The sequence below is a fragment of the Triticum aestivum genome, chromosome 4B (genome assembly GCF_018294505.1).
Source record: "Triticum aestivum cultivar Chinese Spring chromosome 4B, IWGSC CS RefSeq v2.1, whole genome shotgun sequence".
In the NCBI taxonomy this organism is placed as follows: Eukaryota; Viridiplantae; Streptophyta; class Magnoliopsida; order Poales; family Poaceae; genus Triticum; species Triticum aestivum.
In genome coordinates, this window is record NC_057804.1 from 549,339,570 (window position 1) to 549,411,658 (window position 72,089).

Here is a 72,089-nt window from a genome sequence, read left to right on the forward strand (position 1 = left end):
ATGCTCGCTAAATAACTAAACCGAGAAAATAAAATCGATCTAATCTAAAAAACTAAAACTAGGGTTTAAACAAAAACCGGGACGAACCTAGAAAAACCGGCGGTGGCGGACGGAGACCGAAAGGTGGTGGCGGCGCGGTTCCGCGGAGGTGGCAGGGCTCGAGTGGCGCGGGCGGAGGTGCTATGCGGCGGTAGCAGCGCGGGCGGCGGTGGTAGCGCTAGCAGCGGCGGCGGCGGCAAGCAGCGGTGACGGTGCTGGCGAGGGCTGCGGCAGCGGGGTTGGTGAGGGGTGGTGGGTGGCGGTGGGGCGGTATTTAAGGAGGGGGAGGGCGGCGACTGGCTTGGGGGAGGGGCCGTCTTGGGAGGCGTGCTCCTCCCGGACTCGGGCGGCGGCTTTGCTTGGGACTCTGGTCCCGAGTCGATGCGGGTGGCGGCGCCACGCTGTGGGCCGGCTGGGCCTTTGGGCCGCGGGGAAACTTTTTTTAAAATAATTCCACCGAAACTTAAATAAATCCTAGAAAAATAAAAAAATCTAAAAATACCAAAACAAATTTTCATCGTCTAAATAAAATATTTAGAACGGAATGAACATTTTCTTGGCCCTAAAATGCAAATTTTGAAAACGTGCAATTGTTCTAATTCAAATAAAATTACAATAAAACTTCCAAATAAAATACTTATTTGATTTTAATAATTTTCCTCTAGTATTTCATTTATTTTGGGAAAGTCATTTTATTCCCTCTCTTTTACTTTGTAAATGAAATATACGGAGAGAAAAATATTTAAAACCAAACGATCCTCTTCTCAAAAATTTGAGAAAACTCAAATATGAAAATAACGAAATTCCCAACTCTCTCCGTGGGTCCTTGAGTTGCGTAGAATTTCTAGGATCGAGCCAAAATGCAATAAAATATGATATGCAATGATGATCTAATGTATAACATGCCAAATTGAAAATTTGGGATGTTACAGCATTGCGCACCCTGAAGGGCATGCAGGTGTAGCAGTACACTTCACAGGGGGTCAGGAACGCCATCTTCACCACATCTTGCACGACCATATTGATCTGGTTGTAGCCTGATAAGGCGTCCAAAAAGCACAACAGGTTGCACTCGGCGGTGGAGTCCACGATCTGATCGACGCGAGGAAGCGGGAAGGGATCTTGAGGGCAAGCCTTGTTGAGGTTGGTGAAGTCGACACACATGCGTTCCTTGCCTCCTTTCTTGGGGACGAGAACTGGGTTTGCCAGCCATTCTGGGTATCGTACTTCCCTGATGACCCTAGTGTCCTGTAGCTTGCGGGTTTCTTGGATGATAAATGCTTGCTTCTCGGTGGACTGGCAGTGGGCCTTCTGCTTCACCGGCCACATGTTTGGGCATACCTTCAGGTGGTGCTCGATTATTACCCTTGGAACCCCAGCCAGGTCTTTGGGCTCCCAAGCGAACATGTTTGTGTTGGTGCGTAAGAAGTCGGCCAATGCTTTCTCCTGGTCATGAGGGAGGCCAGCCCCTATGGTGAAGGTGGCACTTGTCGCCCCATCTTCACTGACCAGCACTTGCTTCTCTCCACTCGGTCTTGGGAGAACAACTGCTTCTTCTTGGCCGGCACTGCTCCCGAGGCCCCATGATTCCCTTCTCAGCAAGCAGCGCGGACGCTGCAGACCTGAAGGTGAGCTTGAGGGCCTGTATCGCGTCTTTGCTGTCCCCTGCCACCGTGAGGACACCGTTGCTGCCTGGCATCTTCATGAGGTTGTAAGATGGGTGAGTTGCCGCCATGAACTTGGCTAGGGAGGTGTATCCAAGGATGGCATTGTACGGCAAGTCGATCCGAGCGATGTTGAAGTCGATAAGCTCAGTGCGGTAGTTGTCGCGGGTCCCCAAGGTGACGGGGAGATGGATCTGCCCCAAGGGGCGGGCGAAGCCCCCGCCGACCCCGGAGAAGGGCTTGGTGGGGCGGAGCCGGCCGGGAGGCACGTGCAGTAGGCCAAACGCCTCCACCGAGAGCACATTGAGGCTGGCTCCACCGTTGACGAGGGTCCTGGTGACCGCCACGTTGCAGATGGTGGGGGTGCAGAGCATTGGGAGCGCTCCTGCTCCTGCCGTGGTCGCTGGATGGTCTTTTGGGCCGAAGGCGAGGTCGGCCTTCGGCGCTGCCCAGCACAGAGGAGCCCCCGAGCTCACCTGGGCAGCACTTACTTGATGGTAGAAGTGCTTTATATGCCGATCAGAAGGTGGTGCCTGTGAGTCACCTAAGAGAACTGCAACGACAGGAGGCGCCGACACCGTGAAGTGCGCAATGAAGAGTCTACGCAGCTCCTCCCAAGTGGCCACAGAGGACTCCGGCAGGTGGAGTAGCAATGCGTGCGGTGCTCCTACGAGGGCCATGGGAAGCCAGTTAGCCTTCACCTTGTCATCTCCGCCATCCGCCCAGACTGCCTCCTCGTATGCCTGGAGGAAGACAGCCGGGTCCGCCGTGCCATCGTAGCGTGGCGGCATCTTAGGCTTGAACTTGGGCGGCCATTCCACCCGCCGCAGGGAGGGGGTGAAAGGGCGCGGCCCCAATGCTTCTTTGAAGGCGTGCGTCAGTCTAGTCGATGGACAAGCGCCCGCCATTCAAGCCGAGGGCGCGAACCTGACAGAAGGAGCAGAGGATCCCTGATGCACCCCTACCTAGCATGCCAAATGTCGGATTATGGGTTCCGCAAAGCCTTTGAAGGTTCGAACTCTAGGGTGCGTGCGGAGATCTCAACCTACCCAGCCTGCCTACTCGCAATCCTCCTAAGCCTAGCACGTCGGGCTCAAAGAGACAAAGAGACATAACAGTTTATCCTGGTTCGGGCCACCTTGCGGTGTAATACCCTACTCCAGCATTTTGGTGGATTGCCTCGAAGGGCTAAGGATGAACTAGTAAATTGGATGAACTGGCCTCAGGACGTGAGGTGTTCTTGAGATCAAGAGAGCTGGTGAGGTGCTCGGGTGATAATGGACCCGATCAGAATCAGATGCCCCCCTATACTGGCCTTGGTCCTCTCCCCAAATGTTTGCGGGAAGGGATCCCACAATGGCCAAATTTGAAAGGGGACAAGTAGTACATCCTATCCTGACTAAAGTGGTCTTCGCTTGTGAAAAGCCTCTGGTCGTGACGCTGTGGTGGGCTCGGTGATGACCTCTGTCCTGCCGTCATGGTGGTCTTAGTCTTGTTGCACCAGAATGGAAACCTTTGGTTGGTTCCTCGGGACTCCGTGCCTGCGGCCTGCCTCCCTTGCACCAAAGAGGAAACTGGTGCTCTGTGCCCGCTGGCGCCTGCCTGGCCTTGGTCGTCATGGCTCACGTCAGCTGAGCCTCATGAGGTGCACCTTGCATATAACTCTCCGCCCCTCGAGAGCCAGCCTGAGGAGGCTGATCCCCTCGGGGGTCTTGGTGTCCGCCGCCTCGCGAGGCTTGGTCCCTCGCGAGCGTCTTGAGTCGTTGATGCTGAAGCTGGGTCGTACTAGGCCGTTGATGGGGCCATGCGGTGAGCCACAAGCAGGCAAGTCTGGATACCCCCATATCCAGAACGCTAACAGTTTAGTCCATAGGGGCGATCACAACCATACAGGCTAGACATCTAATGTTTAGCCATCGCGATCTCGAGGTAGATAAACTCTTGTAACCCCTATACTCATCAAAGTCAATCAAGCAGGAAGTAGGGTATTACCTCCATTAAGATGGCCCGAACCTGGGTAAAACATCATGTCCCCTGCCTCCTTGTTACCTTCGTTCCTTAGACGCACAGTTCGGGACCCCCTACCCAAGATGTGTCGGTTTTGGCACTAACATTGGTGCTGTCATTGAGAGTTCCTCTGTGCCATCGATACAAGGATTGATGGCTCACCTTGTCATCAAAGACAGCATCACTTCCGGAGAAGCCCTAGCTTTAGGGCAAACTCTCCAACCCGGCAGCTTCATTATGGGTGCTCGCCCGACCTTCAAACCAGAAGCAACCCTACTCATCACAAAAAATCGCCTCCGCGACGGCCCTGAATACTCCGACAAGATGGATCCGGCAGATGTATCGGCCTTAAACGAACTTCTAGATCGCATCGCCGCCCTGGGGGCCGCAACTGACTATGATCCGATCAGGCTTAAATCCGATCAGAGAGAAATCAGATCTTCGCCGATCACCCATCATGTGGCAATCGTGGAGGAACAAGACGACAATGACTCTTCTCCTATGTTGAGAACAAAGTATGTTTGGGTTTCCGAACCCGGAGAACTGGACTCACATATTTTGGAGGAGACTTCTTGTCCTCCAAACATGGAATCAGGTGATAAGCCTAAAAACACACTGGATGCTCTAGAGCCCAGGCATGTAACCTCAGAAATTCTTCAGAATCTGGACTTCTTAGTGGGTCAGTGTCAGGACCTCGATCCTAAGTGACACCGATCTAGCATGTAACACATCATATCACTTTGCGGCCTCATGCACGGTATTCCCACGGGTGCCACCTTACCTGGCCCGGGACAGTTTGCGCCTTTTGGCTAATGTATATGATAGTGCCGCTAGCATCCATATGACAAAGAACCAGGGCTGATATGGCTAGTCGTGAACCCAAAGTGGCACTAACTTACATGGACATGCATACATGACCCAGCAACGAACGTGTCGGTCATCAGCGAGTGAATCCGGGTGTAGCAACTGGGCTAGCAGGACTCTGGTAAACACCGTGTGACATTTCCTCGAAGGGACAGACACAGGAACAAAGAAGGACACATGCCCGCCATCCTAAGTGTTCCGGAGCAGTAGCAAGCTACCAAGGCTCAGTGGAAGCACTAGGAGACATTTCCCGGTAAGAGAGGCTACTAAGGATAACAACTAGATAGTCAGATTCCACACATACCAAGCATTTCAATAACATACACACAATATGCTCGATATGTGAAAATACAACATGGCATCACAACATGACTCTACAACTCAAGTATTTTATTCAATAGGCTCCGACGAGCGAGATATTACAAACATGGGTCTCATGACCCAACAATCAGAGCATACAAGTCAAAGCACATGCGGAAGCTTAACATGTCTGAGTACAGACATCTACAAATGAAAAAGGCTGAGAAGCCTGACTAACTACTAGATCCTGCCGAGGGCTCAAGATCGTAGCTGAGGTAACAAGCTAAACGTCGAAGTCCACGCGGTACTACTAGCGAGACTGAAGTCTCTCTGCAAAAACATAAAATAGGCAAACGTGAGTACAAATGTACCCAGCAAGACTTACATCAGAACTATCTACATATGCATCATTATGAACAAAGGGGTGGTGGGGTTTAACTACAGCAAGCCAGCTTTGACTCGGTGGCTATCCTGAACTACGACTGCAAGTAACTCTTTTGAGGTGGCGCACACGAGTCCACATATTCACCATATCAATACACCACTATGGATCCGCTTCCGTCTTCCTACGAGAACGCCATCCATAGCACTCACACTTATCTTGTGCATTTTAGAGTATCCACTTCAAGTTATCTATGAACTGTATAGGCTACCCAGAAGTACTTTACCGCGGACATGGCTATTCGAATAGATCATATTAACCCTGCAGGGGTGTACTTCTTCACACACGCTCTCACCACTTACCGCCGTTTACACGACATGTACTCGGGAACCTTCAAGTGGAAGCCCAGCGAGGGTGTCAGCCACGACCTGACTAACCACACAAGTCTCTCCTCCAGGTTTATCGCCTATTCGGGTTCCATCCGCAAGGATATCCGGCCGGGGTGTCGCTCACGGCCCCAAACGATGTGAGCAGGGTTCCCAAGCCCACCATCTGGGTGCCAGTTGGTACACCGTGCCACTGTGCCTAGTCTGTCCCAAGCCCACCTATACCGGGTGCCACTTGGTAGACTACTAACACTACCTACAAACACCAGAAACTAGTTGCAACTCCTGGACAGAGATCGAGTTGATTAATAAGTCGAGAGAGCTTGGAGCGCTCGGAGCCCAGTGTGTGGTAGTAACTGTTCATGGATCACAAACACAGAACTCAGTTCCTAAGGACGGCTTCAATGAGACAACCCACCATGTACTCCTACATGGCCTCTCACCGCTACCTTTACCAAATCGTGTTCACACACTTAGCTCACACACAGTAGGACATGTTCACACACCTCCAATTCATCCCCGATGAATCAGACCTGACTCAACTCTAAGCAGTAGCAGGCATGACAAACAAGCATGAATGAGTAGGCACATCAGGGCTCAAACAACTCCTACTCATGCTAGTGGGTTTCATCTATTTACTGTGGCAATGACAGGTCATGCAGAGGATAAAGGGGTTCAGCTACCGCAGCAAGTAACAGATGAATCGTTGTTGTCCTAATGCAGTAAAAGAGAGCAGGAGCGAGAGAGTGGGATTTTATCGGAATGAACAAGGGGTTTTGCTTGCCTGGCACTTCTTAAGATAGTATACTTCATCGGTGTCATTGATCTCATCGTCGGTATCATGTCTATCGAGAGGGGACAAATACCGGCAAGATAGAAGGAAACACAATCAATGCAACGCACAATATGATGCATGATCATGACATGTCAAAATGAGTGTGTTTTGGTTAATACAACTTAGAACAGATTAAATGAAGTTGGTTTGAACCAAGGGTTCAAATTCAAACTCCATATGTGCTTATTTAAATGCTAATTATGAAAGTTGCCATATACAGCAACCTTAGGTTGTTCAAACATGCATGAAAATGATATAGATGGATAGATTGGTTTTTTCTGATCATTTTTCATATATAAATTATTTCATTTGGAGTTACGGTTGAATTTATATGAATTTTAGAAGTTTAATACAATTTTCTGGAATTTATTGAATTAAATTAAATCCAGAAAATAATTAACTGCGTCAGCACTACGTCACTGTGATGTCAGCGGTCAACAGGCGTCGACCAGGTCAAACCTGACCAGTGGGGTCCATAGGTCAGTGTCACGTTGCTCATTAGGGTCACTGACATGTGGGCCCAGTCAATGGCCACATCAGTGTGGTCAACGCTGACACGTGGGGCCGCTCTGATTAGTTAATACTAAGCAGAAACTACTCTAAGTTTAATTAAGCAGTGGGGCCCGTCTGTCAGTGTAACTAAGTGTTGACTAAGTGCGTCGTTGAACTAAACTAAGCGGCCACATCACCATCGCAGGAGTTACGCCGGCGGAGACCGAAACACGGCGGAGGCAGACTGGGTTGGCTCGGGTTTTGCCCACGGTCGACCAAATCGATTGTGGTTTGGTCCTATGCATAGCTGGGGCTCGCGCGCATCTAGAAGGGCAAGTGGGAAGAGCTAGGGTGGCCGAAGGCGACGGCAACCACGACGACGGCGGTGGCCGGAGTTCGGGCGTCAAGCGTTTCGGCATTGCAGTGCACTAGGGGAGGTGCTGGTGTGTTCTATGTGCTCCCGGGGGTGCACTGAGTGCGGTGGCGAGCTTGGTTTGGACGGAGGCAGGCCAAAACAACGACGGCGACATGACCGATGCCGACGAGGTCTCGGTCTCGACGGAAACGAGGGCTGGAGCTCTAATTAGTCCACGGGAGTAGGGGAAATGGTTCAGAGGGTCACAGCGCATTGCATGGAGGGGTCATCAGCTCGGCGAAGGCTTTGGAGACGACGGAGTGGCGACGGTGATCGCCGGAGTTCGAGGAAGAAGACGGGGCCGATAGCGGCGTTGTAGCGGCTCCCGTGGGGCGTGGCTCGGTGAGGAGGAAGAGGGGGTCGAGGCGGAGCCTCTGAGTGCATCGGCGAGGCGAGGCAGTGGCTGGTGGCCGTGGCAGCAGCGAGCGGTGGCGATGAGCGCGCTCGGGCGCGAGAGGGAGAGAGAGCAGAGAGGGGAGAGGGACGGGAGAGAGTGAGAGGGGGCCAGGGGCTGCGTGGCGTCGCCTGGTGCATCGAGGAGGAGGCGGGCAGGCTGGGAGGGAGGAGGTGGAGGCCTCGGGCGCGCTGGCGTCGACACGCCTCTTCCTACTGGCAGAGGTTGAAGACGACCGCTTCGCCCTAGTGGGCTGGGCCTCAGCTACAGTGCTGGGCCACCTGGGCTGCCACGTAAGCACCCGGTAAGTTCTATCTCTCTCTGGTTCTCTATTTTATTTTATTTTTGTTTCTGTTTTCTATTTTTGCTATTATGTTTTGATTTAGTTCAAAGACCAAATCATTTCATAAAATCCTGAAATAAATTTATAGGCACTGTTGAATTATTTCCAACAGCCCCCAAGTACTTCCAGGATTATTTGGACATTTAGAAATATTTATAAGATTTAAATGTCCAAATTCAAATATTTATGAATTAACTCAAAAATCCAAAAATGACCTAAAAATATGTCCATCATTGTCGACAGAGGTTTTCACCTTTATCAGAAATCATGAACATTTTTAAAGCATTTTTGGTTCTTTGAAAATGATTTTATTTGAGCCTAGTTGAATTCATTTGGTGCTAGGGTTTAGGCAATCCACATTTCAAGTTTATTTCAAAGATTAAACATGATGCACACATGAAGCTAGCCTAGTGCATTGCCAGAAGCTAGGGATGTGACAACTCACCCCCACTAAACAAGAATCTCGTCCCGAGATTCAAGCATAGGGCAAGATGGAGGGGGAGCGCAATCTAACACAATCTTCATGATCCAGGTTGCACTTCAAACGAACATTGATTCGATCACCATCATTGTCTCGATGTCTTTCTCCAGGAACTCCTACCCACATGACAACGTGAGAGAAAAGAAACTCTAGAAGGATCGATCTTCTCGAAGATCGAGCAACTCTGGATCCACTCACGGAATGAGACATGGAAACATCTCATGAGCTGAGACGCGAAGCACACATCTAGAGGAATGGAGTGAAGCAGATGACGAAGGTTCACTAGGTAGACAACAATTTCACGCTTAAGAAGGTGGTGAACGGTTGTCAACATAGCGAGGAGTTGGGTTGCCATGATACCATAACGAGACATCTTGGAGGAGGGTGACTCGTAGAAATATCCCCTTAAGTGGCAAAAAGAATTAACTTTGATTCAGAGAACATTGAAACTCTTTATACCAGCTTAAGGAAAATCAAAATCGATCATTTGGAGGAGTTCGGTGGAATGACATACCCGGACCAGTATGGATGATGTGGATTACCTTGTTGAAGACAACACAAGGGTTGATTTTGCTTACCATCGGAGATGGATGGGACCCAAGGTAGGATGGCACAATGACGGTGCAAGCTAGGAACAAAACACAAATGCTGGGAATGATTCTAGTAACTGGGAAGAAACTCAACAACAGAGAGCGAGTCCATTGTTTGAAAATTTATAGCATAACCGAGGATGCTAGGAGCAATCCTAGTTATGACGATGATAACACCTAGTGCTTGTGCGTGCTCTCAAGAACTTGAGCATTTCCATAATCATCAAGGTTTTACCAATATCCGTGTCAAGGATCCTGGCAACACAACTTACTACCATGATGAATGGTGATGGATGATGCAGATGCAAAAGAAGATAACACCTTCTCAGATTTCACCTTAGCAGAGCCAAGGGAACAAAATCTGGATGATCGACCGAGAGACATTTAGCACTCTGCTTCTAATGTTCTCCTTGATGTGCTAGCGTAATCCATTCATAGATATGGTTTGATATCTAGAACATCAAGTAAAAGGTCGGACTTCGGGAACTCAAAAATCCATAAGGGTCAACTAGGGAGTAAATCCCACGAAATCCTTATGGGGAGGTAGCCAACTTTCTCAATCAAGAGCCTACAATAATGGGTGTTTCGGCTAGATGTGTTGGCCACGACATCCACTTTACCGGGTTACAAAGAGACCAATATTATTGTTCTTGGGAAAACGTTCCAACCATCATATCTGCCTGAGATTCAGATCTGGCTGGTGTCAGGATATTCTAGACTCATCAAGTCTAGAAAGAAAAAGAAAAGTTTGCAACAAAAATCGACGAGAGAGCGTTGCGGGATTCTCAAGAATAAACTACAATAGCAAGCTCCAAAACATGAGCTGGTTCTGCTACATACATGTGAACACGCTGTCCCAGACAAGCATGAGCACATAGTAGTCTAATAATAAAACGCTACCGAGTTCAGGTGGGGAACCATCATTGCGGATAACGAAGTCCTTGATTAAGCCTGGGTTAGCTCTTAAAAGGAACTCCTTCTCCTTGAACAAATCAATCAGTGGCTTGGTGTGCTAGGGACACATGTAGGATGAAGGTTGCAAGTCTCCAAACCACAGAATACTTCGCACGTATGCATGACTGATTTGGAATGATTCCAAAGGAAGCAACACTGACTTCCTCGAATGCACGGCGGCAACTTGCACCAATTGCACGTGAATTAGAGGAAGTCACTTCTTTCAGCCGCGCAAAGGCTTCATGAGCAAGTCATGAAGATAATGCTTATAAAAGTTTCCAACACTAACTGGATGTTCGACATGAATCATGGGGAGGATAAAAAAATGTTGCTTATGGGCTCAATAACAATTCATCCAGGTTTCCATGAAGATGGAATTCCATAATTATGTGAACAAGTGATAGCATTGGTCAGACCCAAAAGATATAATGGTGTATGCTCAAGGGATCAACCACTAGTAAGACAAAATTATGAACATCATTGGTTCTGATTTGATTTGATGATAGCCCATACCCAAATCAAAGATTGGTTAAGATGATAGGTCCATAAACTAATCACGAGGGTCAATAGATGAAAATACCATCTTTCTTCAACACACATACATGATATCCCTTAAAATGAGCTAAGCTAGGCAAGCTTTTATCATCCAACTCTCCAATTTGTTGTTTGGCTTGACTGACTAGCTCAGGGGTATCCAACACAGATTCTTGGAGAAAGGGTGGTTTACAGAAAAACCAACTTGATCACGAACTCAACATAGCGATCAGGTGACGACCTGGTGATACTTCCGAGAAGATATTCAGAAAATCACGAACCACCGATATGTTACTAAGCTCGAGAACAGTCTTGTTCTTCAGGCAAGACGATATGATCAAATAAGCAAGGAATGACACTATCCTAACTCATTGATCGAAGAGTGCACCGAAAATAAGGACTAGATAGCACAATCAACCTTAGGGTGACGATTCAATAATCAACACGCTAGAATGAGGTTATTGTCCATTAGCTACCGAGCAACAGAGTTGCTAGGAGTATTGATTTCACACATCATGGTTCACTTGTCGGCATTCCAGTTGCGGAAACACGGAACCAGGGAATGAACAATGATGGTGAGAAGTATTACTACGACAAGGATTCATAAGAGAAGGTGCATTCCTCATGACATTCCTAACATAAAAATGGTAATACTTCAGGGTAGAATAGAACAAAAGTTGGATTGGCATTTGATATGCGGAATACAACTACTTTGACCCAATCCTGGATATGGAAGAGGTACTGGAGTTTGTTTCTCCAAGTCATTCCGGATAGAATGGCTTGATGGATCACAAGGGTAATAGGCATCGATGAACGAATGCACGCATACCCTTGACTATCAAATGATAGACGGGGGTCAGAATACAACTAAAGAGAACAACTCCAGGAACATATAACTTTCTGAGTTGTGGATGCATAGGTTAGTATGTCGAATCAAGTTCAACAGGTTTCTTCTGGATAACTCATGCAGAAAGGTAGAACTAGCAGAGTCACAATATAGAATGGAGAACTCATCGAGAGCACTTTTGTTGTGATCTCTTGGTTCAAAAGAACTTCTGCCAAGAATGGTTCATGGTATTTGGAAGAAGGGAATACCACGAACCTCGAGGACTAACGCAAAGGTTACTAATAATCTAAAGGAACTAGCAAACACTATAAACATGAAGTAAGTAGGGTGAATCTCGGGTTCAAAACCCAAGGAGTAGAATACCTACTACTAAGTGGCATCGCATGATCCTTTCGGGAACAAAGGCCTGAATCATCACGCTGGGACACAAATCATGGCTAGATTACTAGACGATCCCCTAAGACACCTAGGGTCATAATAATAGCTTCAACATATATGTCGAGGTAATAGAATACCTCAAATCAGTGTTTAGTGTGGTTAACCTGGCCAGAAAGGTCATCGAAAACAGAGGGAACAGATTTTGCAATTGCACCAGATTATTTAGAACCCTAGGATGACTCGGACAGCATAACGGCTGTAAATGCTCAAAAACATTGGAGACATGCTACAAAAATGGTGGCATAACCACTCAGAGGCACAATATCAAGGTTTCGAGATCAACAGTTAACATACAGAAGTAGAAACTGAACTGAGGCGTAAATCCAACAATTCTATAAGTCTATGGATTAGTAACACGTGATCCTGATAGAAAGAAAAGAAATCCTAGTTTCTTAACCCCGCAGGAAAGATAAGATGACTCAGATCAGAAGGGCATGAGATATAAGGAGTAAAAACAGCCTTACATTTCAACCCACAGTCAATTCCCTTATATAACTAAAGAATTTCTAGACTCAACTTCGACCAGTTTGGCTTGGTAATCCTATAGGCAGTCAGGCTCTGATACCAAAGCTGTCAGGACCCCGATCCTAAGTCACACCGGTCTAGCATGTAACACATCATTTCACTTTGCGGCCTCACGCACGGTATTCCCACGGGTGCCACCTTACCTGTCCCAGGACCATTTGCGCCTTTTAGCTCACGTATATGATAGTGCTGCTAGCATCCATATGACAAAGAACCCAGGCTGACATGGCTAGTCGTGACCCCAAAATGGCACTAACTTACAGGGACAGGCATACATGACCTAGCAACGAACATGTCGGTCATCAGCGAGTGAATCCGGGCTATAGCAACTACGCTAGCAGGACTCCGGTAAACACCGTGTGACATTTCCCCGAAGGGACAGACACATGAACGAAGAAGGACACATGCCGGCCAGCCTAAGTGTTCCGGAGCAGTAGCAAGCTACCAAGGCTCAGTGGAAGCACTAGGAGACATTTCCCGGTAAGAGAGGATACCAAGGATAACAAATAGATAGTCAGATCCCACACATACCAAGCATTTCAATAACATACACACAATATGCTCGATATGTGCAAATACAACATGGCATCACAACATGACTCTACAACTCAAGTATTTTATTCAATAGGCTCCGAGGAGCGAGATATTACAAACATGGGTCTCATGACCCAACAATCAGAGCATACAAGTCAAAGCACATGCGGAAGCTTAACATGTCTGAGTATAGACATCTACAAATGACAAAGGCTGAGAAGCCTGACTAACTACTAGATCTTGCCGAGGGCTCAAGATCGTAGCTGAGGTAACAAGCTAAATGTCGTTGTCCACGCGGTACCACTAGCGAGACTGAAGTCTCTCTGCAAAAACATAAAATAGGCAAACGTGAGTACAAATGTACCCAGCAAGACTTACATTAGAACTATCTACATATGCATCATTATCAACAAAGGGGTGGTGGGGTTTAACTGCAGCAAGCCAGCTTTGACTCGGTGGCTATCCTAAACTACGACTGCAAGTAACTCTTTCGAGGTGGTGCACACGAGTCCACATATTCACCATATCAATACACCACTATGGATCCGCTTCCGTCTTCCTACGAGAACACCATCCATAGCACTCACGCTTATCTTGCGCATTTTAGAGTATCCACTTCAAGTTATCTATGAACTGTATAGGCAACCCAGAAGTCCTTTACCGCGGACACGGCTATTCGAATAGATCATATTAACCCTGCAGGGGTGAACTTCTTCACACACGCTCTCACCACTTACCGCCGTTTACACGACATGTACTCGGCAACCTTCAAGCGGAAGCCCAGCGAGGGTGTTGGCCACGACCTCACTAACCACACAAGTCTCTCGTCCAGGTTTATCGCCTATTCGGGTTCCATCCGCAAGGAGATCCGACCGGGGTGTCGCTCACGGCCCCAAACGATGTGAGCAGGGTTCCCAAGCCCACCATCCGGGTGCCACTTGGTACACCGTGCCACTATGCCTAGTCTGTCCCAAGCCCACCTGTACCGGGTGCCACTTGGTAGACTACTAACACTACCTACAAACACCAGAAACTAGTTGCAACTCCTGGACAGAGATCGAGTTGATTAATAAGTCGAGAGAGCTTGGAGCGCCCAGAGCCCAATGTGTGGTAGTAACTGTTCATGGATCACAAACAAAGAACTCAGTTCCTGAGGACGGCTTCAATGAGACAACCCACCATGTACTCCTACATGGCCTCTCACCGGTACCTTTACCAAATCGTGTTCACACACTTAGCTCACACATAGTAGGACATGTTCACACACCTCCAATTCATCCCCGATGAATCCGACCTGACTCAACTCTAAGCAGTAGCAGGCATGACAAACGAGCATGAATGAGTAGGCACATCAGGGCTCAAAAAAATCCTACTCATGCTAGTGGGTTTCATCTATTTACTGTGGCAATGACAGGTCATGCAGAGGATAAAGGGGTTCAGCTACCGCAGCAAGTAACAGATGAATCGTTGTTGTCCTAATGCAGTAAAAGAGAGCAGGAGCGAGCGAGTGGGATTTTATCGGAATGAACAAGGGGGTTTTGCCTGCCTGGCACTTCTGAAGATAGTATACTTCATCGGTGTCATCGATCTCATTGTCGGTATCATGTCTATCAAGAGGGGACAAATACCGGCAACATAGAAGGAAACACAATCAATGCAATGCACAATATGATGCATGATCATGACATGTCAAAATGAGTGTGTTTTGGCTAATGCAACTTAGAACAGATTAAATGAAGTTGGTTTGAACCAAGGGTTCAAATTCAAACTCCATATGTGCTTATTTAAATGCTAATTATGCAAGTTGCCATATACAGCAACCTTAGGTTGTTCAAACATGCATGAAATGGTACAGATGGATAGATTGGATTTTTCTGATCATTTTTCATATATAAATTATTTCATTTGGAGTTACGGTTGAATTTCTATGAATTTTAGAAGTTTAATACAATTTTCTGGAATTTCTTGAATTAAATTAAATCCAGAAAATAATTAATTGCGTCAGCACTACGTCACTGTGACGTCAGCAGTCAACAGGCGTCGACCAGGTCAAACCTGACCAGTGGGGTCCATAGGTCAGTGTCACGTTGCTCATTAGGGTTACTGACATGTGGGCCCAATCAATGGCCACGTCAGTGTGGTCAACGCTGACATGTGGGGCCGCTGTGATTAGTTAATACTAAGCAGAAACTACTCTAAGTTTAATTAGGTAGTGGGGCCCGGCTGTCAGTGTAACTAAGTGTTGACTAAGTGCGTCGTTAACCTAAACTAAGAGGCCACATCACCATCGCCGGAGTTACGCCGGCGGAGACCGAAACGCGGCGGAGGCACACTGGGTTGGCTCGGGTTTTACCCACGGTCGAGCAAATCGACCGTGGTTTCGTCCTATGCATAGCTGGGGCTCGCGCGCATCTAGCAGGGCAAGTGGGAAGAGCTGGGGTGGCCGAAGGCGACGGCAACCACGACGACGACGGCGGCCGGAGTTCGGGCATCAAGCATTTCGCCGTTGCATTGCACTAGGGGAGGTGCTGGTGTGTTCTAAGTGCTCCCGGGGGTGCACTGAGTGCGGTGGCGTGCTTGGTTTGTGCGGAGGCAGGCCAAAACAACGATGGCGACATGACCGGCACCGGCGAGGTCTCGGTCTCGAGGGAAACAAGGGCTGGAGCTCTAATTAGTCCATGGGAGTAGGGGAAACAGTTCAGAGGCTCACAACGCATCGCATGGAGGGGTCGTCAGCTCGGGCGAGGCTCTGGAGATGACGGAGTGGCGATGGTGATCGCCGGAGTCCGAGGAGGAAGACGAAGCCGATGGCGGCGTTGTAACGGCTCCCGCGGGGCGTGGCTCGGTGAGGAGGAAGAGGGGGTCGAGGCGGAGCCTCTGAGCGCATCGGCGAGGCGAGGCAGTGGCTGGTGGCTGTGGCAGCAGCGAGCAGCGGCGATGAGCGCGCTCGGGCGTGAGAGGGAGTGAGAGCAGAGAGGGGAGAGGCACGGGAGAGAGTGAGAGGGGGCCAGGGGCTGCGTGGCGTCGCCTGGTGCATCGAGGAGGAGCCAGGCAGGCTGGGAGGGAGGAGGTGGAGGCCTCGGGCGCGCTGGCGTCGACACGCCTCTGCCTACTGGCAGTGGTTGAAGATGACCGCTTCGCCCTGGTGGGCTGGGCCTCAGCTACAGTGCTGGGCCAGCTGGGCTGCCAGGTGAGCGCCAGGTAAGTTCTCTCTCTCTGGTTCTCTATTTTATTTTATTTTTGTTTCTTTTTTCTGTTTTTGTTATTATGTTTTGATTTAGTTCAAAGACAAAATCATTTCCTAAAATCCTGAAATAAATTTATAGGCACTGTTGAATTATTTCCAACAGCCCCCTAGTACTTCCAGGATTATTTGGACATTTAGAAATATTTATAAGATTTAAATGTCCAAATTCAAATACTTATGAATTAACTCAAAAATCCAAAAATGACCTAAAAAATATGTCCATCATTGTTGACAGAGGTTTTCACCTTTATCAGAAATCATGAACATTTTTAAAGCATTTTTGGTTCTTTGAAAATGATTTTATTTGAGCCTAGTTGAATTCATTTGGTACTAGGGTAATCCCCATTTCAAGTTTATTTCAAAGATTAAACATGATGCACACATGAAGCTAGCCTAGTGCATTGCCAGAAGCTAGGGATGTGACAGTCAGGATCCAGATTTGAACCCACCCACCCACCAAAGTCAATATTCCCCAAGAAACTCCGGTCCTCCGGACATATGCGACTTAATGTATTTACGGCAGCAGCCTTGGGAAACAGTCCACCACTTTTGGTCTAGATTCCTATTTGTTAAAAATAAGATCAAGGATTGTTGTGATGACGACGCAATCTCGGTATTTTTCAACAATTGCACGGATGAGAGAATCCTTAATGCCCACAACCGCCTTCGTGTACTGCACTTTGCCGATTCGGCACACATAGTACAGAAGTATTGCACAATGGAAAGTGCCTGGGAAACCGAGACAGCCCGCTGGGAACCGCAGGCCTTTAGGCCATCCCTGGATGGGCAAAGAGGATGCACCCCCACGAAGCACCCAATCATCATCCCGTGGACAAGAAAATAAACCCCTTACGGGGCATAGAACTGTCCTCGAGGAATGGCTTGACAAGCCCGACAAAATTCACATGACGCTGGACAAGGAACCAACGCATAGCCTTTGAGCATGTTGGATACTCAGGCAGGTGGCCAAAAGCGGCGAGGGTCTCCTCACCAACAACACTCCAGAGAACTATTCTTCGGAGGACAATGATCCCAAAGTATTCACGGTCTTCGAGACCATTTGTTTGAATAATCGGCGCAAGAGGGCGCTCCGCGACCTCGCCGAAGTCTGCCACGTGGCAGCAATAAATCCTTGGAACAACACGGTGATCAGTTTCAACGCCAGTGATGAACCAAGAGCTTGCTCAGTCCGAGCACAAGTCGCTTTGGTCCTAAAACCAATCATGGATGGCTTTCGGCTCACTAAAGTGCTCATGGATGGCGTAGCAGACTAAACCTCATTTATGAGGACACGCTCAGTAAAATGCAAATGGACAGGAGTCGCATTGAGCAAAGTAACACAACCTTTCGTGGTATTATCCCTAGTTGAGAAGCCAAATTCTCGGGAAAAATCAAACTCGACGTGGTATTTGGCACGCCGGAGAACTATAGGTCCGAAGAGTTACTCTTCCATGTGGCACCATTCAAAAGCGGGTATCATGCTTTGCTGGGGCGAGACGCATTCATGCGCTTCCAGGCCGTACCCCATTACGTGTATATGAAGCTCAAAATGCCCGGGCCCAATGGAATTATCACTGTCATCTGTGATCCGGACATAGCACTCCGCGCCGAAAACAAAACCGCCTCTCTAGCCCTTGAGGCATTATCTGAGGCTCTCGCGGCCGAGGAATTGACCACTCTGTGTTCCATAGTAGATAGAGACAATATAATCCTTGATAAGAGACCCAAATCTAATTCCTTCAAGCCAGCGGATGAAATAGTCAAATTTCAGGTCCACCCGACGGACCCCATGAAAACAGCTTCCATTGGGGCACACCTGGATCCGACGGTGGACGCTGCATTACGCGCATTCCAGCGTGAGAACTGGGACGTTTTTGCCTAGCACCCTTCTGATATGCCGAGCATAGTCTCAATATAATGAAAGGATACAAACTAGTCAACCAAACTCTCCGCCGATTCTCCGAACCCAAACGACAGGCTATAGGGGAGGACCTAGCCAAGCTACTCGAAGCTGGGTTTATTAGAGAGATCAAACATCCGGACTAGCTAGCAAACCTAGTCATGGTACCTAAGAAGGATAAAACCTAGCGCATGTGTGTCGATTTCAAAGACCTTAACAAGGCTTGCCCTAAGGACCCCTTCCCACTACCTCGAATCGACCAGATTATTGATGCAACTGCAGGGCACGATTCCTTGTGCTTCCTCGATGCATATTCTGGATATCATCAAATTAAGATGAAAGAATCCGACCAAGCCTCCACGGCATTCATCAATCCGTACGGGCCCTTCTGCTTCAACATTATGCCTTTCGGGCTCAAGAACGTCGGTGCAACATACGAACGCATGATTCAAACATGCCTAGAAAAATAGATCGGCAAAACGGTGGAGGCATATGTAGATGACGTAGTCATCAAAACCAAACATGTCAATTCATTGGTGGATGACCTACGCCTTAGATTCGACAACCTCTGAGCATATGACATATGGCTCAATCCGGAAAAATGCGTTTTCGGTGTTCCAGCCAGAAATCTGCTTGGGTTCATCGTCTCCAATAGAGGAATCAAAGCAAACCCCGCAAAAATCTGAGCCTTGTCACAGTTGGCAACACAAACAGACCTCAAGCGAGTCCAAACATTAGCTGGGTGCGTGGCAGCTTTAAGCCGTTTTATCTCCAGACTAGGGGAAAAGGTGTTTCCATTATATCGCTTTCTACGCTGCACTGACCACTTCATGTGGACGGACACTGCCATAGCCGGACTGGAAGAAATAAAGGCTTTGTTAGCAAGTAACCCAATCATGGCCGCACCAAGCATCGGTGAACCAATGCTTCTCTACATATCTGCAACTCACCAGGTGGTGAGTGCGGTGCTCGTTGTCGAATGGGAGGATGAGGGACATAAATTCCCACTTCAAGAACCAGTATATTATGTATCAACGGTCCTTACACCATGCAGATCCCGATACCCGCATTATCAAAAGATAGCATATGCGGTCTTTATGGCATCCCGCAAGCTGCGGCACTACTTTCAAGAGTGCTCCATCACGATGGCTTCCAAAGTACCACTTAACGATATTATAAAAAATCGGAACACCACCGGCCGGATTGCCAAATGGGCCATTGAGCTCTTACCATTTCAAATAATTTACAAGCCACGCTGAGCTATCAAATCTCAGGTGTTGGCTGACTTCATCGCCGAATGGACACAGGCCGAAATCCCTAAAGAATATGGCACATATTCCAACTAGGTGATGCACTTCGACGGCTCTACAATGTTAGCCGGATTGGGGGCTACTGTCGTCTTGACATCCCCCACAGGAGACACAATCCGTTATGTGCTCCAAATCCTGTATACAGATTCTAACAATGCAACCGAATACGAGGCCCTATTACATGGTCTCTAGATGGCCGTCTCCATGGGCATACAACGCCTCGAAGTACACAGGGACTCAAACCTCACAATATCTCAGATAAATAGAAACTTCGACACAAAAGATTCGAAGATGGCGGCTTACTGCAACATCGTACTCAAAATATCAGCTCGGTTTGAAGGGCTCGAGTTTCATCATGTGGCTCGAGAGAGTAATCAAGCTGCGGACATACTTGCCCGCATGGGCGCCAAGCGCGACCCTGTCCCGCCTAACACCTTTGTGGAGAGGCTCTTCAAGCCATCTGTTGTGTGGTAGGATGATAGCGGCAACATCGTCCCGGAACTGACCATACCCTCAGATTCCAAACATAGTCCTGATATCGTCGGGGGTTCGGGCACCGAAGTAACACCATCGGATCATTAAATCATGGGTGTAATCGCGCCATGGACCAAACTTTTCCTCGCCTACCTTACTAGGAACGAGCTCCCTGGTGACCAGACAGAGGCCCGCCGCATTGTTCGGCGCTCGAAGGCCTACAAAGTCCATGAGGGGGGACTATACAAGAAAAGTACCACCGGAGTACTCCAAAGGTGTATATCCAAAGAAGAAGGACGGCAGCTCTTGACCGAAATTCACGCTGGTCTTGGTGTCCATCACGCCACCACTCGGGCCCTTGTAAGTAAGGCCTTCCGTATGAGTTTCTTTTGGCCCACGGCCCAGGCAGATGCACAAGACCTCGTACAGTGATGTGTTGGATGCCAGCTTTTCGCAAATCAAAGCCATATGCCGCCCACTACCTTATGAACAATCCCCATTACATGGCCTTTTCGGTCTGGAGGCTTGACATGGTCGGACCCCTTAAAGGGGGAAGCCATAAGAAGAAATATTTACTGGTTACGGTCGCTGACGGTGTCCTAGACTAGGGGGTACTCACCACGTCGTCTCCCGATCAGTTAGATTGGGCCAAGGACCCCCATGGTCGTATACTCATGGTCCAGTTCAGACAGCTGCCGCATATAAGTAAGATTCCACAAGACTTGGTGATCAAGACAAGGACTCCTCCCCACCGGCGTATTCGGCTAGGACTCTTGTTGTCATAGGCCTCTAGTACATTATGTAAACCAAGGCCAGGCTAGCTTCTATGGTTAGCCTCTATGATCTCGTTGTAGATCAACTCTTGTAATACTCATATCATCAAGATCAATCAAGCAGTAAGTAGGGTATTACCTCCATCAAGAGGGTCCGAACCTGGGTACACATCGTGTCCCCAGTCTCCTGTTATCATTAGCCTTAGACGCACAGTTCGGGACCCCCTACCCGAGATCCGCCGGTTTTGACACCGACATTGGTGCTTTCATTAAGAGTTCTGCTGTGTGATCAGCAAAGGCTCAATGGCTCGACTGTAGATCAACTGCGATGTCGGCTTCTTCATCACCGGCTCGACTGGTCACCTTGGCTTGACTGAGGACTGTGCCCTACCTCCGATCGTCATGTTCGGATAAGGGCCTTCATCAACATCAACTCCAATCTCTATCAAGATCATGGAGGAATCATCCATGGAGCTCGGGGGCTCAACGTCAACATTACCCTCGGGCGACCGTGTTGTTTTTCTGGACAGCGAAAGTGTATCCGCCGCCACCGCCTCTTAAAGTGTCATTTTAACGATTGCTTCTGTGGAATTATGCGGAATTTAGTCTACAACAGCCCTGGAAAATTTTGTCGAGTTCTGATGGAGGAATCTCTGGCAATCCATGATATATAGGAGCCCTGTCAAATCTGGATGGGAATCTGGATGAGTTTAGGGTGTGGTCTCCAGAGCTCAGCTCAGAGGTCCTTCGGAAGATCCAACCGTTCATCTTCTGCGGAATTCCCATATCTACCACCCCTCAAAATTTCAGCTAGATCCGACCGTCCAAACTCCGGGAACCTTCCGATTAGTGCATCACTTTTCGGATATGTTTTCTGCACGAGAACGAATCCGACCCGAATTCATCTTTTTTACGAACGGGATTTCGGACATCCTTTTTGAAGGAAGTTTTGTATGGGGTATTGTGTTTTGTTCCCAAACACATCCCGCTAATTTTAAAGTATTTTCCAATATGACCTTCACCATCACGTTGGTGTCAAACCAGCCCGACAACGTTGCTCTACGGCTGCCGACCTGCGCCAGACACATCGTCACTTTGTTGAGCCGAATTCAACTTCTTCAGATCATCATCTCGGCAAGCCGAACAAGAGTTCGGCATCGCGAAGGATAAATCATCACCAACATCGCCACCCCACGGATTATGCGGAGCGGGCACACCGGCATCGCCGCACGGTCACTTCATCAAGCCAGCATTGATCATGTCACAAGTTCCGACCTGCATCGGCATGGCCGAACCATTGCTTCATCGAGCCGATCTCCATCATGCCAAACTACTTCAACACCTCGGCAGACATGGCAGCTGCAACATCTCCTCACTGACTTGATCCATCTCCTCGTCTGGACCGGGGGCTTCGTCATCCCTTCATCGACCTACTCCGGAGACTTCGACATCGTCAACCGACCGACTTCGTCACGTTAGCTGGATCGGGGGCTTTGCCTTGGCAAGCCAACCTTTGCCAGCATCGTCATGCCTTTGCTTCATTACTCATCAGGCAATGGGTGTGCGGATCGAGTCCCAATTTTTGGAGTGACCTTTCTTTAGACCGCTACAAAAAATAAACCAAGTGCTATTAATCCTAGCAAATTTTTGCTTGTTTGGGTTTATCTTTCCCAAGGAATTATTACTCTGCTTTGTTCCATCATCTATACATAGGTCTATCGAATGGTGGTCGCATTAACGACGGTCGTGTGTGGTTCGGTCAGTTTTCGTACATAGTTCGGCAAGTGTTGTATCCGGAACTCGGACCGACCCGTGAATTTGGGCTTTGCCACGCCTTTACCACATCACACCGACGCCCTACATCGACATTGACCTAGACGCTCAGACCATATCTCTTTCATTATTCACTTCACTTGTATCAAATTAGGAGAACAATTTTTTATATACATTATTATCCTTATTTGTCATTACTTTTGGTTTTCACTATTTTATCTGTGCAGCCAATTGACTCAGACTGAGCCGCGTTGTCGCCTCCGTCAACCAAATTGTGTTGTCGCCTTGGCGCGCTGTCCTATGTTGGCAACCCCGCATCATCGCTTCGTTAGCCTATTCGCCGGAGCCTCCGTTGTCATCAACGTCGAGCACATTAACTAGCTAAGTCACTTTCATGCTCAAAAACTTTCAGTTTTAAATTTTGTTCGGTTCAACCAAGCATTATAATTTTTGGCAAAAAGTTGTTTGTGACAAAATTCCTTGTCAAAACTTTGTCTGTGCCACACAAATTCAATACCCCGTTTACTTGGGGGCTTCCTTTATAAAGCTTTCTCCTCTTGCATATGATTATACTTGTACAACTTCATTCCTTTTTCGTGTATTACGCCACAATATGCACAAAATTGACTTAAGTGTTCCGCAAGCTGGGTTGCCTTGCTCTTGTGGGTACCCCTACGTTCCTGATTGTTCGGCTAGGGAGTAAAGGGAGCACCTCTGCGATTGTCACGACCGGGTCATCCGAGTTCGGACCTCAGACTGGGTGAAGCCGAAAGCTAGCACTCTTATTGTTTTCAATCATGGTCGGCACACAACAGAACTCATGAGTACAAAAAATCTATTGCACAAGTCTCATAGTAACAATGAGCATCGAAGAAAGGTATCGGTGGAGGTACTATTTTCTTCGAAGATTCTTCTTACACTTCGTTAGTAATATAGCATAAGTTCTTTGAGCACACTTTGTCTGTTATAGCCTTATGGCTTGATTACCTAGTTATCGGAAACACCGTCGATATTCTCGACAGGTGGAGTACATAACACTTTTCGGTCCTTGACTGAAGAGGGAGAAGTCAACGGTCAGTTAAGACACGTTTAAAGTTCGGGTGAACACAGATATGATATAAGTATTTCGGTACATACTGTCATTATACATAAAATTCTTTTATCCAAGTCACTTGGGGGCTCTTAAAATTTATTTGAGCTGTTTTTCAAGATTATGGCACTTTTAAACTATTTGTCTGTTTTTAGCCCAAGTCTCGCAAAAAAATTTATGGATTCGGCAAAAAAATTATCGGATATTGCTATATATGCATCGGGTTCAAATTGTGTCTTCGGTCAATAGTTGGGTTGCCCGGCTCCTGTGCTTGCCTCCTACGTTCCGCTTTGTTCGGCTAGGTGTGCAAAGGGAGAACCACTGCGATTGTGCTTCCAGCTTGCATGGTTAAGCACCTCAGTGGAGAAAGCCAAAAACTGACTGTCACAATAAGCGTAAACTGGTCAGCGATCCGATGACTATGTTAAATGACATGCCGTTCGTAACATTGGCCGAAGTGTTTACGGCTTGACCTCGGCTATCGCCGAACACTAACCGGGGGCTCGTAGCTAGCTTCCCTAGTTTAAAGCTCCTATGACTAAGTGAAAGTTATAAATCCCGTATATCTGATTGCCTCGTTTTTGCTAACACAACCGCCTTCAGGCACCAAGACGTCGGCTAAGGGTTGTCTTGTTATTGTGGAAACGCCCTGCGTAGTATCTACAAAGGGGTAGAAGCCGACGATGGGCCACTTTCAACTGATAAACAGTCGCAACAGAGTCCAAATAAACATATCATCGGCATTTGTATTTAATATACAAGGACCGCATTCCGTAATCATCGTTATAAAGCCATAAATATGCATCAATTTGACTTAAGATTTTGCCCAAGCTGGGTTGCTTGGCTCTTGTGCTTACCCCTACGTCCCTGATTGTTCGGCTAGGTGGTAAAGGGAGCACCTCCGTGATTGTTACTACCAGGCCATCCGAGTTAGCACCTCAGACTGGGTGAAGCCGAAAGCTAGCAATCTTAAAGGATCACATTGGTCGGCAATGACGGAAGTGAAAATTTTAGTTCATTAATACCATAGAGTTCAGAAACTTTCCCCAAACTAAATCCTCAATATTTTCCTCCCACATTGATCGGAGGTGAGGTTTCAAGATCATGATAAGCATGACGACCCAAAGAAAGGAACCGATAGCGGGACTATTTTCCTTGGAAGATGTTTCTTACATTAAGTAATATACCATATCTCTCCCCGTACCTTTGTTTATAAAACCGTATGGCCGGATTGCCTTGTTTTCCATAAATCTTTGCCCTTATAACGGTTTTATAAAGTAGGAAAACACTCCTCGGCTACTCGCCGAAGAGGTTGAAGCCGATGGTCGGTCAACAAAATTTTATACAATACGGATTCGAGCATTAATGATATAGAGTACTTGGATACATAGAATCATTACATATAATTTATGATTTTATTATGGATATCGATCCTTAATCCGACCACCCATGCCCACATTAAGGCTTGGGGGCTACTGGGCTTTGTGCTCATTATTTATAAATATTAAAGGGGCACATCGATCCCCTGATCTGTTGTTGCCACCCGACCAGTAGCTCGGGGGCTACTGCATTGCCTATTCAATGCAGAAAATTCAAAGTGCTCAGTGTTCGGCTTGACCGAACTATGGTCAAACGTGTCTCCGAACAACAATAGGTACCATTTGGACCTATCTGGCATCAAGCTACTATATTGCGGCAACTTATCAAGACCCTCTCTCAAGGGCCCGTTCGATGATCACTATTATCTCTAATATATTACACTGCGTTTCTATTCCTACATGTGCTGCCGAGCTAGGAATCGATCCTCAGGCTGATTTCGCGCATCGACCTGAGTCTCAGGGGCTACTAGGAAAAGCGGTTTCATGTTTTCCTTCAGGTGCATCTCGGGTTTTAGACTGACACACACCTTGAGGGCTACTGGATATACATATACTAGCTATATATCTCGGCAAAGAATAAATTGCACCAGTCAAAAATCAGCCCGCGGTTGGGGTGGTGCACCACCTTGCATGCAGTCCGGCATAAAGATCGGGCGCCAGTGGCTAGCTCCATAGAGGACATTTCCGGCATTAAGCTCGGCTAAACTCCTTTAACTTTTTTGAACCTAGGTGATCTATGACACCTCGGATATAGTCTGGCGTTGGATCTTGGACATAGTCCGGTGTTGGAGTTGGATATAACCCGACACTGGAGCTCGGATACAGTTCGACATTGGAGCTCGGCTATGACATTACTATTCAGATACAGTTCGGCGATGGAGCTCGGATACATTCCGGCATTGGAGCTTGGAAGCGGTCCGGCGTTGGTGCTTGGTTGCAAATGATACCTCGAATGCAGTCCGTGTTGAAGCTCGGACGCAAGAGGACACTACCGCCTGGGAACAACTTCAAACCCGAGGTGTGGCATAAAAATAACAAGGCGTTGATAGAGGCCGGAAACTTAAAGGGGCTCCTCGGATACCCGACATGTAAACTCTTTGGATGCGCTTCGGTGATCCTCAAGATCGAAGATGAGAAGATTTGTTTAACTAGTTTTTTAAGACCGATGATCGAAGCTGAAGAACGGTTTGGAAGAATCGAGGAGCGTCCCCAACTTGAAGACCGGTTTAGGGGCCTACTGACGGTGTCCTGGACTAGGGGTACTCACCACGTCGTCTCCCGATCAGTTAGATTGGGCTGAGGACCCCCATGGCCGTATACTCATGCGCCAGTTCGGACAGCTGCCGCATACAAGGAAGATTCCACAAGACTTGGTGATCAAGACAAGCACTCCTCCCCACCGATGTATTCTGCTAGGACTCTTGTTGTCATAGGCCTCTGGTACATTATATAAACCAGGGCCAGGCTAGTCGATAGATAACGACAATCATAATCATAGGCTAGCTTCTAGGGTTAGCCTCTACTATCTCATGGTAGATAAACTCTTGTAATACTCATATCATCAAGATCAATCAAGTAGGAAGTAGGTTATTACCTCCATCGAGAGGGCCCGAACCTAGGTAAACATTGTGTCCCCCGCCTCCTGTTACCATTAGCCTTAGACGCACAGTTCGGGACCCCCTACCCGAGATCTGCCAGTTTTGACACCGAAAGACGCACTACAAAAAAAATACACTTTCGTGATGATACGTTTTGTCACAGTAGGTCGCGTTTTCTATCATGCATGTACATCCATGACGATTTTATGACAGAATCAAGATACTCATACATGTGCTATCGTAGAAGTGTTCCATGACATTACCAAAATTATCATCACGGATGTGTCCACTTCCATGACGATAAACCGCGTGTCACAGAAGTGCTTTCGTCAAGGGTGACCGACATGTGGCATCCACCATAATGGAACGTCGTTAAGCTATTGGTTTTGGATCCGATAACCCGTTAACAGCCTGGACCAATGGGGATTTTCCACGTGTAAAATCATCATTGGCTGGAGGAAACACGTGTCAGCTCCGCGTTGGCACAGGTGTCACTCATCCAATGGGCGAGATGCGCCTATGATATGTTGACACGTGGACCGGCCCAAAAGTGGCCCATAAAGTTTAAATGGGCCGGCCCAACTAAAGGCCCCCAAGATTTTGCGGACCATAATGGGCCGGCCCAACTAAAGTCCCACGAGATTTTGTGGACCATAATGGGCTGGCCCAGCAAAAGGCCCACAAGATTTTGCGGGCCATAATGGGCCGGCCCAGGTAAAGGCCCACAAGATTTTTGTGGGCCATAATGGGCCGGCCCAGGTAAAGGCTCATAAGATTTTTGCGGACCATAATGGGCCTGCCCAGCTAAAGGCCCACGATATTTTGCCGACATTAATGGGTCGGCCCAACTGTAGGCCCACAAGATTTTGAGGACCCTAGTAGGCCGGCCCATTAACTGGCTGCCATGTTTTTGGCCAAATGTTAGCCCATATTTGATCCGGTCCATTAATGGCCTGCCACATTCCGGGCTAATAATGGCCCATATGAGATCCGGCCCGTTAAAAGCCTACCATGTTCTAGGCCAAATTATGGCCCAAATTAGGTCCGGCCTTTAAGAGGCTTTGGACTAAATTTTGGCCCATATCGGATTCAGCCTGTCAACTGGATGATATGCTTTTGGGCCCACTTGCTAAAGGCCCATTTAGTAATTCGGCCTGATATTAGTTTCGGCCTGTTAAGGGCCCGTTTAACATTTCGGCCCTATATTAATTGCGGCCTGTTAAAAGCCCGTCATATAGTTGGCCCTAACTACGGCCCGGTTTGCATCCGCCCTGCTCGCAGCCGATAATCTGATTAGGGCAAACAAGGACCGAGACAATTTTGGCCTAGTAAAAGCCCCCGATTTGATTGGCATAATCATGGGCCTGGTCCATTTCAGGTTGCTACCGGCCCGTGAGTTGTTCAGCACGTTTCAAGCCCAACCTACTGCTCAGCCTCCTAAAAGCCCATTCAGTTTTCTTGCGAAAAGAGGACCGGCGGTTTACTCGGCCTATTAAAGGCCCAAATCTACTAGTGGGTCAGTTTACATTTAGGCCTTTTAACAGACCAAGATGACGGGGCCCATCATGCGGATCATACATCGTGATTGCATGACAGATCGATTATGTACCGTAATTTTACGGTTTGGCCGGTTTACTGCGAAGACAGGATATATATACAGTAAAATAACTGCAGCATCGTGAATAAGAAAAAAACCTAGACTATACAATAAAGAAATTACGGCATATTACATCGACTGGGCATCAAAGTTTGCCACTATGATAATAAAGCACAAGCAGACAGCAGATTACATACACTGGGCATCAAAGATCGCCACCAGTGCAAATAAACACGCCGACAAAATAATATACAAAACCGACAGCACTTCAATAGAGTTCAAGAAAGGTTAGCCCTGCTGGGGAGCTGCAGTGCAAGCTGATGAGACTGCGCTTATTTAACACTTATATCCTCCTCACTCTGAAACATAAACAAGCAGATAGATGACAGGTTTTGCACATAAAAGTATCAGTGCTGACAATTCATCACATGTCTTACTGACGAATAAAGTGACACTGTTTAAAATTGCATGAACACAATATGGTATTGTTCAGGTCAAGACATGGCAGGAAATGACATTGTGAAGGAGTTGGCAGCTTCACGACACCACTAGATTACAGATCAAGAACTCATAAGTATCAATGGTTAGTGTGTTGTCAATTTATCCCATTTCAGAATGGCAAATAAAGAGACGGTTTAAATAATAGTAGAATGATATTACATTGTTCATAGTTAGTACATTGCGAAATATAACATTGTGCTATAGTGGGTAGGTTCACCACACCACTGGATTACGGATCAAGAACAAAAGCATACATGGAGTGCAAAAGAAGATCACTTGCTCTGTATAGTTTAATTTACATGCTATGAAGAAGGAACTTGGTTGTACAACTAAAAACTTAAATTGAGAAGGACAAACTTTTGTTTATGAACTACATAATAAACTTTAAACATGCAATTTGATGCAAACACCAAAAATAAACAGCTGTTGCAGTCATGCCTAACCAAATATACACAACAAAGTTTGAAGGCTTGAGAAGGACAAACTTACATTATTGGTGAATACAAGCTCTATAAAGCCCTTGTCCATGCTGATGGGGGGCAATTCAAGAAGTTTCCCACAGAATCTTCTTCATAAGCATTGCCTTCATTCTACATTTTATTAAGAGTAAATATAGATGTGATAATATAAGAAAAAAATGGAGAATATTTAAGATAAGATGAAGAGTGATGCTACATAACCAAGTAGCTATAAATGTAAGTATAGTGATACATGCAAAGGTATAGCCAAGAGCAATGCATAGCTAAACTTCTTCAGTACCATCGGTGTTATCCAACCTTATGGTAAGAGTAAATATAGATCTGATGTGTAGAAAATGGAGGGCAAAGGAAAATAAGATGCGGAGTGATGATACATGAACAACTACCTGTCAATATAAGTACACTCATAAAGGATAGCAAGTACTTACAAGAATAATGCAGAGCTAAAAAATTTCATTGGCATTGGATATATTCTACACTAATGTAACCATTCATACAAATCAGATAATTTGGAGCGAACAATTGATAAGCAAGCTATCATGCATACTGCTGTCACATAATGAACCAGGTATGTATGCAAGTACAGTGATACAGGGCAACAGGTACTAACAAGAGCAAAGCAGCGGGCAACATATTTGCGATATCATGTCGTTCTTTTCAAACCGGAATTATTCTTCGAGCAGATTTCCTGCAAAAAAGATCCGTAAGGCACATGCGGAAAAGTAGAAGTTCAAATTGTCATGTGATTTCATAGACAGTACCTCATCCTGGGAACGAGACCAGTGCATAACAAGGTTTTTCCATTCAATGTCTTCTAAATTTAGCACAGGAGACTTCACCGGAAATTCATTTATAGACTTGCCATCAAAGTGTGATTTCCTCGGGTAACACCGATACTGCTGCAATGCTTCCTTGAAAATCACAAGCACGCTTTGCTCGTCATGACTATCCAGATTGACCCTCGCCTACTTACAACAATGTAATGTAAATCATTGATGTGTTCAATGAGTAGAAAACAGGAAAATAATAACCATGAACAATAGAACTTACATGTAAGTTGGATAGGAAGATGTGAAAATGGTGTTTGTCTTCACTATAATCTTCCCATGATGGGAATATATGCACGTAGTCCCTAAAAACATTGAAAGCATTGTCTTTTAAACTGGGAATAACTAGAATGGGGTTCCAATCTGCGGGAATTGGCCGTCTCTGCAGTTGGGATAGGTCTTCGGCCGGTGGACTTGCTGTACTTTTTGCTGGAGTGGGATTTTTCTCTGGTACGGCTGGTGCTATGGCAACTGAAATCGGCATACCTTTTGCTGGAGTGCAGGTCCTATGTGGTGGGGCTAGTGGTGTGGCCAGTGAAGTATGGGTACAGTCTGCTGGAGTCGGTCATACATTTTGTGTCACCGGTTGTACATCCAATATAAGTGGGGTGTTGTTTGATTTCTCCGGCACCACCACGTTTTTCAAGGACTTTGCTGGTGCTCCTTCAGGTTCGGCAATCACCCTCTTCCTTTTTGATTTCTGATGCACAAGAACATCATTTGAGTGGAAAAACATGGTATGATGATACGATAATATGTATTGATAATGGATGGACATGGCATCTCGACATATATGATGAGTGAACTAAGCAGATGGCGATGCAACAAAGTTGAAGAAATGCAAGACAACATATGCAAGATACGCGCAATCAATAAAACCTTGCCAAATTAGAACAGGCACCTTGATGGGTGAACAGGACAGGCCATCTGCCTTTGACTCCTCGAGGTTAATAGTCATTAGGATCATATTCTGAACAAGAATCAACAGGTGGGGAGCGTATGAGTTTCATTGCATCCAGAATGGCACTCAATGCCTTGGTGCCAATTTTTTAAGTCATGGCAGTGTTTAGCTTCAAGAGTGGACTGCTGCTAGTGCGACACAAAGCAGCTACATAGATCATAGTGTAGATATAATGGGAAAACTGTAAGCATCGGAGTAAAATCAGCAAAGTGGAACTTGCTGGAATATATGTGCTAGTATTGCCGGTACGGCTAGAAAGGCTTCGGATACCAGCTCTCTTCAACTGAAGGTGCGGTACTGTTAATATCAGTGTAAATCTCAAAGGCGACACAGCTCCCCGCATTTCCTTGCTATTCTTATAGGATTCAAGTGGGCAGGCCACTACAAATCCTATTCCTATGTTTACAAAATCCTATGAATCAGAGAGGCCCGAAGAGTTCAAAGTGTCCATCACAACCGACCGTATAGACCTCTACACTGCAAATGTCCCTGCTCATCTTCACTACAAGGAACATACTGTACTACTATCATACTCCCTCCATTCCAAAATATAAGTCTTTGTAGAGATTTCCACTATGGATCACATACAGATGTATCCAGATACATTTTAGAGTGTAGATTCACTCATTTTGCTCCATATGTAGTCCATGGTGGAATCTATACAAAGACTTGTATTTAGGAACGGAGATAGTACTTATTAAAGAAGAACGGAAGAGGAACATGCTAAAGAAGAGCAAGCAGATTTTGGATAATAAAATGTTCGTTCCGCAGTGCCCACACATGATGAACCAGAGCGCATTAAGAAAGCAACTCCCTGATGTCTCTCTATATGTGGTGCACGTGCTTTTCGAAAGTAAAGTAGGAACATTAGCTGACCAACTAAATGTTTCTATTTTAGTAATATCAGCATCATATCAGATTCGTACTTGAGCAACAAGTTTGGAATTATGAGTGGCACGTTGTTTAGCTTGATGGATTCAGGAGCAGTGCTAAGCGGGTACGATAATGGTACTGAATATAAAGGCATGTCTGCATGCAAGTCACGTGACTTTTGTCATTTGGGTCAGTCAACCATTTCAGGCGGTTGGATGAAGATCCTACGTCTCCTAACCCTTCTTCTTCCTCGTCTCTGATTCTTCCCATACAGAACACCGCACGGGCCACCGGCCAGACCACCGGCCCCCATCGCCTATGTTCCTCCGCCACCCCCGCCCACCCACGTCAAGTTTTCTTCATTCGGAGAGGCTCCACCACCGCCCCCCACAACCACTGTCCCCACCCAAGCCCCTTCGTTCGCACTGGCGAACTCCGGCGAGCACTGAAAAATCGACTGACCCAATTTTGAAATTTAGTCTACCGTGATTTAACTAGTGTGGAATATAAAAGGGGAAAACCATAAGCATTGGGAGTATAGTGTTGAGTATGCCATGGCGGATCTGAAGGTGCAAACTGGACAAAGGCAACTTCGCAACCAATGTTTGCTTTCAACTAGCATGTAAGTGATGGACAAGAAATCAGAGTAAAGCAGTGGCGATCTATTTTCTTGCTGCGATAAATAAGTTGAGCAGATACGAAAGAGTACCGCCTCTGGTGTGGCGTTGTGTATAAATCTGCTGAGAATTTGACGGTGCTACGATAACGATGGCTATCGGCAGCGTGGAAGCAGATCTAGAAGGGTAGATGGTGGAGACGGGGCACGGTGGACGAGACGGTCGTAGAAGCGGCGCTGGCAAGGTGGACGACGGCGGGGATGAAGCGAGAGGATGGGATGCAAGGATCCCGGTCCGAAGCTGTGGATGAGAGAGGTCGATCTCTTGTAATGGACAGCGGTGTCAGGGTATTAGCTCCCGCATGGTGGAGGAGGACGGCGGTGGATGGGGTGGCGGACGGAGGAGGCTGGGGTGGAGAGGGTGTTTTGGTGCCCACGAAGTACCAATGGGGAAATGGAGGTAGAGAGGAAGGGAGGAACCATGTCTTTAGGGTGCGCTTGTCTCAAATGCGAGGAAATTTACAAACTTAGCCCCCGTTTTAAATTTCCTACATCACTGCAATATTAGTCGATTAGGGATAGGACGGTAATCTCACATACACCAAACATTTGCCGACGAGAGTTTGTTTTTGGCTCCCACCATGTATCAATCAGGGAGGGAATCGATTTCGGCCGAGGCCACAATGTGTTTTGGCGCCCACCGTGTATGAATCAGGGTGAGAGGCGGTTATGTCACGTTTGAGTGAAATTGCAAACCTACCCCTATCGAAACCTATAGAAATTGAGCAGATAGGCGTTGCGTGGCAGGGATAGGCAATAACAATTTCCATCTCGCAGATTTTGGTTTCGGGCGGTTACTAGGGCTTTCCCCGCTTCGTTCAAATTTTGCAGAGTGCACGTTTACCATGCCAACTCAATTCAAATCCCGTTTGTATTCTGTTTTTTTGGGAAGGATCCATTTTTGATTGGAATAAAATTCTATATACATCATTTTTTATATATACTTTCAAAAGCACAACAAAGAATTCTGCTCCTTTATATGTATAATATGATTTACAAATACAATGATCTCAAAATCATAAGGTTGAATTCAAAAAATTTAAATCAAATTATGTTCTACTAAAATGTATGGATCAGTAATATCTACATGTTAAATAACATAGATGCGCGTGAATTCATATGAGTATGCATGTTTGATAGATCAATTTTGGTTCGAGTATGGATAACATGTATCATCTTCTCGAATTCAAATATTTGAATCCCTTTTATGTTCACTCCTTTCACGCCCATCTCTCTCGCATGCATGCTCTTTCATGTAGCTATCACTCTCTTTTCTCTATCTCACTCGCATGCTCACTTCATGTTTCTCCTATCCTCGCAAACATGGTCTCTCGATGTCTCCCTTGCAAGTGTCACACTCTCCCTATCATTATACATTACAAGGTTTTCATTATCTCTCATGTCTCTACAGTTCTCTGGTATCACTAGGTACCTAAGCTTTATTTTTCACCGCCACGCACACAGCCTCCACTCGTCTTTCACTTTATATTCCTCTCTATGGGATTCTCTCACACACCCTATATGTCTCTAGATATGACTCATACCACTAAAATTACTCTCTCTCCTGTAGACACAACATTTGTTGCAGTATCCCTTTCTTCTCCATACCAGACTGACATTATTCATTTGTTTACCGATTATACAAACTCCCCCCCCCCCTCTCTCTCTCTCTCACACACACGCACAACTCCTGCTTTCACTCCCCTTCCCGACTACCCTCAACCTCACACACACAAAACTCTCGCTTTCGCACCCCCGACTCATACTTCTCTCACAAACATTTATCGACTAGCCTCTAGATAGGTTTATACACCCGCACACTCGTGCTTCCACTATCACATACATGTCTCTCTCCTGCTCCTTGTATCTATGTAGATTTTTCTTCCCTTCTTGAGACACGCCCTCTCGATCATGCACCCACACACGAACGCCTCATTTTAAGTTGATACCTCTCGCACACACAATCTTTGTGTCTTTGTCACACATGCACTCTGTCCTCCTCCTCTCTCCCTCTCTCTCTCTCACACACATGGGCTTTTTGCAACAACTAGCAAGATGTCCATGCGTTGCACGGAACATCAAAATGCATTTGTATGAGGAGTTTATCTTGTGGGAGAAAAGGATGAACGAGGGAAGGCCTTATTTGCAAATGTGGAGAGGGGTGTGGGTATCTTTTTGCAAAATTGCCATAGTTTCCTTCCTATCCATCAGATATAGATCGGACGGCCTATATTGCGGGATGGCAGGCACACAATCATCACCGACTATGCTTTTTATAAGAGTAGGGATAAAAACAGAGTTGGTGATGATGGTGGGCCTGCCATCCTGCAATATAGGACGTCTGATTTATATCTGACGGATAGGAAGGAAACTATGGCAATTTACCCGCACTCCTCTCCACATTGGCAGATAAGGCCTTCCCTCGTTCATCCTTTTCTCCCACAAGATCTTGATGTTCCGTGCAACGCACGGTCATCTTGCTAGTAAGAGTAGAAATTATACATATACCACTTCTCAAATCTTGAAACCAACAACATTCCTCCCTTATCTCATCAAAACTGCCAAAGGAATATATTTTGAGTGAAACATATTTTTTTAGTGATATACGTATTTCCAAACTAGACTTTTTTTCTATCAAATCAGTGAATATGTATTAATCTACTTTGATCGTGTGGCAACGCATTGGCACATTGCTAGTAGTTATTATAATTTTTTGGACACCACACAAACGATGGAGTACATATACGAAGAGAAGAGATGCACGCACGCAGTCGGTCTCTCGCTGTCTCGCACACATGAGTGTTACGTAAAGGCAATGTTAACAAATAAACCATAAAACCCTAGGTGCATGATTGCTGCATTCGCGGGTACCGGGTACGTGGTGGAGCGCACCTTTGTAGGAATAGTCAACTCGCGTGATAATTTGATCCGTAGGAGTTGATGGTCGGGACCATAGGTGAACAACTTGGAGGCGGTGGCTCGCTAGTTGCCACAGATCGAGTAGCCACATTTAAAATGTCATCTTTTTAGTAGGGTTAAGATCCAATTTTCAATGGTGCGTTATAAGTACTAAGTAGTTTCTAGAACGATTGGTATGGAGCAAAAATGGAATTCATAGTACTACGTACCTCCTTGGTGTATGGATGTATGGGTTTATGTTGCGAGATGTTGAACCTAGTAGTTCTAGGGCAAATACTATGGTTTAGATTTAGATGTTGGTTTTCAGTAATGAAAATCGGAAGGGGGAAACCCTTCTTTGATTAAAAAAACTACTACCTCCGTTCTGGTTTACTAGTCCCCATCATATTTTGGGTCAAAGTTTGTCCATGAATTTTACTTGTAAAATGTGAATGGAAAACGAGATTGTGTTATACCCAAACAAAAAAGGAATGGAGGGAGTGATTGCTCTGACACGGACGTGACCTCTCATAGCGCAGGCATTGAACCGGTGCGCCGGCCAAGAGGGACCCACTCGCTGCAGGCCCGAGTGAACACGCCTCCTCACCACATGCAACCGGCTTCCGACTGCCCCGCCTGCCTTCATTGAATCCGCGCGTGTGCCGGCAACACGTCCTTCCGCAAGCCCCCCGGCATTTTAGAACACAAAAAATGCCCAAAATATAATTAATTATGGATGGTCTTGACTTGTTGTGCTTGCACTGGTAGCAGGAACAAGAGGTTTTTCTTTATTTATAACTCTCCTCACATTTCTTGGCTTTGAAGTGAATCATGGTTGTGAACATTATGTATGAACTAGCAAAGTGGCCCGCCCGATGTGCAGGCTAGATTTTATATAGTTTGATGAGAATATATTATTTGATTTGTAAAAAGAAAATTTTAAACGAAATTAATGTTGTTATCATGATACAAACCAATTAAAAGCTAAAAGCTAAAAGGCATACAAAATACTCATTTAATACCATTCTTTGATCAGAAAATCTATCAATCCTAAAAACTAAAACGCATACAACATTGGACATATTTTAGATATAACTCATTCAAAAAATCATGTAAGATTGATGTCGTTTTTTCCTTCTTTGCCATGATGTTTGTTTTGGCTGGTATATCTTTGGCCTTAATCTTCAGTATTGGATATTCATAACTAAGAGAAAAAGGAAGGTATGATCTTGTTTTTCTATCCTAGACTATGGAATAATATTTTTTATCCTTGAAGTCAGATCCTTGATACATATGTTATATATCTGTTTTGCGGAGCTTAGAGCAAGCAATGAGATGTAGATACCAATATTCATTGGTTAAACTATATTCATCTCTGGGAATACGTTCGAACTAAGATTTTGTATCTGAGGCCAGCTGTATCATTCATCTCCATGTATATGTAATGTTTGATTTGCATCTTGTTTGGTCTATACTTGGTTAGAAAGAAAGAAAAGATTCCTAAATGATGAACCCTTACAATTCAACGTGGAGAGGTTTCAGGATGCCGTGTAAGAATCTTGAAACTACACTTTACTTTTTCATGTCCCTTGTTTATTTAGTAGAATTTAGTTGTATAATTCTTAGCCCCACACAAAAGGACAATGGAAGTGTGTATCGTAGTATCATAAGTTGGCCTTTGAACCATTAACCAAGTTGGTTCATGCCCGCAAAAAAGGCAGGATGCTAGAAATAAGAGGTTGATTTTGAGCATTATTATTGAGAAAGTACTTCGGAGAAGACAGTTATATGGACAAAAGTTAATATACACATACATGACAATAATAGTCAATTTGCAACACTATCAAAATGGACCATCATACAGAAAGAAATATGGTTTTTCCCAATTCATATGTATGTCATCGGCTCATCGCTTAGACAACTGAAGGTATAAATCTGAACCTAAAAACCGAAGGATAGAGAAAAGCACTCCCATTTAGCAGGTACCAAAAACTATGTATTATTGTTTTCATATTTAAAGGTCAATTTGACGAAGAAAAATCGATGGAACACATTGCATTCGAAGAACAATCATGTTTGATAAGGGGTAAATATATTGTTTTCGATATAGGCGAAGTAAAATTTCTAAAACTTGGACTTCGCGAGAATGGGCATACCTCGCCTTGCTTTGTAGAGACCAATCTGGTGCCAAGAAAGCCCCACCACAAAAGTACGGCATATTTTATTGTATTTTTTAAATAAAACATTTTCAAATAAATAGATGAGTATGTTTTTTGAGAACCAAGTATTATATTTTATGTTGAGGGGTAAACCCAAGTTTATTCATCAAAGTCCACATGATATGGGATATAATGTAGGTCATGGGGTTGGCCAACCAGAAGTGGCATCCTGGACCCCATGATAGAGAAAACTTGGCTAAGCTATATGCTTCAAAATTCACAGCATGACCTCGAAACGAAAAACTACAATGAAAGATAGAAGCTTTGAGATTGATCTCCCTAATAATTGCACCATATATACCTTGAGCACCCCTGGAGATATCTGAGATTACTTGTTTGTAGTCAAGGCAATAACAACATTCTAGAGGGTGGATGTCTTCTGCTAGAGTGAGGGCCTCTTGACATGCAATTGCTTCCAACGTGGTTGGGTCAAGAACTCCCTCAATTACAAGTGCCAAGCTCTCAAGATGGTTTCCAGCTTTTGTTGGGGAACGTAGCAGAAATTCAAAATTATCCTACGTGTCACCAAGATCTATCTATGGAGAAACCAGCAACGAGGGGAAGGAGAGTGCATCTACATACCCTTGTAGATCGCTAAGCGGGAGCGTTCAAGAGAACGGGGTTGAAGGAGTCGTACTCGTCGTGATCCAAATCACCGGAGATCCTAGTGCCGAACGGACGGCACCTCCGCGTTCAACACATGTACAGCCCGGTGACGTCTCCCACGCCTTGATCCAGCAAGGAGAGAGGGAGAGGTTGAGGAAGACTCCATCCAGCAGCAGCACAACGGCGTGGTGGTGATGGAGGAGCGTGGCAATCCTGTAGGGCTTCGCCAAGCACCGCGGGAGACGAGGAGGGAGAGAGGTAGGGCTGCGCCTTGAGGGAGAGGTTCTCGTGTCTCTGGAAGCCCCCAAACCCCCACTATTTATAGGAGGAGGGGAGGTGGCTGCGCCCCCATCTAGGGTTCCCACCCTAGGGGTGCGGCAGCCCTAGATGGGACTTGGAGGGGGCGGCCAAGAGGGGGGAGAGAGGGGGCGCGCCCTAGGGAGGGCCTTTAGGCCCATCTGAGCCTAGGGTTTCCCCTCTCCCCTCCTAGCTGCGCCTTGGGCCTTGTGGGGGGCGCACCAGCCCACCTGGGGCTGGTCCCCTCCCATACTTGGCCCATGCAGCCCTCCGGGGATGGTGGCCCCACTTGGTGGACCCCCGGGACCCTCCCGGTGGTCCCGGTACGTTACCGATAAAACCCGAAACTTTTCCGGTAACCAAAACAGGACTTCCCATATATAAATCTTTACCTCCAGACCATTCCGGAACTCCTCGTGACATCCGGGGTCTCATCCGGGACTCCGAAGAACATTCGGTAAACACATACAAACTTCCTTTATAACCCTAGTGTCATCGAACCTTGAGTGTGTAGACCCTACGGGTTCGGGAACCATGCAGACATGACCGAGACGTTCTCCGGTCAATAACCAACAGCGGGATCTGGATACCCATGTTGGCTCCCACATGTTCCACGATGATCTCATCAGATGAACCACGATGTCAAGGACTCAATCGATCTCGTATAGAATTCCCTTTGTCTAGCGGTATTGTACTTGCCCGAGATTCGATCGTCGGTATGCCGATACCTTGTTCAATCTCGTTACCGGCAAGTCTCTTTACTTGTTCCCGTAACACATGATCCCGTGATCAACTCCTTGGTCACATTGTGCACATTATGATGATGTCCTACCGAGTGGGCCCAGAGATACCTCTCTGTTAACCGGAGTGACAAATCCCAGTCTCGATTTGTGCCAACCCAACAGACACTTTCGGAGATACCTGTAGTGCACCTTTATAGCCACCCAGTTACATTGTGACGTTTGATACACCCAAAGCATTCTTACGGTATCCGGGAGTTGCACAATCTCATGGTCTAAGGAAATGATACTTGACATTAGAAAAGCTTTAGCATACGAACTACGATCTTTGTGCTAGGATTAGGATTGGGTCTTGTCCATCACATCATTCTCCTAATGATGTGATCCCGTTATCAACGACATCCAATGTCCATGGTCAAGAAACCGTGACCATCTGTTGATCAACGAGCTAGTCAATTAGAGGCTTACTAGGGACATGGTGTTGTCTATGTACCCACACATGTATCTGAGTTTCATATCAATACAATTATAGCATGGATAATAAACGATTATCATGAACAAGGAAATATAATAATAATAACCAATTTATCATAGCCTCTAGGGCATATTTCCAATAGTCTCCCACTTGCACTAGAGTAAATAATCTAGTTCACATCGCCATGTGATTAACACTGACAGGTCACATCGCCATGTGACCAACATCCAAAGAGTTTACTAGTGTCTAAACTAGTTCACATCAGCATGTGATTAAGTCTCAATGTGTTCTGGGGTTTGTTCATGTTTTGCTTGTGAGAGAGGTTTTAGTCAACGATTCTGCAACATTCAGATCCGTATGTACTTCGCAATTCTCTATGTCATATTGTAAATGCTGCTTCCACGCTCCACTTGAAGCTATTCCAAATGGTTGCTTCACTATACGTATCCGGTTTGCTACTCAGAGTCATTCGGATAGGTGTTAAAGCTTGCATCGACGTAACCCTTTACGCCGAACTCTTTATCACCTCCATAATCGAGAAACATTTCCTTATTCCTCTAAGGATAATTTTGACCGTTGTCCAATGATCCGTTCCTGGATCATTCTTGCACCCCTTGACTGACTCATGTCAAGGCACACTTCTGGTGCGGTACACAGCATAGCATACTATAGAGCCTACGTCTGAAGCGTAGGGGACGGCCTTCGTCCTTTGTCTCTCTTCTGCCGTGGTCGAGCTTTAACTCTTAACTTCACACCTTACAACTCAGGTAAGAACTCCTTCTTTGACTGATCCATCTTGAACACCTTCAAGATCATGTCAAGGTATGTGCTCATTTGAAAGTATTATTAAGCATTTTGATCTATCTTATAGATCTTGATGCTTATTTTTCAAGTAGCCTAATCCAGGTTTTCCATTGAAAAACACTTTTCAAATAACCCTATATGCTTTACAGAAAATTCTACATCATTTCTGATCATAAATATGTCAACAACATATACTCATCAGAAATTCTATAGTGCTCCCACTCACTTCTTTGGAAATACAAGTTTCTCACAAACTTCGTATAAACCCAAAATCTTTGATCATCTCATCAAAGCGTACATTCCAACTCCGAGATGCTTACTCTAGTCCTAAGAAGGATTGCTGGAGCTTTGCATACTTATTAGCGTCTTTCAGGATTGACAAAACCTTCTGGTTGTATCACATACAACCTTTCCTCAAGTATAACATCGAGGAAACAATGTTTTGACATCCTATCTGCAAGATTTCATAAATCATGCAGTAATTTCTAATGTAATCCCAACAGATTCTTAGCATCGCTACGAGTGAGAAAGTCTCATCGTAGTCAACTCCTTGAACTTGTCGGAAAACATCTTAATGACAAGTCGAGCTTTCTTAATGGTGATACTTACCATCATTGTCTTTCTTCTTCTAAAATCCATCTGTACCCAATAGCCTTAAGACCATCAAGTAGTTCTTCCAAAGTCATGGATCCTTTCTCGGATTTTATGGCCTCGAGCCATTTGTCGGAATCCGGGCCCACCATCGCTTCTCCATAGCTCGTAGGTTCATTATTGTCTAGCAACATGACCTCTAAGACAGGATTGCGTACCACTCTGAAGTAGTACACATCCTTGTCACCCTACGAGGTACGGTAGTGACTTGATCCGAAACTTCATGATCACTATCATAAGCTTCTACTTCAATTGGTGTAGGCGTCACGGGAACAACTTCCTGTGCCCTGCTACACACTAGTTGAAGTGATGGTTCAGTAACCTCATCAAGTCTCCACCATCCTCCCACTCAATTCTCGAGACAAACCTTTCCTCAAGAAAGGACCTGATTCAAGAAACAATCCCTATTGCTTTCGGATCTGAATTAGGAGGTATACCCAACTGTTTTGGGTATCCTATGTCGGTGTACTAGAGTAGGGGTACCCTATTACCCCAAACTCGTGCACGGGCAGTTGCAGCGCCCCGTGGCAAGGCTTGCCGGGTGACCGCCAGGACCCTCCGTGGTTCCCTTGAAGACCATTCAAGAACAAAGTATTCAAATCAAGGCCCCGGCAAGAGGAGCTTGCCGGGAAGGCCAACCAAGGCCCCGGCAAGAGGAGCTTGCCGGGAAGAGACAAGACCCCGGCAAGAGGAGCTTGCCGGGAAGGCCACTCAAGACATACCAAGAAAGCTTGCCGCGACGCGCTCTGTGTCCCGGCAAGATCCAGCGAGCGACAAGCTTCCGGACGCGACAAGACGACGGCCGCGGCAAGGAGCTTGCCGCGGGAAACCCCCACCTCGTGCCCGCGCTCCAGCTCACCTGCTAATGTGTCGCTCTGGGACTCTCCCAAGCACACGTGGCGGGAGGCCGTGCAGCTAGGGCTACGTGGTGGCAAGCGGAGATGAAGAGAAGCCCATCGTGGCAAACGGTGGCACTCCTAACGGTCACTTTTTGCACTGTTTAGGAGACTCAGACAGACATTTAATGCCCCTGTCCCCTGCCGTCAAAATTAGGTAGGGCACACTGTATCCACAGTAGCGGTAGCTGCACCCACCCATCCTTTTCCATTTTTACCCTTCTTGTCTACGTTGCCCCCTGTCGGTGACCCCTTGAGAGTATAAAAGGAGGCCCAAGCGCAACGTAGAAAGGGGACCCCGAAGGATTCGGGAGTTCAGAGGTTAGGCTAGTTCGGCTCGTTCAACACCAGGAACACTCTCACGCTCAGTCCGGCAGCGTCCATCGCTCCTGAGCAAGAATTCAATATACACAAACAAGCAGCAGTAGGGTTTTAAGCATCCGTGCGGCCCGAAGCTGGGTAAAATCGCCCCGCGTGCACTGCCTCGATCCGCTCTTTGTGCGCTCTCCGCCCCCCACCGAACCGAAAAGGGGCCCTGTCCCCATAGGTGTTGGCGGGAATCAGCATCGCCCCCGGCATCTCTGGCGCGCCAGGTAGGGGGCGTCGAGACCGTGCGAACCCGATCCGGCATGCACGCAAGCTAGATCTTCATCATCATGGCTCCCAAGGAGCGGCCTAGCAAAAGAACGACGCCAGTGCGGCGACGGGAAAAGCTAAGTCATGCAAAACTTTAGATATTTCCTTCCTATATAAGGTTATCCGCCTCGGAGATCTTGTTCTTTGTACGGAAAACCTGTGCACGGAGGAATCAACTCGTAGCTAGTCGCGCCCTTATTTTGTTTCGAGTACGCTCAACAACTTAAGTGAGCTGCTAGCGCCCTTACTTTGTTCGAGTCCGCTCAGCAACTTAAGTGAGCTACTAGCACCCTTACTTTGTTTCGAGTCCGCTCAACAACTTAAGCGAGCTGTAACTAGTTGCGACAAGATTGCTTGTCGGTAGCGACCCCGCCAGCAGGCTGCTGAAGTTCCGCACTCGGCGCTCGCGGCAAGGGTGCCTGCACCGGCAAGTTTCCCTAGAAAGCGTAGGGTGGACGTACAAAGAGAGCTTGAACAGGAAGATAGCATGCGCTATTTATTTGAGATTTCTGCATAGACCTGTATGCCGAGGAGCCTTCTCGGGGCTAGTTGCGCTCCATGATTGCCTCGAGTCCGCTCGGCAACTTGCGCGGTTGCGCTAGAACCAAGAAGGTAAACCTTTCCGGGAGGCGTTGTTCCCAAATAGCCGCTAAGGGCCCGTTCCCTCACGCGGTACTGGCTGGATCGTACGCACCGGAAAGCATTCCAGCAGGCATAGGGAATATGCAGCAAAAGTCGAAATTCGCAAGCAAGTTGAGTGCACTTCGGATGCTAATCACTTGCTATGTTTGAACGCAGTTTTGGCCCGGGGGCTGGCAACGCTCTTAGGGACAACATCTTCGGCGTCAAGAACGACGAAGTTCTTTGCCATAAGCCTTTCCGACAACGATCTTGCCGGGAGCCGGCGTCAAGAACAACGAAGTTCTTCGCCATAAGCCTTTCCGCCAATGAGCTTGCCGGAATCTAGCGTCAAGAACGACGAAGTTCTTCGCCGTAAGCCTTCCCGGCAACGATCTTGCCGGGAGCCGGCGTCAAGAACGACGAAGTTCTTCGCCATAAGCCTTTCCGGCAATGATCTTGCCGGAAGCCGACGTCAAGAATGACGAAGTTCTTCGCCATAAGCCTTTCCGGCAACGATCTTGCCGGAAGCCGGTGTCAAGAACAACGAAGTTCTTCGCCAAAAGCCTTCCTGGCAACCAGCTTGCCAGAAGCCGGCATCGAGAACGTCAAAGTTCTCTGCTGAAGATAAAAGCCTTCCTGGCAACCAGCTTGCCGGAAGCCGGCATCGAGAACGCCAAAGTTCTCTGCTGAAGATAAAAGCCTTCCTGGCAACCAGCTTGCCGGAAGCCGGCATCGAGAACGCCAAAGTTCTCTGCTGAAGATAAAAGTCTTCCCAGCAACCAGCTTGCCGGAAGCCGGCATCGAGAACATCAAAGTTCTCTGCTGAAGATAAAAGCCTTCCAGGCAACCAGCTTGCCGGAAGCCGGCATCGAGAATGTTAAAGTTCTCTGCTGAAGATAAAAGCCTTCCTGGCAACCAGCTTGCCGGAAGCCGGCATCGAGAACGTCAAAGTTCTCTGCTGAAGATAAAAGCCTTCCTGGCAACCAGCTTGCCGGAAGCCGGCATCGAGAACGACAAAGTACTCTGCTGAAGATAAGAGCCTTCCCGACGAGCCAGTATCGCGGAGGGCTGTGAGTGCCAAGAATCGTCCACGGCAAACCAGAGTTGCCGAGGGCTGCACTATCAGATAAGTCTTTCATCCCTCATCATGCATCCTCTTATGGACTGGGGAATGTGAAACCACGTTTCTTCCCGGAAACTGCCGTGCTCCCTCGATTCTAGGCCCTGGGGTTCGTTCTCGGGGCCAAGTTTGGTCGTAGTCGCGGCAGCAAAGGGATGAAACGAGGAGACCTCACCCACCTCGTTCCTGCCTCCGTCAAAAGCGTGAGAAAGGTTGAGCGACGTGGGAAGGCGGCAGGGCCTGTTGCCGGGAGATGAAATGTCTATCCGAGGGATACCAAGGATTTGCTCCTTGGCGTGGGTTTAACTCGCGAGACAAATAACCCGGCAAGCATCCCCTTTCATTAAAAAACATCCCACTCAGGTACAGTCCATAGAGGATGAAAAACATGAAAGAGAGGATTACAGATTTTAGATACAGCTAAGGCCCGAAGGCTTACAAATTAAAAAAGATAAGGTGCCCGTAATCCCTTTCCTATCCCCCTTTTCAGGAGGCAGGTCAAGGAGGCGAAAAGGGCAAAAGGAGTGCCTAGGAGAGCTACGGGTGCCAGAAGACACCAAGGGAACATCCCGGGGGCCGTCCGAAGGCTGGACGGCGACGGCGACGCTGGAAGTGGGGCTCGAAGACGGGGCGGCGGGACGTCAGCACGCTGTCGAGGGCACCACGCCCTCGTACTCCAGCTTGACGGCCTTGTCGCCTGCCCTCTTCCCCTTCCGCAGCCTCCCTACGCCAGCCGCCCAAGGAGACGACCCCGGGAGTTCAAGAAGCCGGCGACGCGGATGATGGAGTCGTCGGGCGCCCCCTTGCGGGCCCCTCCGTCAAGCTGTGGATGCGGGCGAACGTCTTCCACCCTCGATCAAGATACATCACATTAGGGGCTGGAAATGCAACGCGGACTCGCGTGCCGCTGATCCCACAGCCCCTCATGTGCAGTCTCAGCGTCTCGGGCGGCTCCACTTCCATCGCGCGCGCAAACGGAGCTGGAAGCCGGAGGCGACGATGAGGCGCCCGGCGCAGCCTGACGAAGAACTCGCAAGGGTCATCCCCTATATGGACCGCCGTGGGGGGAGGAGCCGCCGGCGGAGGTGAAGCTGACGCGCCGCCCCGTTCGCCTCTTCCCCGAGCGCCTCGACCTTGTCCTCGACCTCGTCCGCGGCCTCGCCCCCTCCCTCTTCCCCTCATGGCTAGCTCTGCCACCACGGGCGCGGAAGAAGGAGAGATGCGCTGTCTGGCGGCGACCCTCCCTGCCACCGATGAAGGGCCTGGGTTCCCTTTCTCCATGGCAGATGAGAGAAAGGGGAGCAAAAGCTGAGGAAAGGAGAAGATGAGAGAGTGCGGGTTTCTGTGCTCCCATCCCGCTCTTTATAAAGGAGCGAGGTGGGGGCTCGGCCGCCCCGCTCAGCGAATCAAGACACGGGAAGGGCAAGGAGTCGGGGCCGACCCGCTCGCGACGGCCCAAGTTCCCACTCCACCGTCCGTGACCCCAAGCGCATGGGAGCCGCGTGGCAGGGATGCAGAGCTAAGGCGACAAGTGAGGCGGCCTCGCTCCGCCCTGTGAACGCGGGGAGGGGACGTCCCGAAAACCGCGCACCAGCCCTGTCCAGTAAATGCACCACGCCCTCACACCTACCTCCGTTTAAGGAGGAAGGCGTGAATCGTCCCCATCATCGTGGCCTGACGCATGCTCGGGGAGCTTAGCCCCATGCACGCCACCCACGATCTTACCCACGACGCCGCGTTTGACGCGTGCCGATCTGGGCGTGCGCGGTGGGAGCGGAGTTAGATTCGGCGTGACCTAGGCTGCGCGTGCCCGTGCACTGTTTTGGGCCTGGCCCAACAGCGCTCGGCACCGTGTATGGCCCAGGCCCGGGGGCTCCTGTCGGTGTACTAGAGTAGGGGTACCCTATTACCCCGAACTCGTGCACGGGCAGTTGCAGCGCCCCGCGGCAAGGCTTGCCGGGTGACCGCCAGGACCCTCCGTGGTTCCCTTGAAGACCATTCAAAAACAAAGTATTCAAATCAAGGCCCCGGCAATTGGAGCTTGCCGGGAAGGCCAACCAAGGCCCCGGCAAGAGGAGCTTGCCGGGAAGAGACAAGACCCCGCAAGAGGAGCTTGCCGGGAAGGCCACTCAAGACATACCAAGAAAGCTTGCCGCGACGCGCTCTGTGTCCCGGCAAGATCCGGCGAGCGACAAGCTTCCGGACGCGACAAGACGACCGCCGCAGCAAGGAGCTTGCCGCGGGAAACCCCCACCTCGTGCCCGCACTCCAGCTCACCTGCTAACGTGTCGCTCTGGGACTCTCCCAAGCACACGTGGCGGGAGGCCGTGTAGCTAGGGGTACGTGGTGGCAAGCGAAGATGAAGAGAAGCCCATCGTGGCAAACGGTGGCACTCCTAACGGTCACTTTTTGCACTGTTTAGGAGACTCAGACAGGCATTTAATGCCCCTGTCCCCTGCCGTCAGAATTAGGTAGGGCACACTGTATCCACAATAGCGGTAGCTGCACCTACCCATCCTTTTCCATTTTTACCCTTCTTGTCTACGTTGCCCCCTGTCGGTGACCCCTTGAGAGTATAAAAGGAGGCCCAAGCGCAACGTAGAAAGGGGACCCCGAAGGATTCGGGAGTTCAGAGGTTAGGCCAGTTCGGCTCGTTCAACACCAGGAACACTCTCACGCTCGGTCCGGCAGCGTCCATCGCTCCTGAGCAAGAATTCAATATACACAAACAAGCAGCAGTAGGGTTTTACGCATCCGTGCGGCCCGAAGCTGGGTAAAATCGCCCCGCGTGCACTGCCTCGATCCGCTCTTTGTGCGCTCTCCGCCCCCCACCGAACCGAAAAGGAGCCCTGTCCCCATAGGTGTTGGCGGGAATCAGCATCACCCCCGGCATCCTATGAAGATGCATTTTATCCGCTTTGGGTTCGAGCTTATCAACCTGAAACAATTTCACATAAGCATCGCAGCCCCAAACTTTTAAGAAACAACAACTTAGGTTTCTCCAAACCATAGTTCGGTGTCGTCTCAACGGAATTATGTGGTGCCCTATTAAAGTGAGTGTCCTTGTCTCTAATGCCTAACCCATGAACGATAGTGGTAATTAGATAAGAGATATCATGGTACGCACCATATCCAATAGGGTGCAACTATGATGTTCGGACACACCATCACACTATGGTCTTCCAGGCGGTATTAATTGTGAAACAATTTCCACAATGTCTTAATTGTGTGCCAAAGCTCGTAACTCAGATACTCATCTCTATGATCATATCATAGACATTTTATCCTCTTGTCACAATGACCTTCAACTTCAATCTGAAGTTACTTGAACCCTTCAATAATTCAGACTTGTGTTTCATCAAGTAAATATACAGTATCTACTTAAATCATCTGTGAAGTAAAACATAACGATATTCACTGCATGCCTCAGCACTCATTGGACTGCACACATCATAATGTGTTACTTCCAACAAGTTGCTATCTTGTTCCATCTTACTGAAACCGAGGCTTTTCAGTCATCTTGCCTATGTGGTATGATTTGCATATCTCAAGTGATTCAAAATCAAGTGAGTCCAAACGATCCATCTGCATGGAGTTTCTTCATGCGTATACACCAATAGACATGGTTTGCATGTCTCAAACTTCTAAAAAATGAGTGAGTCCAAAGATCCATCAACATGGAGCTTCAGCATGCGTTTTACACCAATATGACTTACATGGCAGTGCCACAAGCAAGTGGTACCATCATTACTATCTTATATCCTTTTGGCATGAAAATGTGTATCACTACGATCGAGATTCAATAAACCATTCCTTTTAGGTGCTAGACCATTGAAGGTATTATTCAAATAAACAGAGTAACCATTATTCTCCTTAAATGAATAACCGTATTGCGACAGACATAATCCAATCATGTCTATGCTCAACGCAAACACCAATAACAATTATTTAGGTTTAACACCAATCTCGATGGTAGAGGGAGCGTGCGATGCTTGATCACATCAACCTTGGAAACACTTCCAACACGTATCGTCAGCTCACCTTTAGCTAGTCTCCATTTATTCCGTAGCTTTTATTTCGAGTTACTAACACTTAGCAACCGAACCGGTATCTAACACCCTGGTGCTACTACGAGTACTAGTAAAGTACACATTAACATAATGTATATCCAATATACTTCTATCGACCTTGCCAGCCTTCTTATCTACCAAGTATCTAGGTTAATTCTGCTCCAGTGGTTGTTCCCCTTATTACAGAAGCACTTAGTCTTGGGTTTGGGTTCAACCTTGGGTTTCTTCACTGGAGCAGCAACTGATTTGCTGTTTCATGAAGTGTCCCTTCTTGCCCTTGCCCTTCTTGAAACTAGTGGTTTCACCAACCATCAACAATTGATGCTCCTTCTTGATTTCTACTTTCGCGATGTCAAACATCGTGAATACCTCAAGGATCATCTATCCCTGATATGTTATAGTTCATCACGAAGCTCTAGCAGCTTGGTGGCAATGACTTTGGAGAAACATCACTATCTCATATGGAAGATCAACTCCCACTCGATTCAAGTGATTGTTGCACTCAGACAATCTGAGCACAAGCTCAACGATTGAGCTTTTCTCCGTTAGTTTGCAGGCTAAGAAAATTGTCAGAGGTCTTATACCTCTTGACGTGGGCATGAGCCTGAAATCCCAATTTCAGCCCTCGAAACATCTCATATGTTCCGCGACGTTTCGAAAAATGTCTTTGGTGCCTCAACTCTAAACCGTTTAACTGAACTATCACGTAGTTATCAAAACGTGTATGTCCGATGTTCGCAACATCCACAGACGACGATTGGGGTTCAGCACACTAAGCGGTGCATTAAGGACATAAGCTTTCTACTGTCCGCATAATCGCTACTGTCAACTTTCAACTATATTTTCTCTAGGAACATATCTAAACAGTGGAACTAAAGCGCGAGCTTACGACATAATTTGCAAAGATGTTTTGACAATGTTCAGGATAATTAAGTTCATCTCATGAACTCCCACTCAGATAGACATCCCTCTAGTCATCTAAGTGATTACATGATCCGAGTCAACTAGGCCGTGTCCGATCATCACGTGAGACGGACTAGTCATCATCGGTGAACATCCTCATGTTGATCGTATCTACTATACGACTCATGCTCGACCTTTCGGTCTCTTGTGTTCCGAGGCCATGTCTGTACATGCTAGGCTCGTCAAGCTAACCTAAGTGTTTCGCATGTGTAAATCTGGCTTACGCCCGTTGTATGTGAACGTAAGAATCTATCACACCCGATCATCACGTGGTGCTTCGAAACGACGAACTTTCGCAACGGTGCACAGTTAGGGGGAACACTTCTTGAAATTTTAATAAGGGATCATCTTATTTACTATTGTCGTTCTAAGCAAACAAGATGCATAAACATGATAAACATCACATGCAATCAAATAGTGACATGATATGGCCAATATCATTTTGCTCCTTTTGATCTCCATCTTCGGGGCTCCATGATCATCATCGTCACCGGCATGACACCATGATCTCCATCATCATGAGCTCCATCATCATGTCTTCATGAAGTTGTCTCGCCAACTATTACTTCTACTACCATGGCTACCGGTTAGCAATAAAGTAAAGTAATTACAAGGCGTTGTTCAATGACACGCAGGTCATACAATAAATTAAGACAACTCCTATGGCTCCTGCCGGTTGTCATACTCATTGACATGCAAGTCGTGATTCCTATTACAAGAACATGATCAATCTCATACATCACATATCATTCATCACATTCTTCTTGGCCATATCACATCACATAGCATACCCTGCAAAAACAAGTTAGACGTCCTCTAATTGTTGTTTGCATGTTTTACGTGGCTGCTATGGGTTTCTAGAAAGAACGTTTCTTACCTACGCAAAACCACAACGTGATATGCCAATTGCTATTTACCCTTCATAAGGACCCTTTTCATCGAATCCGTTCCGACTAAAGTGGGAGAGACTGGCACCCGCTAGCCACCTTATGCACCAAGTTCATGTCAGTCGGTGGAACCTGTCTCACGTAAGAGTACGTGTAAGGTCGGTCCGGGCCGCTTCATCCCACAATACCATCGAAACAAGATTGTACTAGTAACGGTAAGCATATTGTACAAAATCCACGCCCACAACTACTTTGTGTTCTACTCGTGCAAAGAATCTACGCAATAGACCTAGCTCATGATGCCACTGTTGGGGAATGTAGCAGAAATTCAAAATTATCCTACGTGTCACCAAGATCTATCTATGGAGAAACCAGCAACGAGGGGAAGGAGAGTGCATCTACATACCCTTGTAGATCGCTAAGCGGAAGCGTTCAAGCGAACGGGGTTGAAGGAGTCGTACTCGTTGTGATCCAAATCACCGGAGATCCTAGTGCCGAACGGACGGCACCTCCGCGTTCAACACACGTACAGCCCGGTGACGTCTCCCACGCCTTGATCTAGCAAGGAGAGAGGGAGAGGTTGAGGAAGACTCCGTCCAACAGCAGCACAACGGCGTGGTGGTGATGGAGGAGCGTGGCAATCCTGCAGGGCTTCGCCAAGCACTGCGGGAGACGAGGACGGAGAGAGGTAGGGCTGCGCCTTGAGGGAGAGGTTCTCATGTCCCTGGCAGCCCCAAAACCCCCACTATTTATAGGAGGAGGGGAGGTGGTTGCGCCCCATCTAGGGTTCCCACCCTAGCGGTGCGGCAGCCCTAGATGGGACTTGGAGGGGGCGGCCAAGAGGGGGGAGAGAGGGGGCGCGCCCTAGGGTGGGCCTTTAGGCCCATCTGAGCCTAGGGTTTCCCCTCTCCCCTCCTAGCTGCGCCTTGGGCCTTGTGGGGGGCGCACCAGCCCACCTGGGGCTGGTCCCCTCCCATACTTGGCCCATGCAGCCCTCCGGGGATGGTGGCCCCACTTGGTGGACCCCTGGGACCCTCCCGGTGGTCCCCGTACGTTACCGATAAAACCCGAAACTTTTCCGGTAACCAAAACAGGACTTCCCATATATAAATCTTTACCTCCGGACCATTCCGGAACTCCTCGTGACGTCCGGGATCTCATCCGGGACTCAGAACAACATTCGATTACCACATAGAAACTTCCTTTATAACCCTAGCGTCATCGAACCTTAAGTGTGTAGAGAAGTTCTCCGGTCACTAACCAACAGCGGGATCTGGATACCCATGTTGTCTCCCACATGTTCCACGATGATCTCATCGGATGAACCACGATGTCAAGGACTCAATCGATCCCGTATACAATTCCCTTTGTCTAGCGGTATTGTACTTGCCCGAGATTCGACCGTCGGTATGCCGATACCTTGTTCAATCTCGTTACCGGCAAGTCTCTTTACTCGTTCCCGTAACACATCATCCCGTGATCAACTCCTTGGTCACATTGTGCACATTATGATGATGTCCTACCGAGTGGGCCTAGAGATACCTCTCCGTTAACCGGAGTGACAAATCACAGTCTCGATTCGTGCCAGCCCAACAGACACTTTCTGAGATACCTGTGGTGCACCTTTATAGCCACCCAGTTACGTTGTGACGTTTGGTACACCCAAAGCATTCTTACAGTATCCGGGAGTTGCACAATCTCATGGTCTAAGGAAATGATACTTAACATTAGAAAAGCTTTAGCATACGAACTATGATCTTTGTGCTAGGCTTAGGATTGGGTCTTGTCCACCACATCATTCTCCTAATGATGTGATCCCGTTATCAACGACATCCAATGTCCATGGTCAGGAAACCGTGACCGTCTGTTGATCAACGAGCTAGTCAATTAGAGGCTTACTAGGGACATGGTGTTGTCTATGTACCCACACATGTATCTGAGTTTCCTATCAATACAATTATAGCATGGATAATAAACGATTATCATGAACAAGGAAATATAATAATAATAACCAATTTATCATTGCCTCTAGGGCATGTTTCCAACAGCTTTGTCCCTTCATACTACCGCTGCTGAGCCTCCCTTCCTGCTAGTACTCTGACGTCTACATGGATATTGCAGTACCCCATCGGAGGCATTTTTGCCCCCCTTTGCGCTGCTACATATGATATAGGAGCATTCCAAGAGGAGGTATGTTGTTCTCACTGATGATGCCGAGGTCATCTACGAATCTGGTGATGAATCTGTGACTTCGTTTTTGGGCTTTGGAAGATTGCCTTGTGTATTATATACTTTCCCATACCATGACAGGCTTTAAGCTAGAAACTGGGCATGAGCCCTGCCCATATGTAAGGTTTTCAGGCAGGCAGCCACATCCATGCGTAGTCTTAAGTAGTACTCTCTCCATCCCAAAATAAGCGTCTTAACTTTGTACTAACTTTAATACAAAGTTTCCTAAAAAAACTTTAATACAACATTGTATTAAAGTTGAGACACTCATTTTGAGACGGAGGAGTAAGTGGATATGATACTGGAAAATCATATATTTATATTTAGATCACTATTTTAGTGATCTAAACGCTCTTATATTTCTTTACGGAATGAGTACATCATAAATCATAAGTATAGGTTGGCACACTCGTAAGATGGATCACAACACCCATTCAGTTTGGTTTACTATTTGTTGCTCAATTGCATAAAATTTGTCCCTTTTTCGGCATTAGTATAAAGAAGGTGTACCTGTTTATATTCTCGTATACACTAGATCAAATCCACATGTTTGATATGCCATATGATTTTTTTTGCTCCGAAAATATGTAATGTGGAGTCTCCAAAACATGTTTTTAAAGATATCGGTTATACCTACAAAATTTTATGTTAGAAAAATTGTATTTTGTAGTCATATTGTAATCCAAGCATTTATTTTTTTTTATTTTTCAAATATTTAAAATTTCTTGGCAGTCAAAATAATGAAGGATTGACTCAGTATAAATCTCAAACGGTGAGAGGATTTGTTGGAGTAGATATTACATGGATATAAGTGTGACGTACTTTTTTAGATGGAAATGGTTGCGTTTTTGGTCATGCATCTCGACGAGGTTCAGTACAAAACGAATACAATCTGGTGGGATCTGGACCAAGCCTTACAAAATTTATTTATTTCTTTTTTCATAATATTGGTTGCACCAGAAGAATGCAATGCTAGAAGAACGCTATTACTGAATATAATTTTTTCAAATGTGACTACTTTTCTCAGTTGGAATGGTTACCATTTTATTCATGCATCTCGGCGAGACCTGATTTCAGTACAAAACAAATACAACTGTTGGTATGTGGACTCAAATCTTACAAAGTTTATTTGCACAAACTTCCGTAGCTAAATAATGTGCAACAACATTTGCATATCACCGCACCTATGCCACTCCTCAATCATAGAGCCATAAGCACACATGTTAATCTCCTTGTCATTTAGTTTGCTCGCCACTGACTGGTTTTGAATCTGATTCGATGATGATCTTCGGAACATCCAACTCATGTGTTAGTTGGTAGCGAGTCGGCAGGCTTTCAGCTCGGCCAGCTCGGAGTACATGTCATGGACTTAGGACAAATGGATATCATTTAAAAAAATCCAGAACCCCGATTAACAAAATCGAAGTGTGACCAACTTAGCATGAATGAATATCAACAAAAAATTCTTAGAAAAAATACTTGTGCTGGACTTATCAATAGATATGCATCGGGTTTAAGGACTGCTAGAGGCACGTGGTCAGATACCTCCCATCCTATTTATAATATTGCTAATTATGGACTTACATGCATGCATGTGTTGTCTGGCCATGTATCCATCCAACTGCTTGCACTCGCTGAATAGAAAACTCATGCCTGATTTTTTTATCTTCGGCCACCGCTTCAGATTAGTGTATCCCCTTGCATCCTTGCCGGATGTTTCCAATGACGATAGTCATGGTGGATCTGGAAGTGCAGGACCATGCGCTAAACGTAGAGATATGTATTTATTTCCTATTCATGGAGTCCATCGGCCGGCCACAATCACTCGATGAACTGGGTGAGCCGGACGGCATCAAATAGTAATTTTTTTGGCATGGATACATGACCAATTAGTATAGCCTCCAATGACGTTCGTTTCCAGGTGACTTTGATCCTGGGCCGGCTACGACTGGAGCTTATGTACGTGGGGAGGCAATCACATCAACAACACAAAGAAGCTGGATTGCAAGGATACTGATGAGAGATCTTAGCTGCCGCCGGCTTGCGTGAGGCGGTGATCACATGTTAGGGTACGTAGCCTATGGTATTTTTTCTTTTTTTTCCTATTTTGGAGGCGGAAGGGTATGAGAAAACTTAACCAAGGATATTGGTGGGTAATTTTGGTGAACTCTAGCAACAATATAATTATTTTCAAGATCCATTGGTTGTAACCGTTTAGTTAAAGTAATTAATGGCCGGATGATTTTGATTATTATGGGATTTTTAATTTAATTATCTTTTTTCTGGTTAGCCCGTAAAGTACTTTTTATATATAATAGATGTGCAGATATCTGTGAACATGAGTTTGATGTGGAAGTTGAACTTGGAATGTCGGGCTTGCGCGTGAACTATATACCATGTCCAATGCTTCGTCTATTATTGTTTGGGAAGTAATTGCTGTTATTACATAACCCAAAAAAAAATTTTGTGCCACATCAGTAGATGCATGGACATCACAACAGGCATGCTGACTGGATAAACATTTGAACCTAGCTATTATGAAGGAAATTTTGTATTGACAACAGTTTTAGATAGCAGGAGACGCCTAGCCTGCTCTGCCTCTGCTAGCTTATTTCTGGCTTCTTCCATCTCTTCTTTGGCTTGGGTGAAGAGAGCGTATGATTGCTCTTTTCGCTTCTTCAGTAACTCAGCTACATTCCCATGGGCTGCTACATGCTTTCTTTCAGCCTTTACTAGAGCCACGAGGACATGAACAGTTGACGACTCCACCTGGCTTGTGTGTAATCTAGCATCATATGGGAATTTGCATCTTGTGTCTAATCCAACATCATTAGGGAACTGGCACCTTGTGTGTAATCTAGCCTCATTTTAGAAACATGATCTCGAGGTCGACCATACTTCCCTCCTCGCAGGAACTGCATCCTGACATGAAGTTACTTCTTTATTACATCAATACTCAGAGCAACCCAGATCCATTTAGTAGAAGCCAGATAAACAGAACTCGGAGAATTGAATTCAAAAGTAAAAATATAAAAAACAGACTACAAGATGAGAACACCCACTTCCTACATCAAGCCAAAAACGAAAGCATTAGGACTCTTCTTATTACACATCGAAGAACACGAGGCTTAAGAGAAACAGAAATTACAACATATACACATCGAAGAACACGAGGCTAAACGAAAGTAATTGAAAGGGTGTTACTTACCAAAGCTCGTTTTACAGGTTCAGTGCAGCTCCTCTTTAACTTGCCATGCTCCTTGAAGATGTCCCCAATATCCCGTGTTTGGTCTTCGTTGCTCCTCTGCATGTTCACACTCGTGGTTTTAAAATCTCAACATGGCAAGAAAAATATACTACTAGTAATACTTGCGCATCTTGTGGGAAACATTAAAGCGCTCGTCTGCCATGTTAGAGCATCGCCAACAGAATCGCAACGCGCGGCGCTTTAAAAAAGCATTTACAGTGCTGAGATCGAGAAGTAGAGATAGAGACTAGAGACTAGAGAGTAGAGGGTAGTTCTCAGCATAGATAGATAAAAAATAGATAATTGTACTACTCCTCCTCGGTGATGTCCTCCTATGACATCTGACTGTAGGCGTGAAGATACCGATCATTGTCGGATTCCCAGGGCGACGCTGCTCCTAGCCTCATGTTGAATTGAGCGTCTCGTTTTAACCTACGCCTGTCCTCGCGATAGGCGGCTCGCTCCGCCCTCCTCTTATCCCTCTCCGCCCTCCTTTGCGCGTAGAACTCGCGCTCGTTGATGATGTCCTGCGGGAAGCGTTGGCACCACGGCGCCATGGCTTCGTCGTCCATCTCAGCAATGCTGAGACGATGCTCCCGCCTCCGGTTGTCGCAACGATCCTCGTCGGTGATAAGCCGCGGCAGAGGCGCGAGCTCCTGCGCCCGCTCCCGCGTCGGCACGTTGGGGGAGTTCCATGTTCTATGAGGCCACCGGAGGTGCCACGCCGCCGCGCCTTACGCGTGGGCAGCCTCGTTGCCGGTGTCAAATTGCCGAGGCCGAGGCGCATCCCGCGAAACTGGATCTCGGCAGAGAAGCCGCCGGAGGGGCGCACGCGGACGCCGCGGTATCCCCGAGTTTCCCGGCGACGCGGCGGCATGGTGGCGCGGTGGCGGCGAGGCGAGAAACAGCGGGGAGAGAGCGGTGGTGAGGCACAAAGCAAGGAGAGAGCGGTGGCAAGGCACAGAGCGGTGGGAGGGCGTTGGATTTTATAAAGCGCCGAACGCCACGCGCCAAAACTAGCGCACGCCCGACCGCTTTTTCCCCCGCACACGCGATCCTTTCCCGACGTCTCTGCTATCTCTACTCTCTTCTCTACTATTATATGTATTTTATATTAAATATTTATCTCTACTTCTCTACTCTCTACTTTTTTTTCTCTACTCTTATAAAAACAGAGTTGGTGATGATGGTGTGCCTGCCATCCTGTAATATAGGCTGTCCGATTTATATCTGACAGATAGGAAGGAAACAATGGCAATTTTTCAAAAAGATACCCACACCCCTCTCCAGCTTTGCAAATAAGGCTTTCCCTCGTTCATCCTTTTCTCCCAAAAGATAAACTACTCATTCAAATGCATCTTGATGCGTGCAATGCATGGGCATCTTGCTAGTTCTAAAAAACTTTCCATCATTTGCCACACTACTGGTTACAGATGAAAAACCTACCCAAGCACAGCGCGATACAGGAGCGACGCACAATTACATGCTGATATTCTGTTGGACAATGGAGGCTATAACCAATTACTTTTATGGGAACAATAGCCACTAGGAAATTTGAAGGGTAAGTATGAACAAAATTGGAACTGCACATGTACTGCTAAGTGATTCAATACACACATTACCAATCGAGGAGGAGAACGATGGTCGTGGCGGCCTCTGTGAGTCATGGTCGGCAACGGGAGTCAGTTCATTGTCCACGACGGTGGTGCTTCTGCGCTTGGCATCGGCTTCTGAGAAGCAGATCCGAGACCGTGGAAGACGGTGCCGGAGAAGAGGCTCCGTGTACGATGACGACGGTGGACCGGCTCCAGTGTGGTGTACGAGGTCGTCGATGAGGCAGATGCGCTGCGATGGACGAGTGCGCCGATGTAGAAGGGGAGGAGCACGAAGGCTGCGGTGCCGTGGAGAAGTCTATTTTGCGGTGGGGATAGAAAATGGGGAGTATTTAGGTGTACTACTCTGGGTGCCGGGGTGGGGCTGGCTGGGTAGGGTGAACCTGAAGTTACGAAAATAGCCCCCTACCAAGCGTCATCCGTAGGCCTGTTCCGAAGGCTATGATGGTAACTTCCCACTGCTCAAATCAGGGTCGCGGGAGATTTTCCCGCCGACCTCAAAATTTTGTGACACTGAACTCCCCGTGTGGCGTGTTGGGTAATTCGGCTAAGAAACTAGCGAGTAGTACTAGTAAACTCTACATATTAGGTTTGACCAAAGTCAAACTTCCTAAAGTTTGACCAAGTTTATAGAAAAATATAAACATTTACCATAACAAATATGTATGATGTGAAAGTACATTAAATAATGAATCTAATGGTATTTATTTGTTATTGTGTATGTTAAAAAAAATTGTTATAAACTTTTTGAGAGTTTACAAAACTTGACTTTGACCGATGCTAATATGCAGACTTAAATAAAAACGGAGGGAGTACACATTTGTTTTCTTAGTTTGTTGTGAATTAATCATTTGTTGAAATTGTGAAATAAATATATTAGGCTACTGACTTCGAATGTAATGGTCTATACAATTCAATAGTTATAATCATTGTCGAATTCCAACATGTATACGAGGTCTATAGTACTTCACAACATGCTCAAACTCACACAATCCCAGTCAAATGAGAATGTAAATGCATTTCATAGTTATTACTTTGTAGGATGCAACAAAACCAACCATAACTCTACATCAGCCATTATAAAAGTAACATTTTGAACATATCCCAATGTGTGAATGAAACGTGCAGAGAGAGCTTGCGAAGATGGAGCAGATAGGGAGGGAAAGATTGTATGTATGTGGATGAGAGAGTAGGAGACAAACCTAACAAGACAGAGAGAGAGATACAGAGAGAAAGAGAGAGGAAGTTAGGTCTGTGAGAAAGATGGAGACATGTAATATATGTGAGATGTGTGTGCATCCGGATTCTGTACACCTGGAAGGAGAAGAGACAACAGGTTTGATGAGAGAGCTGAAAAAACATGGACGAGAGGGGAAGGATCTCGTGGGTTGAGGGATTGATAATTTTGTGGGGGAGAGAGGGATTGGTAATTTTGTGCGAGAGAGAGGGTGGGGGGATTCAGTCAGCCGTCGTCACATCATCATGCTTCCAAATGGCCCCGCATTCTCTAGCGCAGTGTGGTCGCCGTCTTCGATCTCCTCGATGCCCTCTTTGAAGATTAAGGTGTTGTGCATGCTGGGGTGCAGAGAAGAACAAGCGAGAGTGGTCGCCATATAACCTTGGATGGGGATGAATTGTGTGCTCGGAGGAGGGGGGTGTGATGTGTGTATGCTAAACAGGGTATTCACGAAGAGATTGTGCGTGCGAGATAGAGAGCGATGTGCGGCCTTGAGGTGGGCAGGGACCGGGTGAGGGTGTCAAAATGTGCGTGTTGATGCATGTGTTACATGCGATCGTGCGAGGGACGGACGAATCGAGAGAGATGGTTGTTGTGTTACGGATGCTCCTCTCTCTATCTCTCTCTCTCTCTCACATACACACACAAGTAACATAGAAGACCATTCTCTCATGTATACACAACGTATCGGCATCTGTCTATGTCTCACTCATGCATGATCATTTGCACATTCACACCTCTTTATGTCTCTATCACACGCACATCGTCTCCACATTGCCCTTCCGCCACAACACACATATGGACACATACACACATTCTCTCTCAGTCACACACACAAAATCAGTATTAAAAGAACTAGGGCGCACCTGAAACATCCAAATCCAAATAAACACGAACTGGAGCTAAATTCAAATATATGGAAATATTGTAGCGTCAAGAACTTTTCCAGGAAAAAAAGTTGAGTAATATTCGGGGATTGTTTTCACACACACAAAAAGGTTCAGTTGATGTCCTTCGAGCGCGACACGGTGACGCACCGTTCGATCGACCGCGTGGCCGCTGTTCATGCGCTTGCACATGACTCTGTATCGTGGTTGTGGTAACTAATAAAAGCGCTGCCTAAGTCTAACGTTTACGTGTACTAGTACAGTTTTCTTTTAAGTTTGACCAACCCTATATATAAAACTAAACTAAGCTCCCATATGTGCACTCATCAATATGTCGCCGCCGTTACGCATGCCGGCGCCTGCCTGCTCCGACCAACAATTTCTCGCCCATCACCGCCGTGTCGCCGCCATCCCTATGCCATGAAGCCGAACGCTCGCCCGCTCACGTCGTCTGTAGACCCTCCTCGCGATGCCGCTGCGCTGCCAAGCACACGAGCAGCTGGTGGAGCCGCGTCTATGCACGCATCATACGAAGAGGAGGACGACCACGTGCTCCAGCACGCCGAAGAGGAGGAAGCATGTCATTGTCGTCTCCGCCCGTGCGGAGGAGGCGCGCATGGTGGCTGCCACGGCGGAAGCCGGTCGCACGCGTGTCGAGCCCGCAAACCGGGTGCGGATGCGGAATCTACCTTCGAGACCTTGAATGCCACATGGATCCTGTAATCTGAAGGAGCAATTTGGGTCATTCAACTCTTGTGAGCTGTTTGATCCAACATGGATGGCTAGAAGGGCTTCTTCAACCTCCGAAATTGATGCACGGTTCATCTTCTCAGCCCGCCACACACCTAAACGCCTGTGCCGCCGCCCCGCCCTCCCCTGAACCGCCTGTCACTGCCATTCCCCCCCACCCCCGCCATCCGTTTAACCCCGGGAACGATCCATTTTTTCCGGCGAACTGCATTCCACACCCAACACTCATAAGATAGATCATGGGCACCGTGCCACCCTAATGTAGATACTGGGGTAGCTTCTCTGCCATCTTATTCCTTCGCTCCATCAAACTTCTTTCACAAATCGACTGACCCAAATTATACTACTAGTATGAACGTATTAAGATTAGTAGGAACACGAAGATATGAGCAGTAGTACCAACTGCAAGAAGAACAGTAGTAAGACATAATACTAGTACTACTGTATATGTACTAAAGCGTTCAAATAACGAGAAAGAACATAAACATAGTTCTGCTGGGGCCTCAGCACAACACACCCTTGAAAAAAACTAACCAACTAGTCTGCTTGACACTGCAGTAGAACGAGCATGAGCGACGGCACTGCCACCTACTCGGAGTCCGAGTCCACGTCCTCGACTTTTTCCTCGTCCCTCTTCCTCTTCCTCTTCGCCAATGCTTCTTTGCTTGAACCGGACACTGGGCTCTGCTTCTTCATCCAACCCTTGTAGATATTTAAACAAAGATATGCATCCATTGCTGCATACATGATGTGATCTTCATGTAATGTCTTCGACTCCCATGCATGATGAAACTCGTGGTGAGGTTTCTTCAGTTTAGCGTACGAACGATCAATTATGGCTGCTTCCAGGGTCAACATTGAAGGCTAAGAGGAGGACACCAGGCTTGCCTTTTGGAGATTGAAGGGCTGGCCTACAACGAGGCCTATCCGACGAGGACATCCCTGTCGTTCCTAAAGTCTACAGTAATGAATTTCACTCTTTTGTCCTTGAGGAAGTTCTTAAAATCCTGGCACTCAACATCGGCATAGCATATGTGGTAGACTAAGCACACGTTATGTACGCAAACCTAGATCATGGTGGGCTTCTTCTTCTCTGCCTCCTTTAGAGTCTTCTCTCTTTCCAGGACTGTGGTGTACTCAACATCTCGCCCAGCGACCCACTCATCCGTTGAACTATTGAACATGCGTAGGAAGCGAGCAAGGCATGCTTTCACCATTGCGGATCCATGTGTGCTGATGGAAATGAACTCATCGTCAGTGATGGCTCTAACCTGGTACTCAGCAGTGACCATGGAGATTTGGGAGGCCATGGATTTTGGAGGAGGGTTAGGAGAAGTTGAACTGGTGTAATGTGAAAGGACGGGGCGACTGGGAGCGAACTGTTGTAAGGTACTATACTAGTAGAAGACAGGGACGAGTAGGGTGTGCGAATGGCGTGGGGTTGCTGGCTTGCCCGATGGATAAATGGCTGCAAGCCCGCAAAGAGTTCTCGAGAACTATGTGGGACCCACTAGATGTCATGTCTACTAGAGCCATATCGTAGGCCTGACGGTATAGCTTCTCCATGTTCGCACGCCATGCCGGCGCGTGGATGTAACTTTACTTAATCTGGTCGACCATCGCGCCTCCCACGACCTTCGCCTCCCTCGCGCGGACGCGCCCATTGAGACTTCGACCGGCTATAAATGAGATTTTTTTTGCCTACTCCGCATGCATGATACTCCCTCTGATCCTTTTTACTTCTATCAACCGTTTGCAAAGTGTTTGACCAAATTTATACTAAAAATATCAATATCTACAATATTGATTATAATGAGTATAAGAACTACATTTTAGAATGAGTATAAAAATATTGATTTGACATTGTGAATGTTGATACATTTTTCTATAAGTTTGTCAAAGTAGAGGTACATTGACTTTAGACAAAACTTAAATGCACAATGCAGACTAGTTCCTCCGTCCAGGTGCGTGCCATGTCCTATCTTTTCAACACAACAAAGTTAGCTATTAGAGTACTACTACCTCCCTTCTAGTTTAAAGGGCTCGATTCAAAATTTTCACCTACTCTTAGCAAGATAGAGGCAATGGAATAGTTTTTGTAGTCTGCAAAAGTACTCAACTAATGTTGTCGTTCTTCACAAAAAAAATGTGTTTACCAATGCATGCATGAACACTAGTTACTCTAACCCCCATCTCTTCTTTAACTCTTTGCCACATCAGCATGTTTGCTATTCCCATGTGCATGATACCAGCTAAGATACCACCATTATGGCCAGCCTTAATCATCGCATGCAATAATTTAGTGCACCTTTAAATATGAACATGTGTGGGGTGTGTATGTTTTTAATGACTTGAGATTATACCTAGCCCGGCATGCAAGATGACTTATTATGCACCATTCCCCATACCTGCAGGAAGCCCGTTCATCTCCAAATCTTTTCCTCTTCATGTGTGGAAACAATATGCCTGCCAGACTCTCCTCCCTCCGGAGGTCCCACCACTCTCCCCCGTTTGGAAAAAATCTGCATGCATGAATCTCCTCCCCCCGCGCTCATCCAATCGGTTGTGATCAGCAATATTACCACCCCTTCCCTCCCCCGTAATTTACTCCAGCAAATATGCCCACATAGTTGTTATGTTAATCTCGCAACATATCTTCTGGGACACTGCTTCAGTTACTTAATTGTAGGTGCATTGGGTCACTGACATATGGGCCCAATAGGGGTCTGGCCCACATGTCAGTGATGCAACTGGACCTGCAGTTAAGTCAGTGCAGCTCAGTCCATATCTTACGTAGGTGTGCCATTGCTCGCTATAAAGACAGCGCCTCCCACGGCATTCGGAAGAACGCTCATGTTCATCGCTATCTCCTTCCCCTCCCTCTCACGTCGACCACCATGGCATCTACCCTCCCAATCCCTAGGCGCCACTCGCTGCACCGCTCGGACGGTCACGCGTCGCCATTCCGTTCCTCGCCGCCACTAGTCGAGGAGGACGCGTCAGCGTTCAACTCCTCGCCGCAACACGTCGAGGTGGAGGCGTTGGCGTTCCCAATCTCGCCAACACACGCATCGGAGGATGCGTTGGCTCCACGCTACAAGGAGAACGCTACGCCGCTCACTGAGCCCCCCCCCCCCCACCCAGCCTTGAGGAGCTTTGGAAAGAAATGGATGTCGCCATGTGGGAAGCTTTGCCGCCGGTAGAGCATGCCAAAATAGAGGTGGAGAAGAAGGCCGAGGAAGAGAAGCGCGCCACGGGGCAAGCTGCCTAGCAGGTCTATGTCGCGTCCGAGAGAGTCGGGCAATTGGCTCTTTGGCAGAAGGCTCGTGCAAGGGCGAGGAGGGTGGCAGAGGATGATGTCTACTACACAACCTTCTTCTTGTAGACGTTGTTGGGCCTGCAAGTGCACAGGTTTGTAGGACAGTAGCAAATTTCCCTCAAGTGGATGACCTAAGGTTTATCAATCCATAGGAGGCGTAGGATGAAGATGGTCTCTCTCAAACAACCCTGCAACCAAATAACAAAGAGTCTCTTGTGTCCCCAACACACCCAATATAATGGTAAATTGTATAGGTGCACTAGTTTGGCGAAGAGATGGTGATACAAGTGCAAAATCGATAGTAGATAAAGGTTTTTGTAATCTGAAATTATAAAAACAGCAAGGTAGCGAGCGATAAAATTGAGCGTAAACAGTATTGCAATGATAGGAAACAAGGCCTAGGGTCCATACTTTCACTAGTGCAAGTTCTCTCAACAATAGTAACATAGATAGATCATATAACAATCCCTCAACATGCAACAAAGAGTCACTCCAAAGCCACTAACAGCGGAGAACAAACGTAGAGATTATGGTAGGGTACGAAACCACCTCAAAGTTATTCTTTCGGATCGATCTATAAAAGAGTTTGTACTATAATAACACCTTAAGACACAAATCAACCAAAACCCTAATGTCACCTAGATACTCCATTGTCACCTCAAGTATCCGTGGGCATGATTATACGATATGCGTCACACAATCTCAGATTCATCCAACCAACATAAAAGTACTTCAAAGAGTGCCCCAAAGCTACTACCGGAGAGTCAAGAACGTGTGCCAACCCCTATGCATAGGTTCCCAATGTCACGAAACCTGCAAGTTGATCACCAAAACATACATCAAGTGGATCAATAGAATAACCCATTGTCACCATGATTATCCCACGCAAGACATACATCAAGTGTTCTCATAAAAGACTCAATCCGATAAGATAACTTCAAAGGGGAAAACTCAATTCATCACAAGAGAGTAGAGGGGGAGAAACATCATAAGATCCAACTACAATAGCAAAGCTCGGGATACATCAAGATCGTGCCATAGAGGGAACACGAGAGAGAACACGAGAGAGAGAGATCAAACACATAGCTACTGGTACATACCCTCAGCCCCGAGGGTGAACTACTCCCTCCTCGTCATGGATAGCGCCGGGATGATGAAGATGGCCACCGGTGATGGGCTCCCCCCTCCGGCAGGGTGCCGGGAAGGGCTCTCGAGAGGTTTTTGGTGGCTACAGAGGCTTGCAGCGGCGAAACTCCCGATCTATCTTCTGTTCTAGAAGTTTTAGGGTACGTAGGTATATATGGGTGCAAGGGGTACATCGGTGGACCGAAGGGGGGGCCAAGAGGCAGGGGGCGCGCCCCAGGGGGTGGGTGCGCCCCCACCCTTGTGGGCACGTCCCTTCTTCCCTGACGTGCACTCCAAGTCCATCGGGTGGCTTTCCTTCCAAAAATAACTTCTTCAGTTGATTTCATTCCGTTTTGACTCCGCCTGATATTCCTTTTCCTCGAAACACTGAAATAGGCATAAAACAGCAAATCTGGGCTGGGCCTCCAGTTAATAGGTTAGTCCCAAAAATAATATAAAAGTGGATAATAAAGCCCAATATTGCCTAAAACAATAGATAAAGTAGTATGGAGCAATCAAAAATTATAGATACGTTGGAGACGTATTAAGCATCCCCAAGCTTAATTCCCGCTCGTCCTCGAGTAGGTAAATGATAAAAGGAGAATTTTTGATGCGGAGTGATACTTTGCCATAATTTCAATGTAAATCTTTTTAATCATGGTATGAATATTCAGATCCGAAAGATTCAAGATAAAAGTTCATATTGGCATAAAAGTAATAATACTTCAAGCATACTAATCAAAGCAATCATGTCTTTTCAAAATAAGATGGCTAAAGAAAGTTATCCCTACAAAATCATATAGTCTAGTTGTTTGTCGTGGTATTCTCACGGGGGGCTTGTGAGGCGACAGATGCCACAAGGGCTTAGTGTGAGGGTAAGACTGCTGCTGATAGGCCCGGGAGCGGATATGCGAGTAGCACGCGGTGGTTTACCCAGCTTCGGAGATCTCCGGAGAGATAATACTCCTACTGCTGCATGTCTGAGTGTATCTGGTATATGTGGTACAGAGTGCTCCTGGAGCTGTATCCGAGATCAGTGCCAAGTGCATCTGATCTGGTATATGTCTCATATGTGCACAAGTGTGAGTGGCCGCATGTGCCTGAGTATGCATGCGTGAGTGTGGATGGATGGATGGATGGCTCGCTAGCTCTCTTGCTAGCTAGCATGCTTGTGGGTGTGTGCGTGAGAGTCCATCCTCCCTGGATGGATGGATGTGTGCCCATATATATAGGCATGGCTAGCTTAGAGAGTAAGCTATGTGGTGGGCATGGGTAAGGCATGGTGCATGTCATGCTTGTCCCCTGGGTCACTTCATAAATAGTGCCAGGGGACAAGTGACACTATACATGATGGCATCGAGGTACAACCGTCTCGTCCGCGGTATGGCCGTCACGTCAGGGTCTTGTCGGTGTCGCTTCGGGATGCAGTCGGCAGCCGGCTGGTTGGTGCAGTTGGCAGCCGGCAACTGGCCAGGTAGCCGGCCGGGTGGAGCAGTTGGACGGGGAGCCGGCTGGAGCGACTGGGCAGTTGGACTGAGGGGCTTTGCTAGCCCCGATGTCTTGAAATATTGTCTTACCGTCTTCGGGGTACCCGTGGTCAATTACTCCGACAGTAGCCCCCAAGCCTCCGGGCAACTTGGCAAAGTTGGGCGGAGGTTTTTTGGCGGGTGTTCATGGAAATGATCATGAAAAAAGACAAAGTTAGTCCATGCAGATATATCAAATGTTTGCTTTTAGCATTGCACGTTTTATGCGGAGGGTGCCGACTCGGTTTCGTCCGAGCCCCCTTCTATCTTTTTCATGTCCCCTCCGCTCTTTGGCTTGTGCTCTCGCTAGCTGGAGAGCCGCTCTGCGGTCTGCGGCTGAGAGTGGGCCGCGAAGTGGAGTGTATAGTACTCAGAGTCTGGGAGCAGATTTAAACGAGCAGATACTCATAAAGTAAATGGTCGAGTCGCCCGAAGCGTTTCTCTTCCCGGACGTTTTCCCGTGAGGTGACCTCTAGTTTTTGCTCTCGCTAGCCGGACAGCCACTCTGTGGTCTGTGGCTGAGAGGTAGGCCTTTGGTACCGCGCACGCTACTAAGACGTCTGCGGGAACTAACGTCTTAGGCCAAGCGGCCAGCCCTCGGGCCAACTCTGGCTGGCGCCAGGGCGAACAGTGGTGCAACTGTAATAAAATGTGGAGATAGCCCCCGAGCATCGCTTGAGGTTATCCGTGCTTGCGTGATGCAAAAATATGAGGGTGAGGAGCTCACATTGGTTTTTCGTGTAGCCGAGGCGGAGTTTGCTGAAGACAGCCGGCGCGGCTCGGCGCTCGCGGAGTGCGCCGGCGCACCCGCTGGGTGTAGCCTTTGAGCCCCCGGGTGCTCGAAGGGGGGTCCTGGACGGTCAGGCTCGACCGGCCAGGCGGTGACGCGTCTTGCAACGCACTTTTTCTTTTTTTTCTTTCTGCCGGCTGCTGGCGGCCGGACAAAACTCTTCTTATTTTTTGCTTCTTGCAATCTTCCGTGGGGGCGCGCCAGCGCACCCACTGGGTGTAGCCCCCGAGATTCAGGCCGACTACTGAGCAGTCGGGCCGGATCTCCCGACGACTAATTTGTCTTCTCTATCGTGGGGGCGCGTTAGCGCACCCACTAGGTGTAGCCCCCGAGATTCGGGCCGACTGCTGAGCAGTCAGGCCGGATCTCCCGATAACTACTTTGTCTTCTCTCTCGCGGGGGTCGCGTCAGCGCACCCGCTGGGTGTAGCCCCCGAGATTCAGGCCGGATCTCCCGGCAACTACTTTGTCTTCTATCTCGCGGGGGCGCGTCAGTGCACCCGCTGGGTGTAGCCCCCGAGATTTGGGCCGACTGCTGAGCAGTCGGGCCGGATCTCCCGACAACTACTTTGTCTTCTTCTCTTTTGCCGGTTGTCGACAGCCGGACGCTTCTTGTGCACGAGCAGTCAGGTGGGCATCCGGCCTGACTTTTCTTCATCCGGCAACAAATTTTTTTCTCTTTTATCTTCATCTGCTGGCTGCTGGTAGCCGGACGGGCACGTTTCTTTTTTCTCAGCACCTGGCCACTTTCTTAGCCGGACGCGGTGCTCTTCCCTTTTTTTGCCTAGCAGCCAGCCCGACTCTTCTCTTTCTCAGTCTCCGCAGGGGCAGCCAGTCCCTCTGCTTCTGCACGAGCAGCCGACCTTGGGCGGGCGCCGGGAGGCAGAGGGGGCCGGAGCCGGCTAGGCGTGGGGCGGCGCCGGGAAGCCTGCTGGCGGGCGCGGCGTGCAGAGGCGGCCGCGGGGCACCGTGGGAGGAGGCCGGGACCACGGGGCGGATGAGCAGTCGGCCCGAGCGAAGCCGGAACGCGACCGGAACGGGCGGAGCCGGCCTTGCCGGGTGGCAGGGAAGCCGGCAGGCCGGGTTGTGGCGCAGTAGCGAAGCCGGCGGCGCAGCGGACGACTGCGCGGGCAGGAGTCGGACAGCGCGGAGGCGAGGCAGCCGGCCGTCGGGCGCGGGGTAGGAGTCGGACAGCGCGGGCGGCGAGCCGGCTAGCGGTGGTGCGGGAAGCTGGCTGGTCGACGCGTCGCGCCGGACCCGGTGCAAGCGCTGCAGGCGACCAGGGGCGCGGTGGTGCAGATTTTCCAGCCGGCAGCCGGCTGCTTGACTTGGTCAGTGTGAGCAGCCGGACGCGCTTTTTCCAGCCGGCCAACAGGCAGTCGGCTTCTCTTTCTTCTTGACTTTTCTGTCGGACTCTCATTTTCTTTCGCTCTTCTCGCCTCCAGCCGGTCAGCGAACCTGCAGGATGCAGCCAGACGCGGCGGGTGGCGGACCCGACCGTCGTAAGCCGGAGGTGGCGGAAAGCGGGACACGGCCGGTCACGGGACGGGCACTCGAAACCGGCGCGAAGCAGGCGGCCCAGGCGCGGGAAGCCGGTCGTTCGGCAAGCAGGAGGCCGGGCCCTGCAGCGCAGGGGAAGCCAGCCCAGGGCGACAGCCGGTGCTGGGGTGCTGACGGGCGCAGAAGGAGTCGGCCGGCTGGGCACGGTGCCGGGTCACGGGCGCGAGGGAGGCCAGCAGGCAGAGCAACCGGCGGCCGGAATGGCGCGGGCAACGCGGCGACCTGCAGTGGCGCGAGCAACCACGCGGGAGGAGTGGCTCTGACGCGCGGGGAGGGCCGGCCCGCGCACGGGGACGCAGGGCAGGAAGCCTGCGGCGGAGGAGGCCGGGTTGCACGAAGACGGCACGAAGTCGTGGCCGGGAGCCGGCGCTCAGGAGCGGCCGGAGCGGGGATGCGGTGCTCGGGAGCGCGGGCAAAGCCGGCCGAGGGAGGCATCGCCGACGCCGGACACGGAGGCCAGCTGGCGGGGCGGTAGAAGGCGCCGGGTCGACTGGAGATGGTGGAGGCACGAGCGCGACCCGGCAGGCGGCCCGGGAGGCCAGGGCCGGCCTGCGGGCGGCCGGGAACCGGCCAAGAGCGGAGACGGCGTGGGAGGTCGGACGCCTTCGAAGCAGAGGCCGGTGGAGCCGGCTCTGGGTGCGGCGACCCGGGTGGCCAGCGAAGAGCCACGCGCGCGCTCGGCTGACTCTGGCGAGGAGGAGGTCGTGCGAGGCATCCGTGCAGTCCCACTGCGAGAGGTGGAGCGAAAAAGGGCCAGGGTGATGCAGGCAGACCGGCCGGTGGGCCGCAGAGGAGCACGCGGTGGCGGGAGTAGTACGGCCATGGCCGGGGGTGCGCGCGGGCGAAGCGGAACACAGGCGAGTCAGCATGTCGGAGAGCGGAGGCGAGCTTGGTATCTGACTAAAGCATACCCAGTGTACGGCCATAGTCCGGGGACTGTCTTGTGTCCTTGAGATTTTTGGGTAGTGTATGGCAAGTGCACGAATGGTTTGACCATTGTTGACTAGCATCTAGCTAGCTTGTATAGGCGAAATATGAAGGATCGAAAGCGCGTTCCGGCCAAAGCGAGGTGCGGCGAGGAGGGAGGCAGATGCAAGCGGCGCGTGGATGGCCACGGTCGACCGAAACGAAGCCCCGCGCGGCACGCGCGCGGCTGGCCGGCCGGCTTTGCGGTGGTGATGACGAAGAGGCCGACGGTGAGGACGCGCCACCCCTCGCGGCCGCTCTGGGAGCGGGTCGATGTCGACCCCCCGAGCGCTGCCAAAGAGACGGCGCGACGCCGCGGCGGAGGCGATGAAGAAAAAAGGGTCCCGCCCGGACAGCGAAATCAACAGCAGCGTGGTAGCATAGTAGTAGTACCACACCACGGTGGGCGCCAACTGTCGTGGTATTCTCACGGGAGGCTTGCGAGGCGACAGATGCCACAAGGGCTTAGTGTGAGGGTAAGACTGCTGCTGATAGGTCCGGGAGCGGGTATGCGAGTAGCACGCGGTAGTTTACCCAGCTTCGGAGCTCTCCGGAGAGATAATACTCCTACTGCTGCATGTCTGAATGTATCTGGTATATCTGGTACAGAGTGCTTCTGGAGTTGTATCCGAGATCAGTGTCAAGTGCATCTGATCTGGTATATGTCTCATATGTGCACAAGTGTGAGTGGCCGCATGTGCCTGAGCATGCATGCGTGAGTGTGGATGGATGGATGGATGGCTAGCTAGCTCTCTTGCTAGTTAGCATGCTTGTAGGTGTGTGCGTGAGAGTCTATCCTCCCTGGATGGATGGATATGTGCTCATATATATAGGCATGGCTAGCTTAGAGAGTAAGCTATGTGGTGGGCATGGGTAAGGCAGGGTCACTTCATAAATAGTGCCAGGGGACAAGTGACACTATACATGATGGCATCGAGGTACAACCGTCTCGTTCGCGGTATGGCCATCCCGTCAGGGTCTTGTCGGTGTCGCTTCGGGATGCAGTCGGCAGCCGGCTGGTTGGTGCAGTTGGCAGCCGGCAGCTGGCCAGGTAGCCGGCCGGGTGGAGCAGTTGGACGGGGAGCCGGCTGGAGCGACTGGGCAGTTGGACTGAGGGGCTTTGCTAGCCCCGATGTCTTGAAATATTGTCTTGACGTGTTCGTGGTACCCGTGATCAATTACTCCGACACTGTTGCTCTATCTTCATCACACAAACTATTTAATCATGCACAACCCCGATGACAAGCCAAGCAATTGTTTCATACTTTAATAATCTCAAACTCTTTCAACTTTCACGCAATACATGAGCGTGAGCCTAGCACTATATGTGGAATAGAATGGTGGTTGTGGATAAGACAAAAAAAGGAGAAGATAGTCTCACATCAACTAGGCGTATCAATGGGCTATGGAGATGCCCATTAATGGATATCAATGTGAGTGAGTAGGGATTGTCATGCATTGGATGCACTAGAGCTATAAATATATGAAAGCTCAACAAAAGAAACTAAGTGTGTGTGCATCCAACTTGCTCGCTCATGAAGACCTAGGGCACTTTTGAGGAAGCCCATCATTGGAATATACAAGCCAAGTTCTATAATGAAAAATTCCCACTAGTATATGAAAGTGACAACATATGAGACTCTCTATTATGAAGATCATGGTGCTACTTTGAAGCGCAAGTGTGGTAAAAGAATAGTAGCATTGTCCCTTCTCTCTTTTTCTCTCATTTTTTTTGTTTGTTTTTTGTTTGGGCCTTTTCTCTCTTTTTTATGGCCTCTTTTTTTTAATTTTTCGTCCGGAGTCTCATCCCGACTTGTTGGGGAATCATAGTCTCCATCATCATTTCCTCACTGGGACAATGCTATAATAATGATGATCATCACACTTTTTATTTTTCTTACTACTCAACAATTATAGCTCGATACTTAGAAGAAAATATGACTCTATATGAATGCTTCCGGCGGTGTACTGGGATATGCAATGAATCAAGAGCGATATGTATGAAAATTATGACGGTGGCCTTGCCACAAATACAGTGTCAATTACATGTTCATGCAAAAAGCAATATCACAAAAGTAATGTGTGTCATATGAACGGAACGGTGGAAAGTTGCATGGCAATATATCTCGGAATGGCTATGGAAATGCCATAATAGGTAGGTATGGTGGCTGTTTTGAGGAAGATATATGGTGGGTGTATGATACCGGCGAAAAGTGCGCGGTATTAGAGAGGCTAGCAATAATGGAAGGGTGAAAGGGTGCGTATAATCCATGGACTCGACATTAATCAAAAGAACTCATCCACTTGTTGCAAAAATTTAGAAGTCATCAAAAACCAAAGCACTACACGCATGCTCCTAGGGGGATAGATTGGTAGGAAAAGACCATCGCTCGTCCCCGACCGCCACTCATAAGGAAGACAATCAATAAATAAAATTGTGCTCCGACTTCATCACAAAGCGGTTCACCATATATAC